General features: G+C 35.7%; 1 protein-coding gene across 1 annotated transcript; it reads right to left on the reverse strand.

Moving 5' to 3' along the window:
* Positions 1–6,646: 6,646 nt before the first annotated feature.
* Tmem244 (transmembrane protein 244) lies at positions 6,647–42,031 on the reverse strand. Its single transcript, XM_015497684.2, has 6 exons — positions 41,832–42,031; positions 23,150–23,235; positions 18,884–18,957; positions 14,864–14,989; positions 13,313–13,357; positions 6,647–8,236 (listed from the first exon to the last, which is right to left on the reverse strand). The coding sequence occupies exons 1-6, from the start codon at positions 41,862–41,864 to the stop codon at positions 8,142–8,144; spliced, it is 459 nt and encodes a 152-aa protein (XP_015353170.2). The 5' UTR covers positions 41,865–42,031; the 3' UTR covers positions 6,647–8,141.
* Between the last annotated feature and the right edge of the window lie 30,058 nt (positions 42,032–72,089).

Consider the following 72,089-nt stretch of genomic DNA (forward strand, 5'->3'; position numbering starts at 1 on the left):
TAGCTGTGCATGACAATAGAATCTATTTTGATATAATTAATTATACAAGCCTTGAATATATGTTATCTAGTTACAGTTCTATTCTTACGACTATACATGAAGGTGAGATTTCACTGTGTTGTTTTTGTATGTGTACATGGGAAATTTATGTCAGATTCATTCCACTGACTTTACTTTGCAGACTGATATTCTTTTATTTTGATTTTTTTATATATTACTTTTAGAAAACAGACTTTTTATTTTTATTACCAAGTTCAGTTTATTTAATAGTTACTGATTTATTTAGGTTTGCTTATTTATCTTCTAATTTGTGTTCTTAAAATTATTCATTTTATCAAGTTCTCAATTTTAATTATATAATTCCTAAAATCCTCTATTCTGTCTGAATTATTTCTGTCTTTTTATTCTTAATACTTCTATTTGTGCTTTCTCTGTTGATCAGCTGTACTTTGTACACAAAGTAGATATTTCTCAAATCTGAAGAGGTCAGTTACTTCCAATATCACTTCCCCTTTTATATTTAGGGCTTGTAGTCTCATTCAAAATAAATTTACACTAACAACCTATATTTTTCATTTAAGAGTATACTAGTAAGTACCAGGATTTATTTATGATCAAATCCTCAAGTGACTATGGAGAAGTTTGGGTACAGAAGGCTGGGAGAAGGCAAAGTCAGTACCAGATCTTCCTGGAGAATCTCCCTTCTCAAGATGGCCAGCATCTGGAAGGACTACTTTACTATATTAAATAAACTATTTCTTATCTTGGGTTATTTCTTTTTTAATTATTTTTTTAGTTATTAATGGACTTTTATTTTCTTTCTTTCTCTCTCTTTCTTTCTTTCTTTCTTTCTTCCTATGTGGTGCCTCCCACATTCTAGGTAAGCATCTTACCACTGAGCCACAAACCCAGCCCTTATCTTTGTGTTATTTCTATGAATTTAATCTTTATTACTATTACTTTTCAATTTCTGTATGCTGTGTCAGGTCTGGGTTATGTCACTTATCTGATCTGTCATTGGGTAAAGCCTTTTCATCTGGAAACACATAGGTCTCTGCAGTTCCACAAACTCTTCAGCCTTTGTATCCACATATTTTCTCTCCCTCATTCTTCTTTGTAGACTCTAATTAAATGGGTGTTAGGGTTTCTCAGTCTATCATCCATGTCTCCACTTATCTTTCATATTTCCCATCTCTTTTCTTGCAGTAAATTTAGAGTGAATTTCTCAGTTCTTTCTTCACATCATTAATCTATCTCTTCAGTTATATTTAGAATACTGATTATCTTATCTACTTAGCTTTTTTATAGTAACAATTATATTTTCACTTCCATGGAATACATATATATATTTTCTAAATACAAATATATATATTCCTGTTGTATGATTACCAACGGTTCTCATTGCAGAGATGATATTTTCCTATTTGAAAGAAAATATGAAGTATTTATATATTTGTCTTTAAATTGCTGTCTTATTTTTGACTGTGAGGCTGAAATTCTTCTTCATCTTAAATGTTCTGTCTTCCATAGAGGAATATTTCCTTTTGGAAATAGATGTGTTGTGTAGGGATGTTTCCATGTGTGCTATGCTCTGTTTGGTGGGATTGTTTAAATATTTTGCATAGTGATTGTTTTCCTTTAACTGTTTTGCATAGCCTTCCAGGTCTCCAGTAGAGCTAGGGAAGGATTCTCTATGTTGAGAGGGTGGGGGTGATGATGAAGCAGAGAGAGTGGTAGATGTCTTTCACAGAGGATCATGTCTGGTATCTCACCACTTCCTGTAGACTCTGTATTTCCCTCCAAGCTGTGGTGTTCCTAGAAAATGAAAAGCCCTTCACTCACTTCATGTTTTCTGGGAGATCTAAAATATCCCCCCAAACTGGGGCCAGGGATGATGGGAATAGAGAAGTTATATTACCCCTTCAGAGGATGGAGCAGGAAGGCAGGTCAAGGCCATCGGGCGGCAGTGCCTACAGCAGCACCTAGGAAGATACCATGTTCTAGGTAAAGTGAGTCTGTTGAGATGGGAGGCAACTGCATTGGTATGAAATCTTATCGTGTCCTTCGTCAACCTGGATGGGTCTGAGGACAGCTTGTTTAATGGTCTGTTCTTAGTGATCACAGTCTCTTTTGTAGTGGAAACTTCCATGGTGGCTGAGATCTTGTTTTGGCAAAAAGCTTCCTGGAATTTGGCAGGAATTAAACTACTTTAAGGAATGATTTTGCCCAAAGACTTGGCACAAAGGGATGGAGGAATTCAGCAGTAGCCAAATAAACATAACAAATTCACAGTGGAAGGAGGTTAACAGTTGTACCTGTCTAGAAACAAATATCTGTGTCTCAGTGCACTTGTAGAATAGCATGTAATTATGCAATGCTTAACACCATATCATAGTTAACAGAACAATCTCGAAGTTTTTCAGAGAACACCAAATTTTTCTGCCTAATACCAGAAAAAAATTTTATTAACATCCTGGTCATCTTATGATAGCAGTTTTCTAGAAGGAAATGCTTATAATTCACAACCCATTAGAGGACTTGCTGACTACCTGAAATTTGACAGAAAACAAACGGCAAGTTCAACTTGATAACTCCTATGTAAATCTTTATTACTGAAATTATATTTAATGTTGAATAAAAGACTGAAACCTGAAATTTTCTGAGAATAAAAAGAACAGCAAACTAAGAAAAGACTATAAAATATTTTAAGAGAAAGCAAAGGGGTAGCTATTAAAATAGGAGTAAATATATTTGACATTATCTTTCAGAAGTAACCAGTTAAAGCCTAATCCAAGGATAGGGGTGTAGCTCAGTGGAGAGTGCCTAGCATGTGTGAGACCCTGGGTTTCATTTCTAGCACAGATAGATAAATAAATAAATAAAATCTAATTCATTCTGAGAGTTACTGAGAATCAGAAGTTATCCTTGGGTTCTCAAACCATTCAAGGCATAGAATGATACTCCACGGTGAAAGCCATCATGACCATTAAAATTGTCATATAGTATAGTAGACACCTCATTAAATTCCTGTGAATTCCTTTTCCTTGACAGGATACTGATGGCTTGTAATACATTATCATTTAGTAGTCCTCCTAGATGGCAAACTTGGTGTGAGTTATCCAGGAGAGGACTAAGAAACCTATAGAGGAAAGGGGGAAAAGAGGTACATTTCTTCAAGATTACAAATTTCCATGATTGTGGGTTTTTCTTTTTTAAAGCAGGACAAGCTCATTTTCATATTTAAGACCCACTGATACCAGCTATTCATGAAAAAAAAAATCAAGTTGCAGTGTCAGCTCCGAGATATAAGTTGTATTTTTCATATAAAAGAAAAGAAAGATGCCAACACATAGTGCATTTCTGGACCATGTCCACATGGTCTTTATGCACTATGACCTGCATGAGAGTCTCTGGATTTTCTATGTACTTGTTCCTTTGCAGAAAGAAGAATGTTAGATGGGAATTGTTTTTTAAGATGCATTGGGCCCTGTCATTAATGAACTACCCCGAAATTTTATTAAGAATAAAAGAAAATTGAAAAGAAATAACTAAATTAAGAAATAGTGAATAAAAAATTTAATGTTGTTGTTCTGTATTAAAAAATGTTCAATATTCTCAAAATTTTACCATCTTCTATGAGGTCTTTTTTCTCCAGTAGAAATTTTATGTAAAAGAATGATATTATCTTTACATGAACCAAACTGTATTTCCTTCCTTTTTTTGATAATATTCAGCATAGCCACATCAATGGATTCTTTTGCTATGTTTTTATTTTTCTCTCAATTCAGTTTTCTAAAGTTTATAGAACAACAACTTTAGAAAGTGGTTTTATATTTCCTTGGACGTTTGCCATAAACAAAACTCTCTATCTCATTGTATATAAGTTCTCACTTTTATAGAATAATTTCTGTAGCTTTAGTGATTCTAAATAGTTTTAGAACTTATTAGTTCAGTTATTAAGGTAAATTGGTTGAATAAAATCCATAACATTTTAGATATAATTCTAATCTTCAGACAGCAAATGTGTAAACAGTGTTCATATATATTTTGGAATCGCTGTCAGCAAAATTCTTTTAAATGTGATTCTTTAAAGCATTATTAAAGGAGAATGTAAATGGATTTAAATCCTAAAATAGCACAAAGGAATAATAGCTTTAAAGTATATTTATGAAAAAATTATGCATAATATAAAAGTATTATCTTTCTTAAAAATATAAAAATGCTAGTCCTGAAAAATATGCATCAAAATCCTGGATAGGATTCTATCAACTTGTGACTCTTTATGGGACACTGAAGGAATAAGTTAAGTGGGCATGATTCTTAGCCTTTGAGAAAGTTATATATAATGTAGGGCAAGTAGATTATTAGTTGATATAGTTAATGTATAATTTTTTTGTGCTAAAATTTCCATCCATTGTATTTTTAATTACTGTGTGTCAAGAGGTGCCATCAAGTAGATAATGGTAATCATTTTAATGAGGGAAAGAAGAAAACCACAGATTATTCTTGTGCTCAGGGAGAAAAAGTAAAGAGTAGGATTAACACAATAGTAATTACCTGAGCAGATGGATTTCTAATCCTAGAAATAAACATGCTAATTAAGCTGCACTACAGAATGACAAGATCCTGAGTCTGAGAGATTGTTTTTCTAATTTACTAGTGAAATTTAATTCTCATTATATTAAAAAGTACTTAATCAACCACATCTTTTTTAATTAACAATTTTATTTAGGCAGTTTTAATGTTTCTGTGAATTTCTTCCATGGGTGTGAGTTTCACAGGGCACATTCCCTCATCAGTGGATCCATGGTTTGTTGGTCTCGGCACTTCTAGAGCAGGACTGAGTTCTGTTGAATCTTTAACAAGATGCTTGCCTGTGTGTTGTCAGTAGGGGTTTAACTGGGAACCATCATTATGGGGCTTTTATAACTACCCTAGGTTGACAGAGCAATAGTAGCAAAAAGAGCATGGTACTGGTACCAAAACAGGCGGGTGGACCAATGGTACAGAATAGAGGACACAGAGACCAAACCACAAAATTACACCTATCTTATTTTTGACAAAGGGGCTAAAAGCATGCAATGGAGAAAGGATAGCATCTTCAACAAATGGTGCTGGGAAAACTGGAAATCCATATGCAGCAAAATGAATCTGAATCCCTTTCTCTCGCCATGCACAAAAGTTAACTCAAAATGGATCAAGGAGCTTGATATCAAAACAGAGACTCTGTGTCTGATAGAAGAAAAAGTTGGCTCCAATCTACATACTGTGGGGTCGGGCTCCAAATTCCTTAATAGGACACCCATAGCACAAGAGTTAAAAACAAGAATCAACAAATGGGACTCACTCAAACTAAAAAGTTTTTTTCTCAGCAAGAGAAACAATAAGAGAGGTAAATAGGGAGCCTACATCCTGGGAACAAATTTTTACTCCTCACACTTCAGATAGAGCCCCAATATCCAGAGTATACAAAGAACTCAAAAAATTAAACAATAAGAAAACAAATAACCCAATCAATAAATGGGCCGAGGACCTGAACAGACACTTCTCAGAAGAGGACACACAAACAATCAACAAGTACATGAAAAAATGCTCACCATCTCTAGCAGTCAGAGAAATGCAAATCAAAACCACCCTAAGATACCATCTCACTCCAGTAAGATTGGCAGCCATTATGAAGTCAAACAACAACAAGTGCTGGCGAGGATGTGGGGAAAAGGGTACACTTGTACATTGCTGGTGGGACTGCAAATTGGTGTAGCCAATTTGGAAAGCAGTATGGAGATTCCTGGGAAAGCTGGGAATGGAATCACCATTTGACCCAGCTATTCCCCTTCTCAGACTATTCCCCAAAGACCTTAAAAGAGCGTACTATATGGATACAGCTACATCGATGTTCATAGCAGCACAATTCACAATAGCTAGACTGTGGAACCAACCTAGATGCCCTTCAAAAGATGAATGGATAAAAAAAAGTGTGGCATTTATTCACAATGGAGTATTACTCAGCACCAAAAAATAACAAAATCATGGCATTTGCAGGGAAATGGATGACACTAGAGCAGATTATGCTAAGTGAAGCTAGCCAATCCCTAAAAACAAATGCCAAATGTCTTCTTTGATATAAGGAGAACAACTAAGAACAGAGCAGGGAGGAAGAGCATAAGAAGATCACCATTAAACAGGGACGAGAGGTGGGAGGGAAAGGGAGAGAGAAGGGAAATTGCATGGAAATGGAAGGAGATCCTCATCCTTATACAAAATTACATATAAGAGGAAGTGAGGGGAAAGGGGAAAAAAAACAAGGGAGAGAAATGAATTACAGTAGATGGGGTAGAGAGAGAAGATGGGAGGGGAGGGGAGGGGGATAATAGAGGATAGGAAAGGCAGCAGAATACAACAGACACTAGTATGGCAGTATGTAAAAACTGGATGTGTAACCGATGTGATTCTGTCATCTGTATATGGGAAAAAATGGGAGTTCATAACCCACTTGAATCAAATGTATGAAATATGATATGTCAAGAGCTATGTAATGTTTTGAACAACTAATAATAATAAAAAATGAAAAAAATGTTTATTCATAATTGAAATTCACAGTCTCTTGATTGATCCAGGTGAGTTACATATTTTGATACCTCTACAACCAAATATTTCGGAATAATTACCAGGAAGAATGGAACTAATGGATGGGACACAAAAGATCATGTGAGTGAATAATGTGAGAAAGAAGCAAAAGAGACAGTATCATTATTTTTATACTTACAGGTTCCCAATAAGTTCAAATTTCTAAATCAGTAACTGATCAATACAACATAGCTTTTGGAAGGTCATCTGAAATATATAAAATTATCCACAGCACTGCTTAGTAGGTGAATGGATGTCTTCATGAAGGAAATGGATTTTTAGAGTAAAATTTTCTCATCAGGGAGAAAATTCTAAAATATGGTCTAGTTTAGTTTTTAATTTGTTTCCTAAAATTTGTGAGTATGAACGTGTGGGACTGTAACTTTCCTGTCCCTTTTTGTATGTTCATACTATTATATTAGCAGATTATTTTAGCTATATTGAAAGTAGTAAATATTTAAGACAATTATATAAAGTAACTCACCTTGTTTTAAATTCAAATAAATAAGTACTTACTGCATGACAATAATAGAAGAACTATCAAACTGGTAATACAGAACTATACAAACTCAAAAAAATATATATAATCCAAACCACTTATATCCTTGCTACTCAAGGTGTGGTCCATAGACCTAACGCACTAGCATTTCCTGAGAACTGTTAGAAGTACATAATCTTGGACTCCATCATCCTCCCTTCTGAACCAAAATCTGCACTGTTACAAGATCCCCAGACAAATCAAATACACATTAGATTTTGAGAAGCCTATGTTAGAAGACTACAGTCTAAAGAAAGAAATAGATACAGATGTTAAAACAAAAACTAGTAATTTCATAAGAAATGCTCTAACCTAGAATAAATAATGTGGGACAATAATAGAATCTAATTCTGGTTGCAGAGATTGGCAGCAGTTTTGAATCTGCCCATTTCTGGGTTACGTTTTTCATACTATTTACCAATATTTTCTAAAATGTGTCCCTAATCAAATACATTGGAGAAGCATAATGTATATTATACTTTAATTTTTCTAAATAAGTAATCAATTGAAACAACATAGTTTGGGGAAGGTTACAAGGAAAACAGAATATTAGCATGACATTTCTTAGTGGGTAAATGAATGTCTTTGTCAAAAAAAAATGGATGACTTGTTCACAATAGTGTGTCAAAGATTCCTGAAAAGTGCTGAAATAAATGAGTTTTGTTGTACTTAAACCCAGGATTCCACAAATGCACTTAAACATAAAACTTTCCCCCATTGTATAGCATTATGAACATTCTCCAGAACCAGTGTTCTGTGGAACACACTTTGGGAAACACTGCATTTTATAAGTTTGCAACACTATGCTCTTAAATTGTTGACTAGAATTGTTCTGCTCTCCATTTATCTCTCTTGTATTGTTATAAAGTATACTAAATAAATTCAACCTTGAACATAAACAAAAAGTAAAATTTAACTCTGATGTAATATATGTTACAGGATAGAAATTCTGAGGCAAATTAATCCATCTGTACTGCTAAAAATTACCCAGATCTGGATATATAAAGTTGTCTTTAAATAAACAGTATGCTAAAGTCTGGCCTCCACATATCATTGAAATTAAGCCGGCTCCTGCAAATACATGAAAGGAAAGTTTTGGTTAGCTACCAGTAATGAATAATTCATAGGTAGGATTATGAATAAGAACAATTGCCATGACTTAAATAATGTTTCTGTAACTGGCATCGTATTTGAAATAGAACAGTTTATAGATTCACCTAAGAGAGGGGAGGTATATATTCTAAAGCTGATAAACTGTTAAAATTTAGAACTTCCTTCAGAGAGTATGTGCAGATCAATAGAAAGGAGCTCTTAAAACTCAGATATTCAAAGACAATAAAGTCGAAGCACATGCCAAGGAATTCACAATTCTCAATACTTTCTGTGCTTAAACGTTCCATTTATTTGTATTGCTACTGTGTGTGTGTGTGTATGAATGTGTACACACACAAACTAAGGTCTTTTCTCCTCTAATTATAAAAGAAAAAATGCTTGCTGACTTTTAAGTATAGAAAAGATTTTAAGGACCAGAATTCTATATACCTGAGTTATTTAGTTTTATGAAAATGCTTTAGTTCTGGTTTCATTGGCCCAGTGATTCTTATTTGTTTTAAAATATTGATTTGACCAATATTGATCCAATTAAAGAGCTTTCATAAATCTGTTGTTCCTTGTGTGGCAGTAACAACATAATGCCCTTGAAAGGTAAAGCTCCCTGAGGTAAGAACACTGACAGGATTGCTAACTTCCTCTCAGAAAGAACCACGTCCAATGGAAGACCACCAAGAGACATCATTTTGAAGATGGCTAACCGTTGGTCTCTTACATCTAATATTTGTGCTCAAAAAAACAAAAACAAAAACAAGGCTATGTCAGATGCCATTCGGTAACTGTACTCTGAGTAATTCAACCCCAGTTACTAAAACTAAAATAGTCACCCCATTAAATCCTCTTGGCCATTCTATCATGCCTATTTTAACTCTCCTTTCTGTCCAGGTGGCCTGTGTCATGTGACTGCTTCGACTAGGGCACAGTAAATTCTGTGGTATTCCCAATGAAATTCAAAGAGACAGGTTCTTATTTTTCAGAGAGAAAAGATCATATCTTCTTACAGTTTTTAGTATTTCTTTTTAAAAAATTTTTGTTTATTTTAATTAACAGCATGCGTTTTGATTAATTGCACACAAAGTTCTCAGTATTTCTTTTAAAATCTTTCCCCAGTATATTAAAAATTTACATCTTTGCAGGACTCACACCAAAAAAAAAACAAACCATCAGTATTTTCTACATGTGTTTTCTGGATGTACTGAACAAAGCTGGAGAAAAGTTCACATCGAAGACTTATGGGAAGTAGAGAATTAAACAGTACGTGAAGGCACATACAGTAATAGAAATTACACTGGACTAAATAAGAAGCTTTCACTTGGTTAATTTTCCTACTAAATATACGATTGATGCATTCGTTTCAATCTGTGAGAAGAAAAAATAACGGAAATATCTTCACTGCTTCTTGTACTACTCTAAAGACAAGAGCGCCAAGCATGAAGAAAAGAGAATGTATCACAAATACATGTCCAGTGTTTTACTCCCTGTAATTTTAGAATGGTAGTCTTTGCATATTCTTCTGGCTTAACTATCTGGCCCACATAAAAGTATTTTTTATAGTACCACTTTCTATGTATATGCTTATATTTACATTATATAAATATTTTATGATATATAAATAACATAATGATATACTATGTAATATTTGCATAAATATAAAATGACCTATGACAGGTAATATTGTTTGGATTTTGCAGAAATTTGTTTTAGTTTTTTTAAATTTTGTTTTCATTTTGAACCCTCTCAGGGTGAAGATTAAGCAGACTCTCTTGGTAGTCCACTGGAGTGTGTTCTCTGTCAGGAGCCCAAATATACTTACTGCATTCCAGGAAAACCTCAGCTACTTCATTTCATTCCATTTAATTCTCCCCATGCTGACACAACAAATGCTTACTGACACTCTACTACATGCTACTCTGTGCCATGCTTGGGGGCTGAATTTTTATTATGAGCATTTTAGGTTTTTCAATTTTGTTTTAAATATTGGAAATGAAACATCAGCCATTCTATAATTTACTTTTCCAGAAGGTAAGCAGCATTGTGCTATTTCCAACTGAGTTTAGACACAAACACTTTGATCTTGTGTGTGTGTGTGTGTGTGTGTGTGTGTGTTCTTTCTATGTTATGTCTTATCTGTTTACTCTGTTTGATGTGAAAATGTCATAGAACTGGAAAGTCTTTTCAGAGCATGTGATTCTACTTGATCAGTCTATATTCTCTTCAGTTTCCTTTGCCTAAATGATAACTATCTCCACAAAATTTTGTGAGCTCTGTTCTTTACCTGGTATATTTTCTAAATGAGAGAATTTACTGCAACAATCACATATTTGCAGTAAGAGCTCCAGGATTTCTACTTAGGAGTAGAAATTGCTCTGGGTAGCAGTCTAAGTCAGAAGAAAAGGCTAGTTACAGGACCCACCTTAGCTACAGGAACTCTGCTGAATCATCCAATTCAATAAACTTTTGTTTCCACATTTATAGAATTAGAATATAATAGGTATCGCACAAAATTGTAATAACGGTTAGTGAGATAAATTCAATGTCCCTGGCTTGTATTAACTGATTGATAAATGTATTATTAATATTGTATGGGCCATTAAAATTTAGTGGCAAAGCCAGGCATGGTGCCGAAAGCTGTAATCTAAACTATTTGGGAGGCTGAAGAAGGAGGATGGCAAGTAAGAGACCAATCTTGGCAACTTAGAGAGAACTCAACTCAAAAAAGAGCCAGGGGTGTAGCTCAGTGAGTGGTTAAAGCAACCTTGAGTACTTGAGTAGTTCAGTCCTCAGCACCAAAACAAAACAAAAAAACCAAACACTTGAGAGGCAATACTAGAACATGCTTGGGTTTGTTTTCAAAACAGATTGAAGATATTAGACAAGATTATTGTTGCCAAATTAAGAAGAAAAAAAATTTAGAGATATTATATAATCTTTGTATTTGGAAGCCAAATGCAACAGATTTATAAATAAATAGTTTCCAAACTTGGCAAGTATTGAAAACTGTTTAGAAGCATCCAGCTTTTCTTTATTAGCAGAAATAAATGGTAATGTTGTAATGCTGATTTCCCTTCCTAAATTTCTAATTATTACATAATATAATTAAGGAAGAATACAAATAACATGATATTGTAACAATCTCATTTCCTTTATGTTTGCTGTTTCTTATCTTGATTTCCTATTTCATAAAAGAGTAGTCTAAGGAAAACAACATATAGATTGGATTATTTAAAACTAAGAATGAGCTGAATGTGGCTGGCTACTCTACTTCTAGGAAAGGATGATATTAGGATACAATAAAGGAGATTAAATGTAGATGCCTTCAAGAACTTCAAAATTTTAAGAAGTGAAAATACTATCAAGTCATAAAATGTATTGACTTTGCTTCAAATTAGGTATTATGTAAGAATTTTAAAAGTTCAGAATATTCTCTGTATTGTCCCTGAACCAGCAATGCTTGCATTACCTGGGCCCTATCCAGACTGATTGCATTTTAGTATGGTCCTCATGATCTGCACAGAGAAATTCTGCTCTAGGTCACAGTTCTAGGCCCTTTGTATTAACAGGGGACAAAAAGGATCAGAGGCTAATTTGCTTTTATATATTCTTATGTTCTTTTCCCCTTTATATATAAGCTATTTTCACACTTAAGTAAGTTTCAATACATTATCATTTTATTGTTCTCACTCTCTTCACTGTAATTTTGGCTTTAGAAAGAAGGCATCTTGGGTCTTGACTACTTCACTTGAATCATCCCATAGAAGGCAGTTCCCTCCCATGATGTATCCATCATGAGCCTCTTTGTCCCACTAAAAGTTCAACCTTTTGAGGATCCAAGAATGTTGTAAGAGGATTTATTTTGATAAGTTGTATCCAACAAGAAGTTAAAGGGAGCTGTGTCTCAGACAGAAGAATAAATGAAGGACATTCCCATGATGGAACATGAAGACCTACCTGCATTAAGTACGAAGCTCTGAGAACAAACAAGATGTCAGAGAAGGAAAAAGGCAGAACTGCATTAGGAAAGGCAGAGCGCTTTGTTCACCTGGGGCCTTTTGTGCACCGTGACTCATGCCACATCTGAGTCTACCCAACTGGCTCAGTAGTACAGTTGAGGCACCTGTGTGTACGTGTGTGTGTGTTGGGGGGGGGGATGACTAAAAGTCTGTGGATTCCAATAAAGGTGCAAAATATGTCCCTAAAACACTTTTTCAGAGGAAGTAGATCGATTCTGGTTTCCCTGCTTATAGTGGCTCAGTACTTACTACCTGCTGCAAAGGGAAAATAATGGGAAAAGAAAGGGAGAGAAAATAGTGTAAGTCAGACTTGGAGGCAAGCTGAGGAAATCTACAGCTTAATGAAAATTTTGCCAGAGGTCTTTTGGGCTTTCATGCCCTTCCACTTTATATATTGCTCAATATATACAGTAAAATCCATGTCATTCCTTTATAAAGTCAAATTTATCTTAAGGAGAAGAAGAAATTTCTGTTTGGGGTACCAGAGATTAAACCCAGAGATGCTTCACCACTGAGACACACTGCCAGTGCTTCTTATTTTTTGAGACAGGGACTTGCTAAGTTGCTTAGGGCCTCACTAAGTTGCTGAGGCTGGCTCTGAACTTGTGATCCTCCTGCCTCAGCCTCCTGAGCTGCTAGGATTACAGGTGTGTACCATCCTGCTGGTCAAGCAAATTTCTTTTATTTCTATGTACTGATCTACTTTTGGTCTAAAATATATGTTAAGATGGCAACACCTCTGTTGTGGATTGTTTTAGGGTTGCCCGGACAGTATATTTGGGCCAAAGAGACAACCAGTAGAGTTCATCTTTAGTAAAACTGAGAGGGTTTTCATTGCCTTAAACATCATCATTGTCATTATTATCTTAGAAAGAGTATGATTATATATAATTAATTATAATGAATTACTTAGAAAGATTATGATTATATAATTAAATCTATGTCTAATTAATAAAATCTATTTCCTAAATTTACTCCAGTTAACATTGTAGATTAAAGAATCTAAACTAGAATAATTCCAACATACCTAAAGCAGCCCACCAATGTGATGTTAAGGGGAATTCCAACATGACTGCAATAGAAAAAAATAAAAATAAAAAGGTGTTACTCATTTTCAAAGTATGCCTTATTTTTTCCACTGGTGAAGAAATATGTATTTCTGTTCAGTCAAATCATACCCATATACCAAAGAAAGATTTTATACATATTTGTGAAATCAGGTCGTCCTGAATTTGTCTTTAAGCCATGGTCTAAAAGTTATTTGTTAGGTCAGATATTAGGAAGGCTTCTAAAAATGGTGCTCTGAATTGTCAGGGTCTCAGGTCAGCTCACAAAGTAGATTGAAGTAGCCTACAGCAGTCTTGTTCTTGTTCCAGGCATTGAATCCTCAATGCCTGGCTCCCTCTGGAATTCTGAACCACTTTACTCTGAACTCAGTTCTAACAAGCAATCAAGCAATTATTTGTTAAGTATTTTCTGCATGCCATGTGTTAGACTGTTAGCTAATAACTTCTGCATCCAAAACCTATGGCTTATTTAAACTTTGAGGAGTGGACTATCTTATGCTAGCCTGTGGCTGCCTTGCAGGAAAACTTGAGCCCTAAAGTAAAACAGAGAATCTGAGGTGTGTGTGTGGGGGATCAGTGATTCTTGAATTACTGAGGGAGGGTTTGTGTCTGAGAAAATTGATGCTAGAGGATCAATATCTGGTATTCTCTAATAGCAGTGAAGCTGGGAAGTGGCAATTCATTTAGAAATTGTGTGCTTCTAAGGATACTAAAAATATGAGTGATTTAAATTGGTAATAACAATAATAAATGCCAAATTATAAATTGAGTTTGATCTCACCCACACTTTGACTAATATGCTTTTTCAAAAATAATAAATAAATAATGGAGGATGAAAAGGGAGAAAAAGTAGACTGGAAGAATAAATTTTGAATGATCAGATAAATAGATGGATAAACCTATCCTTTACTGAGTAACTGCTATACTAGATTCCATTTCAGACAATTTTATAAACTTAATGAAACTGCTCCAGGTCCCTCACTTTTGCAGTGGAAAGAACTGATGTAAGAGATGTGACATGTCAAAGAATACACTCCAAGTAACGGTAAAACGAATGCATTTTTTTTTCCTGACTCTAAAGATCATGGGTACAGAGGAAAAACTCCTTAGAACTGGTAGTCTTATTAAAATAACCGTTGTTGGCAAGTTCCCAGGCTTGCCAACAGTCAGGGTTCCTTTGAGTCCGAAGTCCCAGTCTTTGGTCAATTTTTACCTGAAGAAGGAATTGGGATGAAAAATATTCCTTACAGAGGAAAAACAGACCCTTTAATAGTGGGTGGCACGTTGGATATGGAAAGAGAACAGGAAACATTTCAGTAGGGTTCCCAATCAGAAAATGGAGCTGTCAAACCTCTCCAAGAGAAGTGGTAGAGGAACTTGGTTGGGGAGGAGGAGAAGCAGAGGAGGGAGGAACTTTAATCATCATAGGAATATATGCTCTTAGAACGAGATTTGGAGACAACATGAGATTTAGTACATTTTCTCTGTTTTCATTATTTTATTTTGCTTACCAGTTGAAGTGATAGCAACATGAAGAATAGTTACTGAAATAGCATAATCCCAAACCCACTCTTCCACAACCAGAGCAAAAAGCAATCCACAAACAAAGTAGGTGACCTCAGTTGAGAATAAAAGAACTGCAAATAAAAGGAAAAATATAACTATTTGGGATTAGAGCGATTAAGTGTTCTGAACTACAGCTGACAATGAGACCATGAAAATGCATTCTGCTTTTGGTAGGGACTTTTACAATGTTCCATCTCATAACCAATCCTCAAATATTGGTAGGAACTTCTAACATATTCTATCTGTTAATTAAATTTAGACTTGCAGAAAAATAGCTAATAATATAATTTCTGCTTCATATTCTTAGTACTTAGCATTTTAGAAGATAAAATAAAATAAAGTTACAATATAAGCTATACATGCTGATCTGTTATTGTATTGCAAATCGCATTTTTAAGAGACACTAAAATTAATAAAATCAATGAAATAAATTTGTTCTGAATTATTATAAACTCTCTATATATTATATATATTTAATTATATATACATTTAAATACACACACAAACACACACACACACACACACACTCATACACTCATACACTAACCTTTCTTTGGTACCAAGCTGTGCTTAACTTAGAAATAAGTTCCTTTGTGTTTTTGTACTAATTTGATATGTTCAGATAGTCATCTGGGAAACATAACTGATCACCATGGATGAAAGAAAGCCTCATAAATGACAGGTGTGGGTGGAAGCACTTCTAAATTCACTGGTTGTCACAGAGTCATTTCCCTGAACATGTATAAAGAGATAGTTATTTACAGGTCAGGACCACAAATCTCTAAGAGCTCGGAACATGTGAAGGGTCAACCTTTTGCCTCTTGTCTTTTATATTGCTCTTTAAAACTACAGTCGTTTCAAAGGAGAAATACATCAAACTTTAAAGTGACAAACATATGTGATATACTACCAAAGTCCCTTTGTAAATAATACTACTTTCCATAAAAAAATTACTTTTCTTTCCTTTTAAAACATAGCCAATGATTGGTATGTTCATACAATTCAGGAACTAATAAATCTAGGCAGGCAAACTATATTTTTCAAAGCAGAAAATAAAATTATCACCTTATTTCCTATTGTGCAGAAGTAGTTTATTAACCAGCAAACCAGTGTTTGCCTAATGGGTAAGCAAGACATCAGGCAAGCAAGTCCCAGGTGACATCTTTTTAAAGGATCACCCTTGTCCCTCTTCAATTGTATTTAACTCAATAGGCTTCAAAGATTGAATGGAGAATTCATACTCATTCCTTTACTGTTGCATGGACATTCATTTGACCAATACTGATCAGTTCAGCATGTTATGCTCCATAAAATCAAAGAAGGAGCTCTCCTGCAGTATCACAGTGATATCACCTCACCTGTCACACTCTACTCCTTCCTTGAAACATAATTCATAGAGCCTCCACATCATTATAAGAAAATAAATATACCTTTTCTATCAGCATTTAGGAATTTTTTTAGGTTAACTAGGAGCTGCTTGGAGATAGTGATGTTAGCCTTGCACAAGCTGTATTTGCATATATTGATAGAGAATACGGATGTAGACTTCATTTATTATATAAAAGAAAGCCTGTTTTAAAGGACATTTAAAAATTTGAGATTAGGATACCAGCATCCTACAATTTAAGAGTTCTAAGACCTTGAGCAGGATTTTAACCTCTTGATCAATCCATTTCCTTCCCCATAAACTGGAAGTGTGGTACTCTCTTATCTACTTCAAAATATTGTTGGGAGGTTTTTAATTTAAAATGAAAGGACTTGATGAGCTATTCTCTGCAATGCAAAGGAAAGAATTAGAAATCAAAATAGTGTAACTGGGCAGTGCCAGTGTCCTTGCTCAAAGTGATCTCCTGAGTAACAAAATTATCAAGACAAAGAAACCTGAACCTAAATTCAAGCCCAAGGCTCAGCGATTACTCTTATATTTTATCTCCAAGATTAAACAAGTAGTCTGGATTCTCAAAGCAACAACCCTCAAGAGTCAGGGCACTTATCACCCAGAGCCCAAAATTAAAGATTTAATAGGCTAAGGGTTTACTGATATCTTGGTACAAATGTTCATGTCTCATAACAGAAAAAGCAGCGTAAACTGAGCCAGACATCCTGGGGATCTTCACTAATCTTTGCTATGTATAAACATAGCCTTCTCCAGAAAGCCTGTGACATTGTCCTATCTTCACTGACTGACTCAAAGGCAAAGATTTTAAATTAACAAGAGTTTTAAATTTCTCCCTCTACCCAATACACCCACATGCACCCAAACTTTGCTTTACTGTAACTATTTCCTTATCATTTGTGGAAAGTCTTGATTAAAAAAAAATGTTAATTTAACCTTTAATAGTGAAGAGCTTGAAGAGAGGGTTAAGATCTCCTTGCATCTCCTTACAATAAATATCTCTTGTTCTTACATATTATTTGATATTCAAAATTGAATCAAATTACATCAAACAAGACTACTCATTTGAAGAAGATGTTTGAAACCTTTTTAAATTTTTTTTTTGTCTTAATTCAGGCCAACTTTCCTAGGCAAATCATATTTAAAATCTGGTTTCTTTAGGGTGTAAAAAGGGATAAGTTTCCTGATGATAGGGACTTGTTTATCATTCAATCCCTAATCTTAATTAGCAAAGTTCATAATACATTGATATTCAATAAATATTTGCAGAATTAATTAATTTATAGAAAGAATGGGACAGGGGAAACAAGAAACAGAAGACAAATCAAAAAGAAATTATAACAACAGGAAGAAAATGCTGGGCTTTTAATGATCATCTAAGTGTACTACCATTTCTAAAAAATAAAATAATAAAATAAAAATAAAATCTTAGTTCTTTGGTTTCAGGTAATTTTGAATATTTGCATATTTCCCCCCCCAAAAAAGATTATCCCATGTTTTCTAATGAATTTTAATGGTTAAAGAATTGACAATTCATTTTTTTAAAAAGAGTAGGAAGAAATTTATCAGATTATTAAGAATAATTATACATAGAAAGTAAGTTTGTGATTTAATTTTTCTCCTTTCTACTTATAGATATTTTCTAAGCTTTCATTAATGTGTATTATTTTATAATGGAAAATTATATTAAAATTTTCCTTTTTAAAAAGTGGGACAAATTTACCATGAGCAACCTCAAAACAAGTCTGCTTGGCATATATTCAATACAAATGGCTGTTTTTATTAACATACATATGGCTTATCAACAGATGAGGTTTTAGCTAACTATAAATTCAGCACAAATACTAAATTTAAAAGATAAGTTTAATCTTACTTGGCATATTCTTTCTTATTGTTTTTCCTGTGCAATGAATTATTTGTATACTTCTATTTTTTAATTGACACATAGTAACTGCACATACTTATGGGGCACAGTGTAACAGTCAGTTCAAGGTAACCGGCATATCTATCACCTGAGACATTATGATTTCTTTGTGTTGGAAATATTCCAAATTCTCTCTACTAGATATTTTTCAATATCTAATTAATTGTTGTCAACCTGAGCTATCTTACTGTGCTCTCAAACATTTCCTCTGCAACAAATCCTATACTATTTTGGGAAGAAAAAAAATACAAAACAGAAATGTGTAAGTAGAAAAATGAAAGTCCTCTGTCATCCCAGATGGGAAGTAACAGTCTGTTGTATAATTTTCCAGACTGGTACCATGTATTTTACTCTACTCTTCACAAATAAAATTTCACTTTCTATTTCATATTTCGGGAACATTTTGCTACATCAATAAATTGTCATTCTTCTTTTTCTTTGAAATATTTATTGCACACAACTTCACCCATAATACCAGGAAATAAAAATTCATATAAGAATTCTAATTCCTGTTCTCCACTTACATCACCTTATGTCTTAGAAGCAGCCATTTAAACATCTTCTGATGGTACTTTTCCTAATTAATTTTTGATGTCAGATATAAGATACAGATGATTGATAAGGATTAAAATTTAAAATAAATACCTTTATAATTTGTGTTGAGCCATGAAGGATTTGTTTTGAAATCAAATGGTGCCAGGACATCCAATTCATACACCCTGAGATGTTACAAAGGAAAATGTTTACTCTGGAGACAGTTCATAATGCACATCACAGCTTTGCACACCACTATTCACATACAAAAAATATGCCATTAAGAAGCCTTCAGAATCATATGGTCATCTCATAGATGCAGAAAAAGCATTTGACATTATATTTACCCAGGTCAAGCACACTTAAAAACTTGTCAACTTGGATGGCCACCAACAAAATAAGATTTTGTTCATGTTGTCTTCCTTGTCCAATTAAATTCACTTTGTCTACCAAGTGGACTTAATTGCATTTGAAGACTCAGCTGTGATCTTGGTAGTTCCTTCCACTGCATGTTGAGGGGAGAGAACTTGTACATGGAAAGAGCAGAGGGTTAGAAGCCATGAGACCTAGGTTCTAATTCTGGTGGTGTTTGAACTATGAGCGTGGACAAATCACTTAACCTCTCAGGGTTTCAGTTTCTTAACTGTAAATTGAAGAGATTAATCTCTAAGATCCCTTCCTGTCTAAAATATGAATCTATAAAATATATACTTGGACATTCTACTGTGCCCAAGTTTGTAATTATGTGCAGCTGGTCAACCAGTTAGCTGCCACCTGGAGCTTTAAGGTCCAGTTACTTCAAATTTCTCACCAATGATTCACATCAACTACAAACTGTTGAAATCTCATTCTCAGAGAGCCCTGAAGAGTCTTTCCTCTTCCCTGCTTGAGGGATAGTTTCATCATTTCCAGTGTCAGGCAGCAGCTGAGACTGTGTGTAAGCACTAGAAGCTTCCTGATTGGGTTTGCCTGCAAGCATGTTGAATAACATTCTTTCTGTTGAAAAATCTGGAATAATTATTTGGTGATATAAATTTACATTTTAAAATAGAGAGTCTTTGCTTGCCCAGTGAAATTAATGTATAAACACTCAATTTTTAGAAAATGATTTATAAATATCCACAATCTATTTCAAGGCAATGAATGCGTTGGCAATCTAAATTTGTAGAAAAAATTTTCAGCCATCACGACACAAAAAATCACCTGAAAAATAAACCTGATTCTTACATAGAAATGATGCCATTAAAAACAAGTGTATCATTTCATTTTGTACTGATGATAATCCCTTTGGGCATTATTATTTCCATTTAACAAAAGAAGACACTGAAATAAGACAAACTCTATGGCTCAGTCAAAATGAGTCAGGAAATTAGTAAGAACCCATGCCAAAATGCAAATCTCCTGACTTACAGTCCAAAGCTACTTCCAGTATATGTCAGAAAATATTTATATTGGATGTAGGTTATCTTGAAGCTCATTCTACTCCAAAACTCTTCTGATTCCAAACCAGCTCAGGGAATAATAATTTAATTTTCTTTCCATGACTGTCCTAAAAGAGATAAGAACAGTCCTGCCTGTTTCTACCTACTATATTTCAAGACAGTGATAATTCTCAAGATGAAACATTTATTTTTTACTTTAAAAACAAAAGTAAAAAAATATACCATTAAACAGCCTTCAGAATCATATTGTCATCTCAATAGATGCAGAAAAAGCATTTGACAAAATATAGCACCTCTTCATGCTCAAAACACTAGAAAAACGAGGGATAGTAGGAACATACCTCAACATTATAAAAGTTATAAATGCTAAACTCAAGGCCAAAATCATTCTAAATGGAGAAAAATTGAAAGCATTCCATTAAGAACTGGAACAAGACAAGGGTGCCCCATTTCACCACTTTTTTTCAACATCATTCTTGAAACTCTAGCAGAGCAATTAGAAAGAATAAAGAAATTTAAGGGAATGAATAGGAAAACAAGAACTGAAACTAGTTGCCAATGACATGATTCTATATTTAGAAGATCCAAAAAATTCTACCAGAAAAATTCTAGAACTAATTAATGAATTCAGCAAAGTAACAGGATATAAAATCAATTCCCATAAATCAAATGCATTTCTATACATCAATAATGAATCCTCTGCAAGAGAAATTAGGAAAACTACCCCATTCACAATAGCCTAAAAAAAATACTTGGGAATCAATCTAACAAAAGAGGTGAAAGGCCTCTACAATGAAAATGACAGAACACTAAAGAAAGAAATTGAAGAAGACCTTAGAAGATGGAAAGATCTTCCATGCCCTTGGATAGTCAGAATTAATATTGTGAACATAGCCATACTACAAAAATTGTTATATAGATTTAATGCAATTCCTATTAAAATTCCAGTAACATTCTTCATAGAACTAGAAAAAGCAATATGAAATTCATTTGGAAAAATCAAAGACCCAGAATAGCCAAAGCAATCCTTAGCAAGAAAAGTGAAGCAGGAGGCATCACAATACCAGACCTTAAACTGTACTTTAGAGCCACAGTAACAAAAACAGAATGGTATTGGCACCAAAATAGACATTCAAACAAATGATACAGAATAGAGGCCACAGAGACAAACCCACATAAATACAGTTACTTCATACTAGACAAAGGGACTAAAAACATTCATTGGGGAAAAGATAGCCTCTTCAACAAATGGTGCTAGGAAAATTGGAAATCCATATGTAGCAAAATAAAATTAAAACTTATCTCTCACCCTTCACAAAAAAATCAACTCAAAGTGGATCAAAGACTCAGGCATTAGAAGAGAGACCCTGTTCCTAATAGAAAACAATGTAGGCCCAAATCTTCACCACGTCAGCTTTGGAACTGACTTCCTTAACAAGACTCCTAAAGCACAAAAAGTAAAATCAAGAATCAACAAATAAGAAGAAACTAAAAAGTTTCTTCTCAGCAAAGGAAACAATCAATAATGTGAAGAGAGAGCCTACAGAATGGGAGAAAATCTTTACCACATGCACCTCAAATAGAGCAATAATCTCCAGGATATATAAAGAACTCACAAAACTTAACACCAAAAAAACAAATAACCTGGGCGAGGGCTGTAGCCCAGTAGCAGAGTACTTGCCTAGCTCATGTGAGGCCCTGGGGCCAATCCTTAGCACCACATAAAAATAAGTAAGTAGAATAATGGTGTTGTGAAAAAAAATTAAATAACCCAATCAATAAATGGGCTAAGGATCTGAACAGATACTTCACAGATGAAGAAAAACAATCGTTCAACAAATATATAAAAAAATGTTTAACATCTCCAGCACAATTAGAGAAATACAAATCAAAACTACACTAAGATTTCATCTCACTCTAGTCAGAATGGCAATCATCAAGAATACAAGCAATAATAAATGTTGGCAAGGATGTGGGGAAAAATGTATACTTATACATTACTGGTAGGATTGCAAATTGATATAACCACTATGGAAAGCAGTATGGAAATTCCTCAGAAAACTTGGAATGGAACCACCATTTGACCCAGTTTTACTTCTCCATTGTGTATACCAAAAGGACTTAAAATCAGCATAGTATAGTGAGGAGGTCACAACAATGTTTTTAGCAGTTTAATTCACAATAGCCAAACTGTGGAACCAAAGTAGGTGTCCTTCTACAGATAAATGGATAAAGAAAATGTGGTATTTATACACAATGGAATATTACCCAGCCTTAAAGAAGAATGAAATTATGGCATTTGCAGATAGATGGATGGAGCTGGAGAATATCATGCCAAGTGAAAAAAGCCAGTTCCAAAGAACTAAAGGCAGAATGTTTTCTCTGATAAGCAGATGCTAATTCACAATGAGGGGTGGATAGGAAAGAATAGAGGTACTTTGGGATGGACAGTGGGGAGTGAAGGGAAGGGACGGTGTATGGGTAGGAAGTACAGTGGAATCAACTGGATATTATTACCCTATGTGCATGTATGACTGCACAACTGGAGTAATTATACATCACATATAACAAGAAGAATGAGAAGTTATACTGCATTTATGTATAATGTGTCAAAATGCATGTATAACTAATTAGAAACAAATTTTAAAAGATCCAAACTATATGAGGGCTTATTTCCTCAGCTAAACAGGGATACTGTTGCTCTGCATGCATGTTTTCTTTTCTTTTCTTTTTATTTTTAACATACTCTAAAATTTTGTAAACAAGTTTCCAACATTTAAAACCCATGTTATGATCACAACACTTTTGATAAATTGTTAAGCTAAAAAAAAAAGAAACCTTCATTCCCTTGTCCACAGAGACATTTCAAATATTAAATACCAACTCCTTTTATATTTGATGATAACTTTTTAATTGAAGAGAACATGCTACTTACTGTAGTGTCAGGCAGCACATGCTCAGAGACACATAGTACACAGAGTAGAACAGGATGAGGCATGTAATAAGGTTCTGTAGAACAACCTGTGGAGAAGACAAGCATGTGGTCCCAGAGCTGTTTCCTATGGTTGTCATTAGTGACTCTGACAAACAAAATATCATGAATGGATTCTACATAGTGCTGGCCAGCCTTGGGTTGGATGGGGACTCATGAGGTGGGAATGACTTCAAAGTGCAAAATGAAAGCATTTCTGATCAAAGAGGCTGGCAGAGTATGTACATTTGTACCAAGGATTAATTCAGTACACAAATCCAGATCATTACCCTCCGTCCACCAGGACAAATTTCCTAAATACCAACACCTATATCTTAATTTGATTAATTTATTCCAAATGTCAGCTAAAATAGTAATAAAAATAGGAAAGCCGGTAAGAAGTTTGGAAGTGAAAAAAAAATCCACAGAATAATACGGTGATTAAGTCTGTCTGTAAGAATTTCCAGAGCAATTGGCTGAATCACAATAGATGATCCTGAAATGGACTCTTCCTCATCTGAGCCTTAATAAGCAAGCACATTAATGGAGACCAGCTGGATTACTCAACAAAGGTGGTGTGAAAATTGTCTGACCTCTAAATAGAAAAAATCCCATTAGATTCTGGTCTTATGTCAGATACCACAATCAATTTCAAATGGATTAAAGACTTACTGCCAAAAAAGAGGTTGGGAGAAAATATTTGCAACATATATATCATAGGCAAAGGATTGATGTCTATAATATATAAACTCATACAAATAAAAAAGCAAACAAACCAACAGGAAAAAAAATGAGCAAAGAATATAAATATATCAGTATCTCATGTGAAGAAATACTTTAAAAGCCAGTAGAGAATCAAAAGCATACTGAACTTCACTATTAATCTTGCAAAATATATTCTTATGAATAAAACAAAATGTCAGTATTTTGCACAGGAATTATTAGATTTATTTTGTTCACTTTTGAATCTTTTTTAAAGTCTTTTTTGTTTAGCCAACACTCTTTAACACTTTAGGATTATTCATTTTCTCTGAATGACCAGTTCATCAAATTCACAAGTTCTTGAATAGTTTGGGGTGCAGATGATGCTCTCCACCAGAGACAAGAGAAGGTCATTAGCACCCAGCACACCACATCCAGGTGCCCGAATAAACCACATTTTTACAGATTTACCAAGAATTTACTTCTTTTGACTACTTAAAAATGGGTGAACTGGTGGTGCTGAAGGTGTGGTTCAGTGGTAGATGCTTGCCTAGCACACCACGCAAGGTATTTTCCCTCCCTACAAAATAAATAAATAAACAAACAAACAAACAAATAAATAAATAAAGGGGTGAACTGTCAGAGCCAAGAGGACTGTGGGAATCCAGGACTGTTAGACACTGGGATCTTCAGCATCTTCCCACACCCCACCCACGAGCATCCTCACTCCTCTTAGTCTCTGTTGTATAATCTCTTTCTCCCCACCCCTCATTTTAATCTCCCCCCTTTTCCTTTAGAATCTCCATATTTTACCTTTTAATCTCCCCTCCCTCAGGTTCCTCAGCTTCCCTTCCCTCATTTCTTTATTTTCTCTGTCCTCTTTATCTCCCTAAGACCTGAATAGCCTTGTGGTTCCATCATGGCTGACACTAAACATTTTAAAAGAAGATGTAAAAGAATGTGGGCTGGGGCTGTAGCTCAGTGGCAGAGTGCTTGCCTGGCATGTATGAGGCACTGGGTTAGATTCTTAGCACCACGTAAAAATAAATAAAATAAAGACATTCTATACATCTACAAGTACAAAAAAAAAAATCTTTTAAATGGGTGTAAGAGTCTCTTTTCTTTTATTAGAAAATAAAAATTCCTTCCTAGAAGTCCCCATCAGGCTTCCCATTTTACTACATTGACCATCACCATGCCAGGTGCCCATGGACTAAACAATCACAGGCAAAGAGTCGGAGGGGGCTGCCAGGATGGGTTTGTAGTATTGTGACTTTGCTCCTAGGGATGGACAGCTACTGCCTCCATAAAATGAAAATTGAAGTTCTATTAGCAAGGCAAAAGTAATAGGCATGGGTAACTAGTAGTGTCTTCCAAATGGAGGAATAAAAATGTAAAGGGCTAAAAGCCCTCATTTTGTAGCGATTATTCAGAGCTCAGGAGAAAATGTGAAATCTTTATCTGAGATGAAGGTTCAAACGTGCTCACGAATAAACCTAATTTCTTTCCAAGTGTTGGGAAGAGAATCTGCTGATGTGAGATGGGTATGTAACACGGAGAGGCTTCTTCAGCCTTATAATTTTCTTAAGAGTCCTGGGTCTTTGGGTTTCCTTTGCTCTTTATGCTACGTATTAATATTAGTTTTTCTTTTAATTTGAGCACTAATATCTTATAAGTTGAAATTTTTCCAGGTAATTGGCTTATTTTAATTCAAAATAAGATGAGTAACATATAGTCTCTGCACCAAGACATACTTTCAAACAAAACTATTTTTATTTCTATATTAATATTGAACTTTAAATGTTATTTTAATTCTTAAACACACAATTGTTGTAAAATTTTACTTTTATAATCCAGAGAATTGTGCTACATACATAGAAAACTCACAAATACTAAATCTGTTCAAGATTTTAGAACTGCTTTTGAAAATTTAGTCATAATTTGTGAGAGAATATATTTATTAATGATTTCATATATACATGCCTACTTTTTGCAACAAATTCATAAAACACTACATAAAATATGATGTTAAAATAATACATTTAAGATAAGTTTACAAGGAATGTTTTTAAAAGGAAAACATATTTTTTGTAAATAATTACTTTTTTCTACCTGAACGGTAAATCCAGATTTTCAAGTGATAATTTTTCAATACCCAAATTCACTTCCCTGGAGTTACTTCTCCCTCCAATCTAATTCAACCCAACCTATAGAACTAACCTTCTAAAAGACACACAATGGCATTCCCCTGCTTGATGTCCTTTTGTGGCCCCACACTATTGTCAGTATTCATTCAATCATTTTTTTTTTCCTATTTTACAAATGGTCACTGAGCTGGGCACCAATGCAAGATGAATTAAATTATAGTCCCAGCCATGGAGCTCTGCTCTAATAGTCATTCTCAAAAGCACAAGTTTCAGGCTCACATTGAGGATCTGTTAAGATGCAGATTGTCTCAGAGTTTCCGATTTAGTAGGTTGGGATGGGCCCCAGGAATCTGCCTTGCTACTAGGGATGTTTGGTCTGCTGTTCCTGTGACCACACTTTGAGAGCTACACGGATCCAGAGGCAAGAATGATGAGTAAACAGATGGCTAAAATACAGAAAGAGGAGCTATGGTTGAGGGATGTTCAGAATGCTGTGAAAGCCCAAGGGAGAAACCAGGGGAGGATACATAGTGTGTGGGTACTGTGAGGGCACACATATTTTTCCAGGAAATGTTCAACAGTAACATTTATCATAGGTTTACAATATATCAGGAACCATTTGTACAATGCAGTACTTCATTTGTTCCTTACAACAAATGAGTGGCAGATTCTATCAGTATTCCTTTCTCAGGGAGAATAAAAATGAAGCTCAGAGATATTTAGTGACTTTTTCAGTTTGACAATAAATGGTAGAGCTAGGACTCAAATCTTGCTATTTGTGATGAACTGGGGCGAGGGTGAGGGGTTGCTACAGGCAGGAGAAGCACTTGTGAAGACTTGACTGAAGCTAAGCTGAAGGGGAGGTAAGAGTATTTAAAGAGTTGAGGTCAGTTGTGAAGGGAATTTTATGCCTTGATGAAGAATTCTGAATGTCTCTAAAGGCCACAGGGAGACTGCACGATTGAAGGATCCGAGGGGACATTAGGTAAGGAAGCATTTAAACGGGATTTTAATAACCTAGGCAAGCAGGGGAGCTGGAAAAGAGGGCAGATGCATGAGCTACTAAGGAAACAGAACAGACAAGTGGCCCATGTTAAGGGACACAGGGTCATTGATTATATCTCCCAACTTGCTTAACTAGATGAACAGTAAGAAAAAGAACAAGATCCATTTCGAATGGTAGGAATGGCAATTGTTGATCTAACCCAGGGCTCTCTGAAGGAAATGTAATGCAAGCCGCACATATAATTTTAAAATTTTTCTATCAGTCACATTCCTAAATGTTTCAAAAGTGTGAAATTGATACTTATTTAACCCAATCTATCCAATATAATTTCAGCATGTTCTAAAAACTAACAATTATTGAGATATTTTTTGTCATCTGTCAAACTGTGTCTTAGAGCTCCAGAGTGCATTTTACCAGAACACAGCGCAGCTTCAATGAGCCATATTTCAAGAGCTCAGTTGCCCCATGTGGCTAGTGAAGACCATATTGAACAACATAGGTCTAAGCTCTGCTGACCCCTCATCTCCTGCTCTGAACAGTCCACTGTCTAATCATATTAACTGCTTATTGAGGGGTTACTATGTAGCAATCCCTGGACTCACATTTTCTCATTTTATTTGGCCCTCTCTATACCCTACTACTATGCACATATATTTTTCCTTTTTATTTATTTATTTTTATTGTTTAATTTGTTCTAATTAGTTATAATTGACAGTGGAACACTATACACATACATAAAAAGAAACTGTCTAGGTTTGGTTGACTATTGCCTTCATTTCATAGATTCAGAAACCAAGGTAAAGAGAAGTTAAGAAACTTATTCCAGTTCATGTGGCCTGTATGTGGTGGCAGGGCTCTAGCCCAAACCTTCTGGATGTCAACCCTCTTCTTAACCTTGTGCTAGCCTGCCTCCCACTTGGAAAGTTTAAAACTTTAATACTGTGTTGAACAATCAATTCTATTGTAACACATTCTTTTTAATAGGATTTCAGAAATGAGAACTTAAGTTGAGCTAATGGTTCAATGGCATACTTTTGTTTAGTGGCAGAATTGAGATCAGGAAAAAAAAAATTGTATCAATTACCAAAGGAAAGGCACTTAGCAATGCTGTCTAAATGACAGAACACATGACTTCATTATGATATAAATATCATTATGGCACTCTAGGAAAATCCAATAAATGTGAATCAGACTTCATAGCAATCTAGATATTTATGTACTGCCAAAATTTTTATTGTTTTTTTCAAAAAGATATTTGGATCCTGGACCAAACAAACTATAAAAAAATATTATGACATTTATAAGACATTTGGCTTTTTAAACTTGACTGAGTATTTAATGATGCTAAAGAATTATGGATACGTTTTTAAGCTGTGATAATGGTATGTGTGTGGAGGGGTGTTTTAAAAGTCCTTCAAGTCTGGATTAGCTTCAAAATAAAAAACTGGAAATAAATGTGGAATGATGAAACAATATTGAACATGAATTGATAATTGTGAGGGTGGGTGACAGGTAAGAGGAATTCATTATATTGTTGTATTTTAATTATACACATTTTACTTTTTTAATACTCTTAATTTCTTTAACCACTGAGTATATTTTTGAACAACTTCAACAACAACTTCTTCTTCTTCTTCGTCTTATTCTGTTCTGGGGTTTGAACATAGGGGCACTTTGCCACTGAGCTACATTCCCATGCCCAGCCCTTTTTATTTTTTATTTTGAGACAGGATCAAGGATTACAGAATTAGAGGCATGTGCTATTGCACCTGGCTTTTTATGAACTTTTAACTGTGGTTTTATTAATGAGGAATAGAATAAGGGGTAACTTGTTTAATGGCTATGCACTCAAGGTGTCAAGCTCTCCACTGTAAGCCCTGTTCCCTTATATCCTCACAACAATGCTGCTGGATAAGAATTGTGACCCATATTTATAATAAGAAAACATGTCCAGAACACATGATTTCAGGGGCTTTACCAGTGTTCTGGGCCACTGAGATGAGGTGAAAGGCAAGGGAAGCGGATCACTGGGAAATTCCATGATCTTGGCAAAGTGTCAGGGACCAGAGGGCATGATGTTGGATTTGACCATACAAGGGCAATGAGGAGGCCCTTGGCTATGGCTACCAGCTAAGAGGAACACACCTTCCACAGCCACACAGCACAATGGTGGGGATCTGTGAAGGATCTATCTCCATCCTGGAACTCATCTTCCTTTTGGCTCTATGACACCAGTGACAAAGAGTTCTAGGTTATCTTACCCTGTGGACTCTGCTCTTCTCCATGCACCCCACCACTGCTACCACTGCATCATCTTCCTCTTCTCTCCTTCCAGAACTTCTGCCCCTCAGCTATATCCCTGTGGAGGGGAGTCAAGCTCTCTCTGGTCTCCGCTTGTCAGTCTATTGTTGGAACACATTTTGGAAGCCAAAAAAGCAAACACCCCCAACACCAAATGTTCCTCTTCATTGCATTCTTTCTGCAGCAAACCTAATTCTCCAAGACAATGTCACCTCTAATAGAGGAACTGGTGGACAAGAAAAACACAAAAACATTTCATAGTAGTATCTGTACATAGATGAAGGTCATCCCTGGGTTCTGCTACTCCCTTTGTGTTTGCCCTTCTTTTGGCATGCCAGTCATGCTTAAGTACTTTCTATTCCTGGGAAAGGTCATTGCCACTCCCCTTGTCTAGAACTAATGCTCCCTTCTTTGGAAGGCTAACTCCCACTCATCTTTACAGGTCTCGGCTGACACCTCACTAACTTCAGAAGTTTTCCTGACTTATTATTCTCTGTTGGGAACTCTTTAATTCTCTCTTTTCTCCTTAATACAGTCCTCATTAGTCTGACTATGGGGAGTAATTAATGGTAACCAAAGATTTATTATGTTCTCATAAAGATCATTATGAATGCAATTTCTTTATTAAAAAGCTTCCACTCATTCTTGTTTGTGCACAATCGCAAAACTGTTTTAAAAATGGAATAAACATGCAAAAGTCTTCAGTTTATGGATACTTATGATTTGATAAATGCTTTCCAAGTTGCTTTCCAAAAACTGTCAGCTACAACTGCTTTTCACATTGTCATCTCTTTGGATCAAAAATATTTTGATGCCGGTCTTCCTTCCACTGCCCTAAACAATAAAGCATTTTTAATGAGTTGAAATTAAGGAAAGACTGCATCTACACAAAATAGAGGAAAGTTGATTAATTTGCAAATTCAGAACCTCCCCAAACCAAAAACAGTATCTTTGTAAGGGCTAGTTTGGGACCCAGAATGAATAGGAATATGTGTTGGTGGCATCCCTGAGGATTCAGAGCTTCAGAGGACCTGGAATACTCCAGTTGGCATGACTCACTCAACTGTCTTTCCACACACTTAATACCACCCCATATTATTCCCAGTCAAGTCAGTGTATAATTCAAAAAGGAATGGTTTATATTTGTTCCATTCTCCTGGAGATCTCTTCATATATCACTTGAATTTCTCTTGTGGCATTCAATGTAAATTGGGATGTCTTGCACATATTGTTTTATAGTTCTCCAAACAATGACTACAAATATGGGATCTAATTGTATCTTGGAAGGGATTGAGAGGGAAGAGATATGTCCCTCTGGCTCACTGATACACGCATAGTGTCTGGTGTCATTCCTGCAGATACTCAGTGAAAATAAGTTGGATGACTCAGCATAATTTAAGAATTGAAAGAATCTTGGCCTTCCAGGACATTCTAGCTATTTAAGGAGCAGATATTATGATCAGTCAGAGCACCAGCCACACTTAATACCACCCCATATGAAAGTAATCTTGGCTATACAGGAGATAGTAATAATCAACACAAAATTTAGCAAATATTGACATTCTTCCCAAAGCTGTTTGAGACTCTTTTAGGATACAAAGAAAGAAGTAAGATAAATAATAATAATAATAATCACATGGTAAACAATTAGAAAAAGCAAGTATATCTGCCGCAGTCTGGCTGGGCACAAATCACGAGCCACTGAAGCAGGAACAAACTTTATTTTTAAACTGCAGGAAAACACTTCACACAGCTCCCGGGGAATCCTCCCGAAAGCCACGAGGCTTCTCCAGGAACCCCCAGCCGGAAAATATCTCTCCCGGAAATCCCTCCTCCTGCACTTCCCCAACCAATGGGAACTCTCGGGGAATCCCCGGAAATCCCCACGAGAACTCCAAAATAGTGCGAGAACTCAAAAGTTGCGGCAGAGGCGGATAGTAATGCCTCGCCTGTCAATCAATACTGTTGGCAAAATGCCAGGGGCCATACAGACTCGGCCGTGGCTCTCAGCATGTATCCTGTGTTTATATGAACCTTTTAAAGTATACTTGTGTAGATTAGCTCACACTTCAAAACAAATTCACAGGCTAGGATTATAATGCCCTCATTGTTAATGGAGAAATGGAGGCTTAGAGAAATTAAGTCATTTTCACAAAGCCAATCATTAAGTTGCAATTTTATATCAGATTTATTGATTCTCAATCAGAAAGTAAACTTTGTGATTCTGATTATAAGGGCAAAATTACCTCATCAAAAAGATATAACCTGACTTCATAAGGATTTAGGCTCTTGCAAAACTCAAAATCATCCATACACTTCATATTTAGGATCAGTTTAAATGTCATTTGAGTGGTTCTCAAACTTTATTACTCTTAACCCTGGTTTTCCCATTTTAACAAACTTCTCATTGACTACAATACAAAGACCTACTGAGGCCATAGAAACTAGTTCAGGTAATAAACAGGAACAGGCTTCTCCGAGAGTTTCTCTCAGGCAGAATTTCTTTATGGGAATTGGATGGACAGCTGGGATATCGAAGTTCCTCAACCAAAAAGGAAAGCCACAAATTTTCTATTGAAATGAACAAATAGAATATTTTTTTTACTACAAATAAAGAAATGCATGTTAACACAAAAATGGAATGCCATTCCTGTCCTACAAAATTAGTCAAGATATTTTTCCTTTTAAAAATTGAATAACTTGTTCTAAAAAAATGAAATGAAACATGGTGGTAGGATGCTGGTATTAGTAGAATTTAATACAAGTCTGTGAGAAAACAGTATGTTAGCAATATAGTAATCTGTATTTTTTTCAAATGTGGCTCTGAATCTAAAATATATATATTTCTAGTAGGAAATAGAAAAATCTTAATGATTTTTACAGGGTAGAATCATGTTTAACAAGTTTGTAATGAAAGAGAGAAATCAGTCTTTAGCAGTTAAAGCTTGCATGACTTTGGACAAGTTTTTTTAAGTAATGTTTTGATCTGGTGTTTTTAACCCTTATTTGCTCATTTTCTTTTTGTATATCTGATGTAAAATGTGGAATGTGCAGAAAAATGCATATACTCACAAATACACACAAAATTGTGTACAGTTGTAGTGTTTTCAGAGAAACTCTAAGGCCCATCCATGTATCCCCGATTAAGAATCTCAAATATTAAGAATAATTCCAACTCTAATTATATGGGTTCCATGTAGAACACATTTAAAATCCTGTAAGGAAAGATTATCCCCATCCTCATGGAGAATTAAAGAAAGCATTAACCGCATCATCATATCTGCAACTATGGCATGTGCTGAAAGCTGTATAAATATTGTTTGTGGGATTAGTATTTTAAATTGTCTTTCAAATTTCAATATGTTCATTAGGCTCCTTCAAGTTGTAGGGAATACAAAATTCACTCTACCTCAATGGGGATAATAGGAAGATTTTTAGAATCCATTAAGACAACTATCTTAACATCTACTAATTCAGCTTCTCTCTGCCACCATTCAAGATCCACAATAACTCATTGGTTAAGTACATAGTGGCTCTAGTGACCTATGGGCCATTGCCATAATCTTCCATGCTAGGGCTGAATTATTCTAGTCTCAGATTTGTTTTTTCTTCCAACTCTACTAAAAACTGACCAACTCTTTCTCTTATGCAAACGCACAAGAGGAGAGAATCTCACCGAATAAACTAATCACTACTTGGTATTTGACACCATGTTAGATGGAGCTCTATTAACAGGTGCTGGTGGGCAGGGGACAGGACTGTGCATGAATGACTTTGAGACAAATGTATTTCTCTAAAGCAAACGTGGGTGTCCATATCATAGAGTTCATCTGATACAAGTCATGTTGACCTAAGCAAAAGACACCCCACTAAAAGTGCTAAGGTAAGGGACAGCACCCAAAAAAGTCTCAGAAGGAACCACAATAATAGACCCATTCTATGGCATATTTGCTGCTGTTAAACTATTAATAAAACAAACATTAGAAAAACAAGTTCAGATATTGGGTCCATTAAAACTAATAATGATTGTATTGGTCATGAAGGTTGTAGTAGTTCTGGGAAGTGAAAGGGAAGGTGAAGTAAATTTTCCTGTTTTCAACTTTTGGCTAGTCATTTCCAGTCAATTCAGGACTTTGAAATTTCTTCCCTAATTTGTAAAGTTCAAAAATGTCTAAAATGCTTTAGAGAACCAGTTGCCTCTTTGATTTTCTAAAGTCTCAAAATAATATAAGCTCATTAATTCAATTCTCAAAGGATTAAAAAAAAGTTCAAAAATTTAAAAAATATAAAAACATGAAATAAAATGATAAAAATAATTCATAATGTCACTACTCACTAGTCTCATTATTCAAATAAACCCAAATTAAACTGCTATTAAACAACTCTCAGATTCTTCTGGTCAACATATCTAGCTTTCAAACATGAGAATCAATTGGGAGCTTTACATTCTTCTCCTTAGTTCAGTATCTAAAAAGACATGTCTTAACAATGTTTGTTTTTAAAGGCTGAAATTATGGCTATGCCTTTCCCTCTTTTATATATTTTGTAAGTTTTAATGAAAGGAAGAGAAAGACCAGGTATTTATTGTATAATAATAGCAAGTCCTACTTAAAATTGTACCAAATGTAAATTATTAGCAAACAGACAAAAATATTTTTACAACCTGTTCTTAAAAACTTAGTGAAGTCCTGAGGTTGTGGCTCAGTGGTAGAGCGCTCACCTAGCATGTGTAAGGCACTGGGTTCCATCCTCGGCAACATATAAAAATGAAATGAAGATATTGTGTCCACCTACAACTAAAAAATAAATATTAAAAAAATAACTTAGTGAAGTCCCCCTCTCTGATCTATAACACTTTGACAACTACTTTGAGTTTGCCAAGTTTACTCTGAGACATCACAATGACACCCTGAAGTCAACATCAAATATCCTGGCAAGATGATTGACACATTTTTCCATGAAGTTGAGGCACAGTCTAAGAGCATGGAGTTCAAGATCTTGGAATCTTCTCTAATGGTATTTGAGTTACTAGGCTTTCCAAATTCTTATATTTTGTTCATATAAGGATAGGGAGGCCTGATCAATTTTGCGTGTTTGGAACAAAATTAATTTCATCAGTGAAAAATATAACTTGTTTCTGATGTTCATTAACAAAATCTCTAGTGTACTTTTCAATAATATTTTCTGAACTGCCTGAGAACTTATTCAAGTATGAATTCCTAATAAGGGTACTTTAGATGTTAATCAACAGCTCCTGGGGTATAGATTAACATTAATTTATGTACACATATTTCATACTATATTATGCTAAAGTATTTTGTACTTCACACAAAATATATTTTCAAAATATATCATATTTTTATATTAATATTCACTTATTTCCCCTTTAAAGGATGTATAATTTAATAAAAAGCCTTTGCAAGAATATGACTAGGTATAATGTGTAAAGTTAATGTGAAATTGTACCACATTTATTTTTCAGTGGCAAAAAGTGAAGACAAAATTTTAAAAACATTTTCCCCAGAGTCTCACAAAAGCAAGTCCAATTTCCTAGACAACCACCAAATTATTATCACGCATGGGAAATTTTATATGGACATGAAATATTACTTCTGTGGAATTCATATTCAAATTTCTTCAGTTATCCTCAAAATCTGAGAATCCTGGAATCAAATCAAATTTCACATGTTGCATTTTGTTATCATATCTGTTAGTGTCTTACTCTAAATTTTTCTGATGGTTTCCTCATTATTAGATTCTTCGGGGAAGAATTCTATAATGGGTGTGTATCTCCCATTGCATCTCATAAGGAGAACATAATATGACTTTGTTTCATTATCAGTGATGGTCACTTTGATACTTTGATAAAGGTGATGTATTTGTGTTTTTTATTTGTACTATTATCCTCTGTAACTAATAAGTTATGACTTGAGAGTAGGTGAATATCTTGTTCCTTCAAAACATTTTGCCCAAAGCTTTTAGCACCCATTAACAGATCTTGTCTGAATCAATTATTTACATCGATGATGTAGACTGATGACTTCATCATTTCATTTTTTCTCCATTTTAGTAGACATTCTTCCATAAAGAGATTTCCTCTTTTACCCTTGATCTTAGGTGTTAATTTATATATTTATTATTTATTCATTTATTTTTGATAACTTATCTTTTTGTTTTCTCTGTGTCATAATCTACTAGCATCATGATCCTTGGGGCTGGGTGTGTAGCTCATTGGTAGAACACTTGCCTAAACATGCTTGAGGCCCTGGGTTCAATCCCCAACACTGAAAAACACAGAATAAACAAAATAATTATGATTTCTGTTGATGCCAAATGGTTCCAAATTTGGCCTACAAGACACCGTTTGTGTTCTTTTGACATGTCCCCATCAATGCCTTGCTTTCTGTGGTAACCAGACATTCCCAAGGAGCTGCTACATTTTTTCCATTTTTTCAGCTGTGTGCATTTTTGTTGTTTATATTCTCTGTTTTTTTTCCCCATTGAGCTCTCTTTCTATGACTCATGAATCTATACCACACTGAATTAGTTGTAGAAACTTTATAGTATGTTTTCTGTTTGTTTGTTTGTTTGTTTGTTTTTGGTATCAGGGATTGAATACAGGAACACTCAACCACTGAGCCATAAGCCATATCCCCCAACCCTATTTGTGTGTGTGTGTGTGTGTGTGTGTGTGTGTTTTATTTAGAGACAGGGTCTTGTTGAGTCACTTAGGGCCTTGCTAAGTCGCTAAGGCTGGCTTTGAACACATGATCCTCCTGACTCATCTTCCCGAGCTGCTGGGATTACAGGCTTGTGCCACGGCACCTGGTTTATAGTATGTTTTAATATCTGACAAGGCATACATTAACAGGTTTAAGCTCATGTTAGGTATTCTTACCACATATGCACAAACTGGCACAGAGGCACAAGGACACTTTGGGGAGTGATGAATATGTCTAACACTTTGATGATGATGATTTCACAGGAGTTTGCATGTGTCCAAATTCATCAAATTGCACACATTAAACATGTTTAGTTTTAAAAATTTATTCCTCAACAAAATTATTTTTAAAATATTTGATAATGCCAGTCCCCTCTTATCTCTTTGTTTTAGGGTTCTCATATGTATATATAAACTTCCAAATCTGACAGAATAACTTCATAAAACAATTCTGGGATTTTTTTTTTGTGATTATGCTAACTTCACTACTAAGATAGGAATAAGTGATAGGAATAAACTTTATAAGGTTTACTGATGCTATCTAAAACCAAGAAAATCTCCAACTTTATTTAAGTCTACTTTTGTATCATTCAGGCATACTTTAATCTTTTCTCACATAGCTTTCACATACTATCTGTCAAGTTTATTATTAAATAAATTCTTGCTACTAAGTTTCATCTTTCATAACATCATCTAACTAGCTACTATTTGTGTATATAAAGACAACTGATTTTGTATTTTACATTAATATCTTATTAACATATTGAAATGTGTTATTGTTTGTGTTAGTATTTTCATTTTTCTCCCTAGTTATCTTTATTTAAGATTTATTTTATATTATACCAAATTTATCTGCTGTCAAATCACAAGACTTCATTTTTTGAAACTCAATATATATTTTACAAAAATTTTAAATGCATTTTCACAGTAGTAATTCTTTGAGCATACACCCCCCCCAAAATATTTACTAATTAACTTATAAATCATGCATGCAAATAGATATGCATATATCACCATACTCAGATCGGATCACATTATAAATTACACACAAAACCAAAATTTTAAAAGAATAAGATACACACCTCATGATTCAGGGTGTGGGTCTGGGTATTGAACCCAGGCGTGCTTTACCACTGAGCCGTACTCCTAGCTCTTCTTATTTTTTATATTTTATTTTGAGACAAGGTCTCCCTAAGTTACTAAAGATCTTGCTAAGTTGCTAAGGCTAGCCTCAAACTTGTGATACTTCTGCCTCAGCCTCCCAAGTCACTGGGATTACAGGTGTGTGCCACAGCACCCAGCCAATAATCAGAATTTTTTATTTGTTCTTTTTAGTTATCTATGACAGTAGAGTACATTTTGACATATTTATACAAATATGGAGTACATCTTATTCTAATTAGGATCCCAATCTTGTGTACATGATGTGAAAATTCACTGTGGTGTATTTAAAATATACATAGGAAAGTTAAGACAGACTCATTCCACTTCTTATTCCTATTCCCCCTCCCTTCTATTCATTCCCCTTTGTCTAATCTACTAAACTTCTGTTCTTCCCTCACCCCCATTTGTTATGTGTTAACACCCAGATAGCATCAGAAAGAACATTTGACTTTTGATTTTAGGGGATTGGCTTATTTTGCTTGATCTTATATATAAATACAATAGTATATATAAATAGACTTAGTTTCACTTCTGTTCTAATTCTTACGGCTCTTTCTTTTATTGTGGTCTAATTGGATTGACTAGAACTTCCAGTATATTTTTAAATAATAGTGAATTTAATGTATATCCTTGTCTGGTTCTTTGCCTTTTTAAAGATGTCCCTGTTTTTTTCCACTGAGTAACACACCCTCTTTAGGACTGTGATGTGATGTGATGTGAGGTGAGTGCATGTGTGCATGTGTAGTTATTGATATTCTTTAATACTAAAGAAGAATGTTTATAGCAGATCAATTCACAATAGCTAAACTGTGGAAGCAACCTAGATGCCCTTCAGTAGATGAATGGGTAGAGAAACTGTGGTATATATGCACAATGGAATATTATTCAGCATTAAAAGAGAATAAAATCATGGCATTTGCAGGTAAATGGATGGAGTTGGAGACTATCATACTAAGTGACGTAAGCTAATCCCAAAAAACCGAAGGCTGAATGTTTTCTAATATGTGGATGCTGATAGATAATGGAGGTTGTGGGGCAACATGGGAGGAATGGAGAAAGTTTATATAGGACAAAGGGGGGCGGGAGAGAGGAGGCATGTGGATAGGAAAGATGGTGGAATGAGATGGACATCATTACTCTAAGTACATATAAGAAGACACTAATGGTGTGACTCTACTTTGTGTACAACCAGAGACACGAAAAATTGTGTTCTATATGTGTGCTATGAATTTAAATGCATTCTGCTGTTATGTATAACAAATTAGAATAAATAAATAAATTTAAAATAAGGAAAAAGAAGAAATCATCAGTTTCTATTTTATTTAGTGTTTTAATTAGGAATGGCTGTCAATTTTACTCAAAGACCATTTTAGCATCTATGAAGATTACCATATGATTTTCTACTTAAATTTATAAATATGATTAATTATGCTAGTAGATTACCTAATACTGAACCATCCTTACATTTTTAGAATAAATATAATTTGGCCATGATACTTTATTTGTATGATGTCATCTTAGATTCTGTTTGCTTTGCTTATATGTTATTTGGATTTTTACCTTTATATTCATAAATTAGATCAATCTTTTGGGGGATGGGGGCACTGGGGATGGAACTCAGGGGCACTCAACTCAATCAATGAGCCACATCCCCATCCCTATTTTGTATTTTATTTAGAGACAGGTTCTCACTGAGTTGCTTAGGAATACTCCTGCCTTAGCCTCCAGAGCCGCTGGGACTATAGGAGTGCACCAACACACCTGGCCCATCTTTTTCTGTGTTATCTTTAATTTCTGTTTCGTTAAAACAGCTTCATGTTTTTTCTTCTTTTTCTATACTCAGAAATAATTTAAGAAGCATTGGAAGTATATGAACTTTGAAAGTTTAGGGGAATTCTCTTGTGAAATCTGAGCCTGTTCCTTTTATAATAAATAGCTTTCTCCATTTATCTTATGGAAACTGGAGGCTCTTATGTGATTTTGCGAAGCAAGAATGCTCCCATCGCCTACAAAGCTTACTCTTAGAGCAAATAGCTGTATGTTCTCAAGGTCTAGCTCATATGCCATCTTCCCACTGCACCCTGACTCCAGGACAGAGTCATTCTGTCCCTTTTTTCCTTTATATCTTTCTCTTTCTGCCTCCCTCCTTCTTTCCTCCCCCTCCCTTTCTCTGTCCATCCTCCCTTTATTCCTTCCCTCCTTCCTTCTTTCCTCTTCTCATTCCTCCCATCCTTCCCTCCATTGTATTATGTGTATGTCTTACAGATCTGACCACATTTGTGTAGTAACACACTTATTTATGGAGGTGCTTATATCTTCAGCCTCTCTGAGACGTGAAGCTAGTCATGTTTAATTCCTCATCTCCCAAACTGTTTAACCGTTGGTAGATATTCAATAACTACATTTTGAGTAATAATGAAGGAAGGAAGGAAAACATAATGAAAGCCTAGTCCAATGGGAACCATAGTCTATCAATGAAAAAATGTAGACTCTATAGTCAGATATGCTGGAGTTACTCTCCTAGTTCCTCCCCAGCAAGTATGTGACATCAGCCAGTTACTTCCTGAGTGTTTCTTCTATTTATCTGTAAAACATAAGTAAGTTTTCATCGTTTTTTTTGTTGTTATTGTTGGTTTTTTTTCAGTTATAGATGGATACAATACATTTATTTTTATTTATTTATTTTTATGTGTTGCTGAAGATAAAACCCCGTGCCTCACACATGCTAGGCAAGCACTCTACCACTGAGCTACAGCCCCAGCCCCTCATAGAAGTTTTGTGTTCAGAACGTATGTAAAATTCCCCGTATTCAGTACTATATCAACAGAGAATTCTTTCCTTTCCACTTCTTTCCATCGAAAGCCTTCCTTTGAGTTCTTACCACAATTCCTAGAGAAACCATGAGATGTGGCCCTCTCTCCTGTTGGACTATAGCTCAGGATGCAGCCTCCATGGAGCCGCTCCCTTGGAAAGGGCCTCTTCCAAGGACAAAATTCTCCAGTCCAAGGAAATTCCAAACTGGGTTGTGTCTCTGAGATCTTTACATACATTCGTTTCACAGAGGAAAGTTTACATTAGTTTAATGTAGGTAGGAAAAGTGCATTTTGAACATCAAAACACTGTATTGTGAACAACAAATTACCAGTCCTCATACCTGGGCTTGCTTCCCAGTTTTTTTGTGCAATTTTCCCAGACAGCAAATTAATTAAATGGCCTTTGGCCACAATTCTTTCCCTTGTGTCAGCTTTTCTCTCATTTAAAGCATAGAGATGGGGGATTTAATTAGCCCAATGCCTGGCACATTGTGTGCATTCAATATGTTTGTGGAACCTTGGAATTATCTTCAGATGAAGGTCACTTTTGCTATTAATATTAATTTAGGAGCGTATAAGTAATTCCTGTGCTGATAATACTGACAATAAGCAAAGATTGAAGAAAAGTTAACTCATAACCCACAGGATGTGCCATGAGAATTCAGACTGTCACCCAACTCACCTCTACTGCACATGCTCTGGGATTTTAAAACTGTCAAGATCTGCACTAACCATGCACATATTTCTCCTGCAAGGAATATGTATGTATTTGTGTGTGTGTGTGTGTGTGTGTGTGTGTAAACCGAGACTAAATATAGAGTCCCTGTTCTTTGTGTAAGCTACTTAAGACAAAGGATGTTATCTTTTAATTTTTTATCTCTTCAGCAAATTATTATTGCTAGTTGCATACCAAAATTATTTATAAATTATGAACAATTTTAAAATCCTTTTTAAAAACAAGTTTCTTAGAAAATGTTTTCCTTGAAATAGTGTTTTCACTGACCTAGAAAATTTTTCTTAGCTGTTGCCATATTCAACATTTCTCACTGATGATGTATGTGGTGATGATGGCATTGAGCAGAAAAAGCTCAAGGAAATACACATGGTGTTGATATTTTACTAAAATGAATGTAGCACTCACTTGTAATCATAAATTAATTTTTAAGTAAAAATCTGATTTTCCAGTGTCATTCCCTTAAGCCTGCTCCTTTATAGGCCTGAAGTCTATGTGAATTTACACAGCTGCTTTGAAGCTATGCATATTTCCTTGTTTCAGGTTCTTTGATTTTTTTAAAGGGGTATTTTTATACTGAAATAAAAACTATTAACACTAGCTTCAGGGGGAAAATAAACTAACAACCCTACAGCTTAAAATGTTTTAATGCTTTGCCTTTAAAATCTTGCACATCCTTTAGAAGCTACAAAAATAAAAGCTACCCCCTGCAAAAAAAAAAATAGAAAAGAAAAAAAAAGATTGAGGACAAACTGTCAAGATTTTGGAACATGGTAGTGGAAGTACAGGTGTTAACACTAGAGAGATTGCTTCTGTGTAAAATGATGCTTTTAAACAGCTACTGTTTAAATGTTTTAGAATCCTTTCTTGGGCACAGGCGCCTCTGTATTGCCACCATTACCACAAGATGCAAGCAGTACAGCAGAATGTTTTCTGCATGGTACCCAGCCAAAAGCGAAACAAGTTGCCTACTGACAGAGAGGCCATTTATAGAACATACTCATTTACACAAGGGCTAGGCAGCAGGAAAAGCAATGCAAAGAAGTAACGTCTCTTTACCTTGCTTGGAGCAACCCTGACGTGGAGAGCCATGCGCACAACCTACATCAAGGAGGTGATGAGATCCGTGCTCCTTATACTGATGACATCTGGAAGAAGAGACAATTGTCACCGTGAGCTTTTCAATTACTCCTGGAGACTAAGTGTGAGACGCAGTAGTGCAGGATGATTGGATTACACAAAATGAGACAGAAGCCATCTGTGAGCCATGCGTAAGCCGCTGAGTGCCAAAATGAACATCCTTATTAGACGACTGAGTTCTCATACCATTTGTAGTTTGGTCAAATTTGAAGGATGAGTGGATTGTTTTTAAACAGTGCCGCAAATAGGCAGTGACGTGGAATTGTCCCTGGCTGCATGAGTAATTACTGCCTCGTATTTAAACTGGAAACATGGGTTTTTCAGTTAGGAGCTCTTGAGATTGTCCCCAAAGGCTGCTGCTGCCATTCATGTGAAAGCATGATACTTCCACTTGCAAGGGACACATACTTCTGGAGAAAGGAATCACTGTTTCCTTTCACATTGTGGCAAAAAAAAAAAAAAGCCAAAACAACAACAACAAAACCTCTGCCCTTCGGTTAGGAAACAGAAGGATTTCCATGTTCTAAAGTAATGTTCATTGTATAGTTAGATAAATGATTGCCAAAACTGTCAGGATGCAGGATTGGAGCTCTATGTACCCCAAGGCTCCAGAACCAATCCTTCCCTTACCATTGTTCATTCCTTGTCTTTTGACTACCATTGACCTTGAACAGGAATTTGCGTGTGTTCTGTCATTCTTTTTCCATCCCAACACCATTCTAACTTCCCTAAAGAACACAGCTTGAATACTTACCCTTATACATAAAAGCATGAATCTGGTAAAAGCAAACAGAGTATCTTTTACAAGCCCAGGGCATATTTTTCATCTGGATATGTTATTAAATTTGACATTCATAATGCATATTAATAACAATATCAATGCTCTTTTGTTAATATACTTTAGACAATTCCTTCAAAATGTGGTTGTGCTGTTCTCTGCTTATATTGCATGTTCTTACAAAGAAAAACTTCTGCCCCCCAATAACTTTGTAACAGCTCCCATTGTCTGCTTCAGATTTTGACAGTTAGGCCCTCAATAAATGATGATTGACAGTCAAAATCCTATGTCTTGTCCTATTTGTAACAGCAATAAACCACCCTTTTTCCCTGAAGAGGGCAGGTAGAACTCCCCATGAGTTAGAGCCCAGAGAACTGTAAAGGACATTTGCCTTTCTTGTTCTGCTTCTAACACATACAGAGCAATTTATATAAGCTCAGATTCCATTTGAATTGTTCTATTAAATAGTAATAACCACAAACCTATCCTCTTAAGAAGCTGATACCTCCTAAGTGCCTTGGGAACCAACACTAATTTTATTCTAACTGTTCACTGGATAAAATATTGAAAAGTACTAATTGTGTGTGTGTGTGTACATACACACATGCATTTACATCTACAACAATAAACGTCCTTTTTTAGGATACTATTATGATCTGTTGTGAGAGTAGACATGATACACACACATTGAACAACACTAACTCTGTTTTCCAAAGTTGCTGTTAAATTTATGAAGTATATACCTATGTGTACCTTACAGGTACATATGTGTGTATAGACATTTTTTCTATATATATTCATGCACAATACCCATATGGTAGTTAAGGAATAAAATGTACAAAATCCTCTGTAAAGAGAATTGTGACTTTTGTCACAATTTGTCATCATGTTTTACAAAAAAGTATTTGCAGTCCTTTTGTGTGATTTGTATCCAGAGTTCTTCTTTGCTAAAACCTAATTTCATTGTTTCCTTCATAGTAGAGACATTCATAAATTAACACCTTTGATTCAAGGTATCAAAGAAACATTTGCAAGAGAGTACATAATTTAGAATTTCTTCCTGATAAAAACAGAGGGGAAAATGAGTTCAGATTCACAATTACTAATACTAAATCTTTAGGGCCAGATATTATTATAATTTCAGAAAAAAATGAATTTTATATAGATAACAGTTTTCATATATTATATTACATGCCCCAAAGGTCTGGAGCTTTACTCTGTATTCAGAAACATTCTGTGAACACCAAAACATACAAATATCCACAGGGGGGATAAATAAAAACTGTAAAAAAATTTGATATCAATTTAGTTTTGTCATTAAATTAATTTAGATCAGGTAATATTCTGCCACTGAAGGGTTATAAAAGCATTTTTCACACCTTTTTAGATTTTGGATTCTTAGTTGAGGAACTGTGAGCAACTATAGATTTAATGAGAATCTGAAGATTTGATGATAGAACACTTGTTAAATTTAATTAAATTTGGCCTACAGCTGCTTCTCTATCAAACTGCACTCTAACTTAGTATAGATACAACTGCAACCTGACAGAGAATATCTTGTTGTAACAGGTAGCAGAGGCTCAGCCAATCACAGCACCTCAGTTTCAGCCAATCACAGGTTGAGAACTGATGAGACTATGTCCATTTAAGGCAAAGGCCACCTCATGCCATTTCCAAATAAGGCAATGCCAACTGTAGCCAATCAAGCTGTTTCTGAATTTCATTTCCTTTTTTCTGTCTCTAAATATTGCCTGCCCACATAGCTGGGTGGAGCTCTAGAAAACCTCTCCTAGTTCTGAGAGCTGCCCAATTCATAAATCTTTCTTTGCTAAATTTAAGTTGTCGAAAGTTTTTCTTTTTACATTCCAAATACAATTTTAAATAATTGATGAAATAAAAATGCTGCTTTAAGAAAGTCAAATTAACCATAAGAAACAAAAAAGTGAAATTCCTTTGTCCCCAGTGTCAGTGTCTCTGAATGAAACAGATTCCCGTTGATGCTTCCAGATCCCTCTGTTAGAGTTGACTTTGCTTGGGAAGTCTGACAGTATATATTTTATTTTATTTTTTTTTTTAATTTTTTATTGTGGGTTGTTCAANTAATCTTCTTCTCCTGCTCTTAGTCCCTACTCTGATCTTAGTTACTCTCCTTATATCAAAGAAGACATTTGGCATTTGTTTTTTAGGGATTGGCTAGCTTCACTTAGCATAATCTGCTCTAATGCCATCCATTTCCCTGCAAATTCTATGATTTTGTCATTTTTTAATGCAGAGTAATACTCCATTGTGTAGTATATTTTTTAGTTTTACTGGTTCTCTCTAACCCATTTCTCCTTTTCAGGGCCTTCTACCACATCTGCTATTCACTGCCTTTTTGAAATTAAAATAAAGTACTCTACAGGATATCACTAAATCATAAAAAGATATTAAGAACAAATATTTATTTCAGGGAGCCATGGAAATAACAAAGTTGGGATAATTTTTTTCGGTTTATAGCTTTAATGGAATTTCCTTTAGATTTGGTGTACACCCACACAGGCACACACTTATTTCACTGTTTCAAATTTCTTCAGCAAAAAATTGTGTTCTGAAAGACAAAAATCACAAAACAGGACAGGGCCATAAATGGAAAGTACAAGGAGTCAAAAAAACATTTGGCATGGTGCCTGTTTTTGAATATCCAAATTCTATTAGACAGTAGTTTTCATATCTCCCTACTATAAAACTAAGCCAGAGTTAACAATAACTGCAAATTTGTTTAGTTGAATCTCAGTGTCTCATTTTCTCTACTTCTAAGTGAGTTGACAACATTCTGGGACTTAGCTTATGCATTATATAGCAGAGGAACATTAATAGGATAAAGTAAAGAGCTGATAAGTATATACATTGTGTCCACTTGAAATATTGTTGGGAAAGAAAACATAAATTAGAGTAATTTCAATTCCATAATCCCAGAGCAAAAATAAATATTGATTCAAAAAATGTGAGCTGGATTTTTCACTAGGAGGAGAAGACAGAATGGTAGGAAGGAGAAGGAAGGCATTTCAGATGAGATCGACTTCAAAGTGCTAGGAACAAGCCAATGAGCTTGAGAATGAGGAAGGAGACTCAGGAGGAGGTGCTGGGATGTTGACTTTTTAGAGGTCTCAAAGAACAAACAGGAACATTGTGTTTTGGTTCAAAATAAAATAGAACTCTTCTTGAAGAGCTCTGTGAAAGACTAAATCAGCATATGATGAATATTATTTTAACAGCAATAAAGTATAAAAGACTATCAATGGTAACTACTGGCTTGTTGGAGAAAATTTGGGATTAGGTTTTCAATAGCACTTTTTTTTTTTTTTTTTCCTACATTGGGATTGAACCCAGGGGTGGTTTAGCATTGAGTTATATCCCTAGCCCTTTTATTTTATTTTGAGACAGGGTCTCACTAAGTTGCCTAGGCTGGCCTCAAACTTGAGATCCTCCTGCCTCAGCCTCTGGAATGGCTGGGATGACAAGCATGTGCTACCAAGCCAGGCTTGACATCGCTTTTATTTCAAAATAGGCACTCTTGATGAGCAGCTGCCTTGCATGCACAAGGCCCTAGGTTCTATCCCTTAACACCACCAAACAAACACAAAACAAAATCATATTTTGAAAACAGAGACTAGTATATGAAAGATCATAGCATAACTTTTGAAGGAGGCAACAGAAAGAGATTCAGGAGGGAATTGCAATTAGGCATTATGTGAACGTAGGAAAAGGGACCCCTAGGTGTTTGACAATCTATTCTAGAAATTTTTCTCTCACTCTCCGTGAAGAAGCAAAAAGGTGGAAAGTTAAAAGGAAAAGTTAATAAGTCTACTTTGTATTTTAATTATTGTCAAGTACCCAGGTGCTTAAGTGAAGAGTCTCATGTACATTTAAATTACTTCTGTGCCCTAGCATATTTGTAGAAATCTAAATGAGATGTTGTTCCATTTAAAATTTAAATAATTCCCTTGAGAAAATGCCAACCAGATTGCTTGAACTAGAAGCCAATGCATAAACATGTATTTGTTATTTACGTGTTAATGTGTTCAGTATCTCGATGTTTTTTTTTTTTTGCACAAAACCTAAAATCCTTTAGAATATGATTTGATTGACCCCAAAATGATGTTTAAATAAGTAAACAAACAATATTGAATTTTGCAGCAGCTGCAGAGAACACAATTTATAGAAAGGACTTTTTCAAGCCGTTTCAGAAGTAATGGTTACAAAATGTGATACTCCATTGTTCCAAGGGTTCAGACAAGCCTCAGCTAGCAGTTTTACAAAATGGCAGGTTCCCATCCACGAAGGCAAATTTTTTAAATGGTGACTCAGTGGAGGGAAACTTGCCTGACACTCCAGAATGCTGAGGACAATTAAGGGGCCAACTTGGCTTTGTTCTGCAGGCTCACACTGATTGAGTCAGCCTTGGCTTTGGCAAGGCAGCTGCTGGCAGAAATGTGCAGTCATTTCCCAGAGTCTATATTCTGAGAGGAACTTAACTCTTGCAAGCATAATTTGAAGTTAAAATGGCAGTGAGGGGGTTCAGGTAATTTTTAATACTTGAAAATTCACAACTTCCATGCTCCAGCTGAGGGAAAATTTGGCTAAAACCAGATTTTACACACACACACACAAACACACAAGAGCGCACATGTGTGTATATATCTATATTTACATTTACATTTATATTTACATTTATATTTATATTTATAAATGACCCTAGAGTATTTTGGACATAAAACTGTTTTTTTTTTTAAAAAAAAAAAAACAACAACAATATAATGAGTTAAGAGTGAATGAATCAGAAACATACGGATTAAATTTTCCCCAAAATTTGCATGGATTTGGAAGTCATGCAGAAAAGGGCACTTGGCAAGATGTTTTGGTATTTTATTGAACCAAAAATGTTTAAAAAATCATCTGAGGTGCTTTGGTAGACACAAAACTGTACCACGTTCTTTCATTTTTATAAACAGCACTCAATAAAAAAGGGGGGCAGAGATTTAAAAGTCATCTAATTGAAATTTAATGAAGACATAGACTCTTGCTTATACAGCAACTAGCAAACTTCACAGATAAGCACCAGTTTTCCAAGGGATTGGGCTAAGGGCATTGAAGAGGAAATTGGAATCAGAGACAGACTACAGTCTGTGAATGTGCAGTGCCCCCAGATAGAGCAAGGGTACAACCTGGTACTGTCAGAAGGGTGTTTTATTTCAGGGCCATTTTTCTCCATTAACCTAAATGGAATTAAAATAAACAATAACAACAACTAAAACATTGCTTCAAGGAAAACACATAGTGCTTATCTGTATGCTGTCTTAGGTTTTGTTTTGTGTCAACACACAGCATGTCACTAAGATGATCATTGGGCTAAGAGTGCTATAGCAAGGGCTTCTGATACTTCTAGTAGCTGGCTAGCCAGGTTTATACTAGTTCTGGTGCTTTAACAGGTAAAATAAGCTTCAAGTTGCTTTATAAGCATTTACTAGGTCATTAATGAAATGATAAATGAGGAAAATTTATATATATTTTTTAAACCTGCTGTTTCTTTCATTGTGATAATTTTTATTCAGCCTCAGCAAAGACCTTAGTGTAACATTACTCTCCCATTCCTTTTTCTGGTGGATTGACAATCAGCCTCTTATTCATATAAGATTCATACAGGATCTTATTCAGTCACTATATGGACATAGGAGCTTAGAAAAATCACATTTTCTAAAAGGTCACAGGTTGGTGTTGGGTTGAAAAGAGGGGTAAAGAAATGGGAGGGGAGAGGAGAGGAAGGGTGGAAAGGAAGGACAGCAGAATAAAATAGACATTATTATTGCTGTATGTATATACGTGACTGTATGACCAACGTGATTCTGCAACCTGTACACTCAGAAAAATGAGAAATTATACCCCATCTGATTCAAATGTATGATATGTCAAGATCATTGGACTGTCATGTGTAACTAATTAAAACAAATTAAAAAATTTTTAAAAAAGAAATAGAAAAGTGAGACCTTTTATAGGGATGGAAAACACAAAGTACAACAATCTCTGTAGTATTTAACCCATGAACTTAAAACTTAGATTAATGCCATGAGCATAAGCAAGAATATCATAAAACTCAACTTACCCTACCTTTGTTAATGACTCTGGTAAATGAATTCACTCTTTCTTTTCTTGGTAAATTAGTTCTAGCTCTTTAAAAACAAGGGCCATGTGGGGTGCATACACTAGTAATAAGGGTAGTTTTTAAGTAAAATTCAGGGGAGACATTTGTAAAGCAGATCCAGCCACATGTGTACATTATTTCTTGGGCAAACTAAATCAACTGTATACCTAACATTTGAAATATTTGAATATCAGTCACTCTGACTTCTTAACTCTGATAATATTAGACATGTGCATAAAGAGGGTATTTGGAAAGAATGAACAGCAAGGCAACAGGGGATAGGTTTACTCAGAAGGTGGTAAAAATACCCAACATAGAAATTCCAAATTTTGATTTTTTTCTTTAAAAGAAAATATTGTACCCATCCAAGGGGCATAGGCCATCATGTTAGCAGCTAAGTCTGAGACCTTTGTGAATGTCCATAATTGTATATTCAACCATAATTCCCCTATCTTCCTACAAAACAAAAGCAAAACCACAACTGAGTATACATGCACCTTTTTAAATACATACTATTTCTCCTTCCCCATTAATAAGCATGTGCAACTGACTCTGGAACATGCTAAATCAGTTGTACAATCTGATTTTTCTTGTTTTTTTATAGAATACACAGTGGCAAATTGCCTTATAGAGCAGGGCTATTGTAAGAACCAATATACCATTTTTCAGTATCAGAGATTTCTATTTTTCTAGCCAAAAGCTTTAAATTCTTATACCAGTTTACTTCCATGTTGGTCTTAACAATTGTTTTTTGTATACTCATTTACTTTCTCTTCACTTCCATATGTAGACATACAATTGTGTGTTGTTTTTTTTTTTTTTTTTGGTTTTTTTTTTAGGCCTGTTTATAAAAACAAACACAATTTTTTACCAAATTTATTGTATGTGCTATATTGGAGAGAGAAAAGATGCTGCAAGGAGGTGTGGCCACTGAATGAATTAATGTCTGGGTTCCCACCTTAGCAAGGGATCAGTTCATATAGAACTGCATGAGCTCCGTGAATACACAACTCAAATTTGGGCCTCAGCCTGGGTGTTACACACTCTGGGAGTGCTTTCTGATTCTCTCTCCCATACAAGTCAACACCTTCTTTCTACCTATATATTCCTGAGGCATCCTGAACATTGCCCATCACATTTGTTCTTACTTTCTGTTGTAATTGCCTGTTTAATTTTATTTACAACCACTGTGCTAAAAGCCCTAAGAAATCAAATTCAGTATTTCACCTACCTTGTTCATTTTTATAACCCAAGCACATAGAGAGTTCCCAGGACTTAGTAATAACCCAATAAACATTTTAAAATACATGAATAAATGTTTCTTGGGTTACATGTGAATATACTTGGTCCTTTAGTAGAATATGGTTATCTACTAAGGGACCAAATACACTTGAAAATATAAAAACTAATACTATCAAAAATGTGTAAACATTGGAAAGTAGATTAAAGTGTAATAAAATTTCTAGATCAAAGTGTTTAGCAATTTTTAAACATACCTTGTATTTTATTTATTTGTTTATTTTTGGTACTAGACATTCAATCCAGGGATACTTTACCACCGAGCTACTTACCCAGCCTTTTTATTTTTTATTTCGCTACAGTCTTAAGTTGCTGAGGAAACTGGTCTTGAACTGTGGATCCTCCTACCTTGTCCCAGAAATCTGGGATTCTGTGAGTTGCGTGCTGCACCTGATTTTTACCTGGACACATGATCTTTAATTTTTTTCCTATTCTTCAACAATGAATACACTGTGTTTATTTGTTTAACTTTTGTGTGTGTGTGTGTGTGTGTGTGGTGCTGAGGAGTGAACCCAGGGCCATGTGCATGCTAGGCAAGTGCTCTAACCCCAAGTCACATTGCCAGCCCGATGCTGTTAACTGATTTGGGTTTAACTGAGAAACCAATTGAGGCTAAAATCTGTTGCTTTCAGCATGCCTAATGATATAATTCTTATGTCAAGAAATCATATTTATGAGACTCATGATTTTTATCATTAATACCAACATTTTCATTTTTCCAATTTCTATTGTTTTACAAAATAATAAGAGAAAGGGAAATGAAGATTTAAATGATTTAATAAACAGTGCTGTGCAGGCCAGCAAGGTGACAGTGCCAAAAGAGCTGAGGTTTGGCAGGAAGCTCCCCCACATGCAATCCATCAAGATCCTCAGGGTCCTCCTCCTAATATTCCTTGCACGTACCAGCTTCTCACCTTCTTATCACCCCTCCCTATAATACTGTACAAGTTTCCTAACAACGCCCTGCTTTTATTTTTGCCCCCATATCATACCCCACATACTCCAGTGCAGCCAGAAGATTATTTTTAAAATATAAGTAAAATCACTGGTTACAAATCCTCATTGGTTTCTCATTGTTCTTAGAGAACAGATTACAATTTCCTGTTTCATTGTACAAAGGCCTCCCTGGTTAGCTGGTCTACCTGCCTGACCTCATCTTGCTCCACCATCTGCACTCTTTTTCCAGCCTTTGTTTTACCCCAGTTATGCCACACTCCTCCCCACCTTGTGACCTTGACACTGTGCTGCTTCTCTGCCTCTGACACTCTTTCATCTTTCTCCTGTTTTGCAGGTCTCAGCTGTCTGCTAAAGCAACCGTCCCACAACTCTGTCACATCACTCTATTTTACATCTATCTCTGCATAGACCTTATTGCTTTGCAGTTAATTTTCCTCTTTTTTTTTTATTGCCCTTTCCCTCAGAAGAATGAAGGTCTTTGAGAGCCTGGACTTTATGTCTCTGGGGGAAGTTGAAGCTCCCAGTTAATGGGTGGTTCTTGGATTTCCTTTACACAAACCAAAAGCTGATTATATTTATAACAAGACCATCGTTTCAGAAAGATGGTAAATGGTAATAAACCCTCTATTGGATTCCTTCCCTCCCCCCTCCCCAAATACACAGCCTAATTAGGAAGCTCAAATGCATGTGAAGTAGTATAAAAAAAAATATGTGCATACAAAAGGGATAACAGAAGTGGAAACAGAGCTTAACATGTGAAAACACTTAACATAGTACCTAACACATGTTAGGTGCCAAAGTTTATTTATTGGTTCATATGTTTGTCATTCCTTGTTCACCGATTCCTTGGCTCATACATTCACTAGATGCAGTTCACCAAACCCAGGAGTATCAGTAGATATTGATTATAAAAGGGGCGTGTCTTCAGAGAGGAAGCATCAAATCCATCAGAAATCCATCAAAGCAGTTAAAGGCCAGAAAAGCTGGGCCTGGAATGGCCGGCTTTGCAGCCTTCGAATGCTAAATGGCAGCAAAGCCAACAAGGAACTTAAGTGGCCCCAGAATTGAACACATGTTACATAGGAAATTTTCTAAGAAAACTTGGAGAGAAGCTTGTTGGAGGATTAAGCGTATGCTTGATTTTAGAATTACTATTGACTATTGAACACTGAAAAGTGAGAATTAAATCTGTGAAGTTGCTAAAGACAAATATATTTAAATATTAATCTAATTTGTATGTGTTATAATTAGGATATGAAGTCTCCTCTAAAGAGTCATTTATCCAAGGCTTTGTCCCCTATATAGCAATGTTCAGAGGTGGGAATTTGGGGAAGTGACTGGATCATGAGGGCTCTCACCCCATCAATGGATTAATAATTGGAAGGCATTATTGGGAGCTATAGGAGGTGGGAGCTGGTTGAGGTAACATGTCATAGAGGCAGGCCCTTGTATCTGGCCCTGCCCATCCCCCTGCTTCCCAGCTGCTCTGAGATGTGCAGCTTTCTTCTGCTACACCCTTCAACCTGATTTTCAGCCTCACTTCAGGCCTAAAGCAATAGAGCCATCTGACCATGGACAAAAACCTCTGAAACTATGAGCCCAAATAAATCTTTCCTCTTTCAGGTGTTCATATTATGACTGTGGTCACACCAATGAAAAGCTGACTAACACACTGTGGCTATGTAAAAAATCATCCCAAAACATGATCCCATAAAATAATGACATTGTGCACCCAAGTTATAAGTCAGGAAGCTAAGAATTATGCTGGTTATTCTCACCTAGGCCTCTCTTATAGTTGCAGTCAGGTTTTGACAGGGGTGACCACTATCTGAAGGCTTGGCTGGGACTTGATTATCTATTTCCAAGGTGGCTCCCTGACAGAAAGTAATGAGGTGCCTTAGTTCCTCTCCATATGGGTCTCTTTCAAGGGGCTGGCTGGTCTAGTGCCCTTCTGGTGGTAGTTTCCCCCAGAATAACCAATCCAAGAGATCAGGATGAGAATGCAATACCTTTTACAATCTTGAGACTCATATAGGGTTACTGTACTCTCGGTCACTTCAGCCAGTCCTGATTCAGTGTGGGAGGAGACTACATAGGGAAGTGAATACCAAGGGGTATGGATCATGGGGGCCATTGTGGAGGCTAAATAATAAAAATGTTATTAAACATTAACATTTGGTTATATAACGTGATTAGAGGATGACTAAGGATCAAAAAGAGGTTTTCCATGACTGAATTTTAAAAAATGAATTGATTGTACCAGTTAGTAATATAACAGTATATTTGTAAATAAAATGCAAACTTGCACCATGTTCATAAGAGATTACAATAATATTTTATTCTTAGAAAATTTCAGAAATCTTTGCAGGCAGAAACATTTCATTAAACTTTATTAAATAACTACTGTACACATACCTCATTAAAGAACCTGTGATTTTTTTTTCATCCTCTTTGCAAATATAACTTAGGCCAACTTAGGTGCTTTGACCAAGACATTACAGAAAGAAACAACCCTCTGCATAGATTGCTGCCTTAAAAAAAAAGAATTCCAAAATAAGTTTCGGAACACTTGGACCATTTCCTGATAGTTTTCCACTGTTCCTTCCAGTGCAAACCCACAGTCAGCACTGGGCCACGCTGTGGGAGTCTTAAAACTTGACTTGAATAATCATGAAGTTTAATGCATAGTTTGTTTTTTATTTAAAACATGTACAACGAGTACACACATGTGCACACACATCCCACATACGCCCAATCTTGTAAAGTACTGGTTGGCAATAAGTCCAGCAGCTGAATTTTGATCTTCAGAATCAAGTCCAGATGATTCTAAAACAAGTTGATAGTAAGAAGAAGAAAACAGGTTTTACCAAATTTATACCCACTCACAGACTCATGGAACTTTAAGCTTAGAATAAACTAAATTTTCCAAACCTTTCCTCATATTGCTCTGCCTAGCACAAGGAAGTACATCATTCCGGTAATTTGAAAAAAGGAGGAAGAGAAGAAAGAACAGCCGCAATTTGTGAAATAACTTCTACAACCGCTAGAAAATAGAGGGTAAGTAAAACAACATCAGAACGGCAGGATTGTTAACTCTGCCCATATCCATAGGGTTCAGTTACCCTTTAGGGCATAAGCAGTTTCAAGTGGTTGTAGGTAGGGGAATGTTTGGTCTTTTTTTTGTTGTTGTTGTTATTATTATTATTTAGTTGCAGCTGGGCACAATACCTTTATTTTATTTATTCATTTATTTTTATGTGGTGCTGAGGATCAAACCTAGTGCTTCACATGTGCTGGGCAAGTGTTCTACCACTGAGCCACAACACCAGTCCATATTTGGTTCTTTTTAGCTTTACCAAACCTGAAGTATTTGAAACCTATCTGGAAGTAAACTGCTACCAGACTTAGATTGGATACTGTTATGGAATTGAACATATTCAAAATTTATGAAAAGCTTCTTTTAATACCATTTCAGACAGCCATGATGAAGACAGGTGCTCCATGGATACGCCCATAAGCTCAATATTTGCATTCGCAGCCTGGTGGTCTTGTGAAATTCAGTCATAATGGCTCTCAAGTCCAGCAACTCAGCTGAGCATAGATGAATATGTACAAATTTACATGGAAAGTTTTGTGCCAATACAGGTATTTGTGTTTGCACACAGCAATGGCATTCTAGGGCAATTTGAGGTTTTGCATTTAAACTCCATGTGAGGTAAAGTTGGGTATATTAATTAAATTAGGCTGGTTTGAATAAATGGCTATAATATAAATTGACAGAGTTTCTTCATTCTGGGTAAAAAAAAAAAATAATGATCTATTACAGGAAGTGAAACCTAATTGCATGAAACTGAACCCACGCAAAGCTGAAGCTGCTCAGATAAACAAAATTTCCTCCAAGAAGGCTGCATCCTGCCTTTTCCTAATGTAGTATTTAGGACTGGAGGTGAGATTTAAGCTTACCCATCAGATACTCTAGAAGAAAACTCATAAGAAACTTTGTGTTCCTCCTCTTTTCAATTACAAGGTCACACATTTTTTTCCTTTGAGCTTCTTAGATTTGGAAATACATTTATTTTGAAAGAAAAAGACTTAAAAAAGTCTTGCTTTTATACACAGCCTTCTCTGTATCAGGGTTTACATAAATGTCCACGCACAAGCCACGGTCATCTTCAGGCCACTGCCTACCCTGACATAGTGCTAGCAAAATTAATTTGAGAAAGATTCCCCTCATTGTCAATTATTTCAGAATTGGGCTTTGAATAAATTAATCACTTACAGTGATGAGTAAGATGTTCAAGGATTACTGAGAGGAAACATTTCTATCTCTCCCCTTGACCTCACCAACAGAACACTGGTGAAACAAAGGCAAACACAAACCAAACAGAACAGAAGCAGCCAACTAATGTAAGGAAGGAGCTGAATGGCTCACATACAACTGAAAAAAACACCTGGACATGGACATCCACCCAAGAAAGAGAGAAGACCAGGAATTGTGTTCTTTTCTTTCAGGAAAATTAGGGGAATGTAGAAATCACAAAGAAGAAAACAAAATCTACATATAATTTCATCCATCAGGTAATCCTTGTTAAGTTTCAGAATATGCATATACACATGTTGTTATTTTTTTTTTTTTAAATAATAGAGATCATCCTGGATGTAGGCAACATACCTCTTATCCTGTAGTGACTTGGGAGGCTTAGACCAGAGGATCATAAATTCAAGGCCAGCCTCAGCAATTTAGCAAGGCCCTACAGGATTGACACAATTTAGAGAGACCCTGTCTCAAAAAAGGAGTTGGTTGGGGATGTAGCTCACTGGTAAAGTGAAAAGTGCCCCTGGGTTAGACCCCTAGTACTGAGAGAGAGAGAGAGAGGGGGGGGGGGCCCATTTTATAATTTTTTTTATTCACATTTCTATGTGCCCATCACTATTCTATAGTTTGAAGGGCTGCAGAACACTGCCCAGTATGAACAGTATTTTTTTTAACAAATTCCTTACTGCCAGATTTTCCCCATATACAGGTTAGCTTGTAATTGTTGCTGTTTTATTTTAATAATGCTGTGAAGTGAATTATTTTATGATTCTGAATAAATCTTGGAGTAAGAGAAAAGACTAGAAGTGGAACTGCAAGGGAATTTGCAAGATGTTTGTTGGGCATTGAAACATGTTCTTCCAGAAAGGTTCCACCTCTCTGGGATTGACAACCAGCAGTGTGGCAAATGAGGTTCGTCCCAAGGCTGCAGGCCCAGCCCTTCTGAATATGCCTCCTTAAGTCTTAAAGACACAGTGCCCTCTCCCCCAGGCCTAAAATTTGGGAGAGAACCCCGCTAATATGTTTGCAACTGTGCTTCTTCAGTGTTACCTGCTAATTCCATATATCTTATAACATTACACAAAGGAGATTTGTTGGGAAGTGCTAAGTGGTAGAAAGCAGGATGAAATCAAGCTTCCTAATTTTTATCTCCAGACTGGGAGAGATTTATTGACTTTTTGAAGGTTATATAAGCAACTGAAGCCATGCCCTAAGAATAAAACACAGGCTAGTGACTATCCAGATAATTGCCAAACCAATTTCTCTTCCTAATAAAAGTAACTCAGTTTAATTTCTAGGTTAATTTAAAATTAATAAAAGATGTCAGATGAATAGTTCAGAAGGCTCCTACCTTCTTAATCTATGATCCAAACAATGGTGCGCTTTGAATAACATCATTCACAAATCAGTTGAAACTGTGTCATCTCCATGGCTATAACTCAGAACTATGGCAGAATTATATGTGTCTAAGAAATTTAGTCCGATCAATTGCTTGAAGCGTCTGATAATGCCCTGAGAAAAGAAAACTTCGGGGGCTGGAGGGACGTGCCCAAGCGGATGATATAAATTAGAATGATTAAAACACTTTGGTCATATTTAATTATTCTGGGGCCATTTTTACCACAGCTTATACTTCTAAATTTACTTTCTGGATTTCTTAACATATTAGCTTTCCTAAAGCACTAACTAGGAGGCAGTGTAGTTTTGAGGAGCACATCAGGATGGGGGAACCAGAATTCTTTGCTACTGTAAGCACAGGGCAAGGTGGGGAGCAAATCTTGCATCCTCAAGCTTCTGTTATTCAGCGTCAGGGTGAATCCAACAAACACGTGATGTGGCTCGTTTTCAGGGAAAAAAATGGCTGGTGGCCACGAGGTTCTGGGCTTTATATACAGCCTCAGCAGAGCCAGACGATGGGCGGAGCTAGCTACTTTTGGTGGGTCTTTTTGGTGGGCAGGGGACAGGGCCAGGTCATGGGAGGAGTGTTGGCAGCAGGATCATTTAGGGCAGTGCAGGAAGACAGGTAGGTAATCATATCCCTCAGCTACTACTTCTCCTAGCTTGCCAAATGACTTGGGTTAACTCCCTTAACCTTTCTGCTCTGTAGTTATTTGTCTTGCAATAACTTATATTTTGTAACAGGCAGATATCTAATAGATGGGAAACACACCAGGCCCTATGGCAGTTAAGATAGTTGACAACAGAGCCTGATTGCAGGTTGAAACCCCACTGTACACTCATCACATATCTTTGGGAAGTGTCAGTCTCCTCATCTGTATAACATGAATAGAAATAGCATCTACCACTGAGAATTGATGTGAGAATAACATATTTCTTGCTTGGCATATGGTAAATAGCCACTAAATGTTAGCTGTCAATAGTCCAGGCTCATCAGAGAATAGGGGATTTTTAATTGTGTCTTTAATTCATGTTTTTTTAAGGAATATGTGGACTAACATTTTATTACATCGATTGAAACACTATTTACTATAGTTCTGCGTCTTCACTAGCAGGAATGAGTTGTTTTTATGTCTCATGGTTGAATCAGCCTCATTTTCTAAATAACATTTTCTATTTAGAAAGTCTTCATTTCATCTTTATTTTCTTATTTCAGACCTACTTTCAGAAACACACTGAGTTGTTTACATTAGTGGTAGGATTATATTCAATTTGCTCTTAAAATATCTTTTAAATTTCACAAAAGCCTAAAATTTATACCTTATCTTTTTTAAAGATTATTTTGGATTACATTAGTCAGTTCATTAAATAAAAATCTGAGCTGCACACTCTACTATGGTGTTGAAATTTGGCATTGTGTGGCTCTAACTTGGTCCACCTCCAAGAGCGGTTAGTTATCAGAGAGGCAGAAAACCCTCAGTACAATAGGCCTCACCCTGCGGAGGCCCTGCAGCTGTTCCCAGAGGGCAGTTGGGCTAACAAGCAAGGATTTAGTATGAAAAGAATTTTTATTAGTATGAAAAGAATTTTTATTAGTATCCAAAATTTAATACCACATCTTAAATTACTTCAGTTCCCATGTGATAAAAGTAAAATTAAATAAGCTATCAACATAAATGCAGATGTGGCACTACAAAGGTTATAATAATTTGAGAGCAGAAAAAAATCTTCAAGAAGAAATAGGTTAAAACAATACAAGGCATAAAAAGACTCAATCATCTCAGTCAATGAAAGAGTGTCAAGTAATAAAATAAATGCAAAAGAAATCTGAATAATTATATAAGAGATAAAAGAATAAATCAGTCAATAATCCAAATTGTGATCTATTAAGAAGGTGTAGTTTTTTCCTGGATTTTTATCAATGAGATAAAGAAACAAAATCACTCTTGAAAAAAACCTTCCAGGTCTCCTTGTTGGGGAAGAACAGATTTTTCTTTAAAATATTACAATGCTCATTTTTGAGATGGATTACTAAAGTGGTTGTAATCTATGATTATTATTACAACCCTAATATAAAAAGGGGGTGATCATTTATTTTTAGCTTTGTTATTAATCACATCTAAATAAACAGGATTTATTTCACATTTCATGTTTCAAACAGACAATGTAGGGAAATCAGCGTGATAACTAAATTTTGACATCAAACATTCTGATGAGGATAGCACCTCATCACTTTCAAGTGTTTACTAAATATGCAAAGTGATTGGAAGACATAAGTTAAAGGAGTATTTTGACCCCAATTTTTGACAGTAAAGCATTTCTGAATTTCATGCAATAACAGGATCTTAACTTTAATATTTTCTCATAATGTCTTATATAATTCAAATCATCAAACTAATTTAGTCTAAACCAAATTTAAAAATAAATTGCATTTGAAATTCATATATTGACAACTAAAGATGAAAAGGAATATGTATGTGGCACTGGATCAAACCACTTAGTGAGACATAAATTGGCAAATGCATGATGTAGGGGTATAGCAAAACAAAAATAGAAAATATGTTATTTGTTCTCAAGATAATCCATACATACATAAAAGTTATGATTTTAGCCAACATTTTCTAAGAGTAAATAGATTCAAGCATTATTATGAGGAAGTTTCAAAATGGGAATTGAATGGGTTTATTTCAAGGACAGGCATTGCCTACATCCATTTTATATTCAGATTATAATCATGTCTAATCATCCAACAACCATGTACTTGGGCCATGTTGTTTCATTGGCTCACAAAATTGTTAACTAGGTTTTATTATTACTTTGCTTTTATTGACAGAAATTCCAAGAAATGCCCACATGAACAGCCACTTCTGAAAAAAACTACTTATTATATCTCCAATTGCTTCTTCAATTGGTGAAAGTTCTTTTCCCCAAGGAAGTTTGGGGTATTTTGTTTTTCCTCTAAAGAAAATTAGATTTTTTTTTCTTTTTTTGCTTTGTCTTCCCAGAATCTCAGAATCGAAGTTGTTCTCAGAATGTAATAGCTAATTGGCTCTTAGAATACATGTACACCTATGTACATTACATGTTATCTTTTCTTTTTCCCCCTGAACCTGTTTTCACTTTAGCATTTATAATTCCCAATTTTTTCTCTATATTTTCTGTATGCTACTTGAAATTCTTAGTAGCAAAAGGTCATGGATGGATAGCTAGCTAGGTATGATTGACAGACCTGAGGAACATAGGAGGAATCAGAGTTGGTTTGCAGTTAATAAACAAAGCCTATTGAGAGGGAATAGGTTATTAAAATTATTGTTTCATGTGGGTAATAAAATATACATTCATTGATGAAAGTGCAGGTAAATAAAAAAAATCATTAACTATGTATAGGCCCTGATAGAGTTCATATACATTGTCACATCATCCTCTGGTAGACCCTAAGGGGTAAGGTGCTATCCACCCCCTATCCCAGATCTGGTAATACTAAAACTGTGTTTTGAGTTCAGGCAGATTAATTGGAGCATGTTCCTCACCACTCCTCTGTGCTGCTTTACTAACATTCATTAGAAATCTGCTAAATCAGTGTACTGAACTTCTAAATACTGATTAGTTGGAAACTCAGTCTTTTCCTGAGATGGTCTTCATGACATGGTCCCTCTAGGAACTTCTGGGAATGTTGAACAAAATTCAAAGGTGTATGTATTCAGAACCTGCCTTCAGCTTTGTACTTCTGACCTTAAGGGATGCCCTGATTTTTTCCTCATACATTACCATCCATCTTGTAGCCCAGTTGCTGAAAGTTTCACTGTTTCTACAATGTTCACTAGGTTGACATTGACTTCCTCCAACCTAGAAAAATACATGTGTACTATATAGAACAGACAAAGGATAATGTCCTTTTAAAAAACAAAAACAAAAACAAATTGGTAATCAATAAAAAAAATCTTATTGGAGAAACTGTCAAAGAATACAAGTCAAAAAAGACTGCTCTTAGGAGAAAAATATAATTGCTCTATAAACAGTTAAAAGCATTCCCTACACCCTTAATTTTAAAAATGCCAATAGAAATAGTGAAAGACCAATCGTAGCTTCTTTCTTCCTCTGCTGATAAAGTAAACAAACAGCATTTGGATGTGAGAGAAATAAGCGCTGTCACAGACTGTTAATAAGAGAGAAGTCAGTACAAACTTTTGTGAAATAATTTGACATTATTTATAAAATGTTTAAATAATTTATCTTTTGATTTTGCATCTTCACTGCTAAGCATTTATCCCGAGATTCTACAGAGCATTTACAGAGATAAATGATAAATGCAATTTTTGTAATTATTTTTATAATAATTAAAAATCCCAAACAACCTGAGCACTAATAAATAAGACATTAGATGAATAGATTGTGATAATTTATACAAGGGAATAAGAAAAATGACAGCTATCTGTCTTCTGAGATTTATACACATTAGGTATGCCAGTTAGCTGCTCAGTTAAGAGATTACTAATAGATTCTACAGGCTCGGTGCAGATTCTGGAACCATAAAGGAATTTGCCCACCACTTATAACTGGGGCTGTCTATGTCAAGTATCATAATCTCTGCATTCTCTCACTTTGCTTGTCAGTAAAATGAACATAAGAATGGTACACACTCATAAGTTGTTGTGAAGCTTAAATGATCTAATATTTGTGAGGCGTTTAGATGAGGGCTTGACATATAGCACATTTTGTGAAATATAATAAATACTGATATGAAAAGTTGTTTAAAGCACATGAAATACAAAGTAGAATGATACAAAACAGTATAATGATAGGTAGGGGAAGGATAGGTATTTGCATAAAAATAAAACCTTTCTGGAAGCCACTACAGAGTTTACCTCTAGGATATGGAAAGAAAATAGATGATCACAAATCGTCATATTTTCACCCTTCTGTATAGTCTGAAGTTCTTTTAATTGTATTCCATCAGGAAATAGAAGGAGACACCACAGTAGCAACCACAGCTCCTGGAAGATTTTTATAAACCTGAGAGGCCGGTTTGCCCTGAGCTTACTGGGGACCCCTCCAGGGTGGGAGGTTTAATACCACAGGCCAGGCTCCCATCTTGGCTCTGACTTCACGAAAATAGCTCATTCTACCCCCCCAACACACACACAGATAAACATATACACTCACATGCACACGTGCATTATAAAATTAGGATCATATGATATAAATGATTATTGATCCTATTCTGTTTAGTTAATGATATATGGAGTCTTTTCCCATCTTATTAAATGTTCTTCAAAATTATGATTTTAGTAACTGCTTATGTTCTACCAGTACACGTACCAACCACATCCTTTCCTGAATAGGACTGTAAACCAAGTGGTACGGGGAATCAAATCACAGAATCCTGTGAGGTCAATCTACACGAGGTACCCACAGCCTTCCTTTTTCATTTTTCACTGTTCTATGTCACTCCCTCCTTCTCATTATAAAAATAGGGAAAAGGATCTGGCAAGCTTATTCACTTTAATGAACAAATTACTAATAGGAAATATCGATACTAGTACTGATACAAGGGGGGAAAAAAACAGCAACTCTATTTTACCAAAGAACAAATCATTCATCCTAAAATTTAAATTAGGATTTCCTAATCAGCAAGAAGAGTAAGGGAAGATTTCCCTAATCAGCAAGAAGAGTAAGGGAAGCCTTACATGGGATGGAAGAGACATTTAGACTTAATATTTCCAGTCTGGGCTGAGTAAATGTTGGTTGAATTGAAATGTTAGGAGGGCTGGTACAATATATCTTCTCTGTATTGTTGCAAATCTCTGTGGCATACAAACCATAGGAAGTCAAATGAGTCACACATACACACGCAGAAAAAAAAAACCCACAGGAAGCCACAGAAACTTCTAGAATATAAAACACCAGTTTTCCAATGTTGCTTACTCTTGGTATCTGACTTTGTTCCTGTCTTGGGCAAGTTTACCTTACTTCTCCATGTCTCACTCTATATGTGTATTTCGGGGGTGGGGGATTGCTAGGGATTGAACCCAGGGGTACTCTACCACTGCCCTATACCTTCTGCCCTTTCTGTATTTTATTTTGAGATAAGGTCTTTCTAAATTGACCAGACTGTCCTCCAACTTACAATTATCCTGCCTCAGCCTCCTAAGTCACTCGGATTACAGATGTGTGTAATCATGCCTAGTCATGCTTCACTTTATCACACAAATGATCTACTCCAGAAAGATATGGGGAGAAGTCATTTGCTCAAAATACACAATTCTGTATTTCACGTTCTCATCCTTCCCTTGCCTCTCCTCACAGAGAAGTTTGAATGTCAGAGAAGATGGCATATAATTCCCAGGAAAGACATAAACATATACCATCTAAGGTGGGTTGCTAAGTCTTCCTTAAACATATACCATCTAAGGTGGGTCACTAAGTTTCACCTTGATGATTGCTATTAAAAATAGCAATGTAAAATAGAGAAATTCACATTTTAACTTTACCCAATGCTGATGCCTATTGTGCTTATTTGTCTGACACTACTGTTGTCATTTAGAGGCAAAGGAAAAGGATCAAAATGTGTGCAACATTTTTTAGAATATAATGAATTTGGTTCTTTGGTTGATTACCTCCTTTAATCTTCAAAATAGCCGCTTAATGAAGAGATGATACATAAATTAAAGTTTAGCTCTCACCCAAATGCACACAAATCAGAAGTAGTATAGTTGAAATTTAGATTCCAAAGCCCCTCTTCACGGCTTCACACTGCGTATGTGATCTTCAGAGCTCTGTAGAGGCCCAGACACATTAAGCATTACTATTATCATATTACTAAAAGGGTTATGAAACCAAAGTGGCATGAGTCACCAAAATGGAGGTGACTCACCAACATCTCTCTTGTGAGGACTTTTTGTTCTGCAAATCTTCCCTCGATATAAAAGGAACTAATTTATGATGAAGAGTTTCATAAAATAAACCATGATATGTCAATATCTAAAAGTGTCTATAGCAATAGCTGATGTTTAGGCACATATGATGGAACTTCTTAGAGGCGTGTGAAGTATATTATATATAATTTACATAAAAATTACATATGTAAGATGTACATATATACACATGTATACCCAGGCATGTATGCATGTCATAAATACATATATGTATATTGTGTATGACTGGGCTCCTTTTTTTTTTCCCCCTCTTGGTACTGCGGGGACTGAACCTGGAGCACTTACCCACTGTGCCACGTCCCCAGCCCTTTTTTTTAATTTTGAGACAGGGTCTCACTAAGTTGCCTATGTCCTCCCTAAGTTTTTGAGGCTGGCCTTGAACTTCTGATCCTCCTGCCTCAGACTCCCCCAATTGCTGGGATTTCAGGCACGCACTACAAGGACCCGGCTGGTTGGACTCTTGATACCTGGACTATTGATAGCAAAAATTGAATAAAACATTTGAAATACAGACTATTTCAATTTCTTTTTTTTCACTTTGGCAGACGAGGCCACACACCTTCCAGCTCCTTTCCTGGTGAATTATATCAGCATTATGTCCATTCACAATATTTTGCCTTTCCCATTATGTTATTCCCTAGGAAATTAAAGAAGTGAATCTTAGACACCTGTTCTCTCTTTGCTCTTGAATTAGACCAAATTTCTTGCCATTTATTCAACAAATATTTCTGAGCTCCTCTTCTCCTGCTGCTGGTGTGCCAGGAAAGTCACCGTAGGCACTGCACGCGTGGACAACAGGACATGTCTGCACCTCAGGAACCTGCAGCTGAGTGTGCTGAGCCTGAGCTGGTGGGGTGTGGTGAAGTGGAGAGAACTGTGGCTGGCAGGAGGCTGAAGAAGGGAAAGTCCTCTTCCCAGGGTGGAGCTGGGGGCAGGGCCAATGATGGTTTTTTGAGAGTGTGAGAAAGCTGGTCAGGAGAAGGGAGATTCCAGGATGTAAAACCACACAACTTTGACATTCTTCAGCTGGCCTTAGGAGAAAAGAGATACAAAACAACCTCACATTCAGGAAAACAACAAACAACAGGGCATGGAAGCATTTTCCCCACCTTGTCTTTGACACCTCCCCCACCTCCTATCCTCCTGAAAGCCAGCTAGTGTAGTCTGGGGCCTGCCCTGAGTCCTGTGGTCAGGCCAGGCCTGAAGTCAATCAGAATCACCACAGCGTCTCTCACCTAGATGTGCACCTGGTCCTGGGCTCTGCAGTGAGAAGTAGGCCTCGCTGTTTGTTTTAGTCAGCTTTTTCACTGCTGTGAATAAAAGACCCGACCAGAACAACTGTAGAGGATTTGAGGGTTCACAGTTTCAGAGGTCTCCATCCACAGATAGCAGGCTCCATTCTTCCCATCTCCAGGTGAGGCACAACAACGTGGTGAAAGAATGTGGGAGAAGGAAGCCCCTCACATGATGATCAGGAAGGGGAGAGAGAGAGGTCTCCACTTGCCAGATACAAATATATAACCCAAAGCCACACCCCAGTCCCCACCTCCTCCAGCCACACCCTACCACTTCAGCTGCCACTCAGTTAATCCCTACTAGGGGATTAGTCCACTGATTGGATTAAGATGTTTATAACCCAATCATTTCTCCTCTGAACCTTCTTGCATTGTGTCTCACACTTAAGCTTTTGGGGGACACCTCACATCCAAACCACAACACTACTCCAAGCAGACAGACATCCTGCCCTTTGCCAGCCTCCCAACCTCACTAGTTTACTTGAGTGACCAAGTCCTTGGTTTGCTCAAGCATGATGGAGACAATAATGCCTGTCTCACAGGACTTTTTTTGTGTGATGATTAAAGAAAGAATATAAGGTGGACATAAAGTACGTTAGCCTAGAGTTAGGCATATGGTAAATGTTCAAAAATTGTACCTAATATTGTTTTACCTCCACACACATGTCATTGCCCCCCAGCCTGTTCCTAATCTCCATGGCTTCTTTTTGTCTCTTTTTTCCCACTTTACTGCCATTGCTTGGGTTCATAACTGATTCCTTCCTCCTTCATGTTGCCCAAGGCCTGAAGCCATCTTCTCCTGGTGCCCAACCTTAAAGCCTTGTCTGTGTCGGCAATTTGCCCTGCTCCCAAGGCCTTGTGTCCAACCCCATTCAGCAATATTGTGTGGCTGGTAAAAAAGCACAAGGTACATAATGTGAATACACTGACAAGGAGGGAAGTCTGAGATATGTTAATGAGAAAGGAGAGATGCCGTTAAAGATCTGTGGTATGGTTTCATTTTTTGAAACAAAACCTTTTATCTCAAAATCTCTATTTAGGTTTAAAGTTTTTCTAGAAGCATATATACTCCTTGGGGTGGTTATTCTTATATGTCTGCTTTGTGGGACTAAAGCATACCAGATAGCTAGTCAAACCTTACTTCTGGGTAGGCTTGTTTTCTGGAAGAGATAATTATTTGAATGGGTTGGCTGAGTAAAGAAGGATCCCTCACCAACATGAGTGAGCATCGCCCAAACCATGCAAGGCCCTGATAGAACAGAAAGGCAGAGGAAGGGTGGATTTGTATTCCCTTGTGGAACTCTTGACATCCATCTTCTCCTGCCCTTGGACAATGGTGCTCCGGGTTCTCAGGCTCCAGCCAGGACTTATAATATCACCTCATGTATCCCGCTTCTGGATTCAGAGTGGGATTTATGCCATGGCTCCCCTGGTTTGGACTGGAGCCACACCACCAGCTGTCTTGAGCCTGCAGTTTGCAGATGGAAGACCTTGGGATGTCTCAGCTACCATGATCACATGACAAATCTCTCATAGCAAATCATTCTGTATATCTAATATACATATGTCTTATCAGGCTTGTTTCTCAGAGAACTCTGACATACTACTTTTACCTTTGTGTTTATATTTGTAAAGAAATTGTTATAACTTTCAGACATCATAAAGACTATGGTAAAAGGAAAAACACAGGTTTAAATAGAGCGATGGTGGAGAAGAGTCTGACTGCATGAGGATTTCCCAAAGTGGGCATGGAAAGCTGTTTTTGCAGGGGGTGAATGTCTTTCTTTATAGGAACAAAGATCATTTAGTCAAGTGTGTCTGAGAAACACCAAGTGGAGACTATCACTGTGGCTAAAATGGGCAACAGTGTCCTTGCAACACCATCTTTTTCTGGGAGCACTGCCTAGCAAGAAAGGGGGAGCTCCCCAAATTTGAGAAATGCTGACCAAGTAGGCCAACTATTTCTCTCCATAAATATCTCAGTCTTTATCTCTGTTCTTTTTTATTCTTTCTCCACCAAGTATTTTTTTAATCAGACTACTACCCTAAGTTCAATATACAATTTAATTACTGTATATTTAAGAACTGAATATTCAAACTCTCAATGCCCAGTGAACCTGAAATATAAATAACTTCACACTGTCTATAATTAGCCCAAAACAAAAATCATCTGGTTAAAATAATTATCTCCTGGGTTTGGCAGAAATATCTCCTCTGCTCAGGGGAGAAAATTGTGATTTTAAAAAATATTTTTGAATTTGATTCTTAAATTTGAGATAAGCATCAGCATTACTTGACTCTCTTGTTAGGAGATTCAGTTGATTTTCTTCATCACTGATCTCTGTTTAAGGCACATTATCATCATTGATCTGACTGTAAGGCACATTGTCATCTAAGCCCTTTCCTGTTAGCTTAGTCATTGATTCATTTCTTCACTTGCTCCTTTTAAAATTCATTTCCAAATTCCATCTCTCTCTCTCTCTCTCCCAACCATTCTAATATATTTAAATACACTGAATACAGAATTTGAGATTTTTATGTTTTTTTTTTAAAAAACTGGGAATGCTGCTTTATATTATATTTGTAAGAATTATTCCAACTGTGCTGCCCAGGATCTTAGGAGATTTTTGACTGTAAAATGACTTTTAATAAATATTAAAAACTAAAATATGACTACCAGGAAAAACTGATTAACTCTTTAGTCACATACACCAAAATGTGCTATGATAAATCAATGAATTCAGCAACTGTGTATCTATATTTTGCCAAGCCACATTGAATGCAAAACAAAACCAACACATCCAGAGAACATCCTAGTATTATTTGCTAAAAATTGAAATGTTCATTTTATCATTCTCTACATTCTTCTGCAACAGGAAATGACTTCTGAATGCACTGCCTCATTTGTCATTGTCAAGGATTAAATATGAACCAAATTTGCAAGGTATTTTTTTTAAGTTTGCTAGAGCAGAATAATGTCATTGTCAACACTTTTTAACATTTTATGACTTTGGAATCTTTCCTTAAAAAAGAAGCACACTGCCAAACTAATTAAAATTGGTCATGAATATTAATGTTTGAGTTGAAAACAACTGCCACTAGGTGGCAAACAATCTACACACAGACTTATACAAAAGAGAAAATTATAAATACACTATATTATATGCATATTAAGCCAGACATTTCAAAATATATGGTTAACATTGCATCTTCCATATAATGTTAAAAACACCCACTTGGAAACCTCAGTATAATACTATAAGCAGTGAAAAATGCACTTTTTGAAAAGGTAGGTTTTCTTTTTTCTTTCTGTTTTAAAAAAATATTTTAAGTTGTAGATGGTGTGGTGCTGAGGATTGAGCCAGTGCCTCACACATGCCAGACAAGCACTCTACCTCTGAGCTACAAACCCAGCCCACTGTTTTTTTCTTAAGTGAAATCTTTTTTCTTTCTTTCTTTCTTTTTAAAGAGAAGGAAGGAGCTGGGATGTAACTCAGTGGTAGAGTACTTGCCTAGCATGCATGACGCTCTGGATGTGATCCCAGCACCGCTCCCTCCCCTGCCAAAAATAAAATGAAGGTGAATACATAGCCTTAAATCCTAACATTTGTCATTATGTAGAACTGGAACATGGACATGTATTACTTATCTCACCTGTGCTGTCCTAAGGCATCCTGTTGTGATTGAAGATATACCCATGATGAAACACTATAGCTTGGAGAGACCCTGAACTTGCCCTGGGGTTTCTTATCTGGCTTCATGGATTCTATGAGGTCATCAATCTTCATCCCATGTTGGATGCAGAAGGAGAGAAGAAGCACTGTTGGTATTTTTCTTCCTCCATTTGATTCAACACTCTTGGGAATAGGAAATGTGATGCTATGGTGAAGAGGGCAACCCTGGCACTCAACTGCCAGGTTTGAATATTAGCACAACCACTTCCAGGTTGAGTAACTATGGCTAACTGTACTATAGTGCCCCCAAATAACTTCCCATTCTTATAAGAGGATAAAATTGACCTTGAGTTTGGCCACATATGTGCTCTGGCCAGTGGAATGCGAGTAAACATGGTGTACACCCTGTCCAGCAAGCAGCTTCAAGAGCTGTTGTGAGTTTCCACTATCTCCTTGGTCTTTCCTTCTACAAAGAAAATGATATTTTCTCCATTAGTTTATGGCCTGGAATAAAAAGACTCATAGAAAAGAGCTAAGGAAAGTGATGTACAAGTCACCAAATTATAATACAACCAACAAATGAATATTTGTTGGAATAAGCTACTTGAATTTGGGGTTGTTTGTTATTTATTATAGCATCACCTGGTAAAAACTATTACAAAGGGCTTCAGTTTCTTCATCTATCAAATGAAACTAAAAATATTACTAATTTCAGAAGACACGGAGGATTGAATGAATTAATACATGTGAAGAAGGTGGAACAGTACATGGTGTCAAAGAAGTTAGATATCATTATTAGAATAGTCCAAATGAAGCTAGGCATGGTGGCATGTACCTATAAGTCCTAGCTACTTGGGCAGCTGAGGCAGGAGGATCCATTGAGCGCAGGGGTTCAAGACTGGCCCAGTGCCTCACACATGCCATAAAAAAAAAAAAGTAAAGTATAAATGCAGCAAGAGTAAGAGATTGCATGTATTGAGTGACTAAACTTTTAGAGTCTAAGGATGTTTCACTAATGATTTTAATTATACAATTTTAAAAGTACTGTTTTCTTTTTCTTTTTTTTTTTTTTTTATTTTGAGCCAGGGTCTCACTAAGTTGCTTGGGGCCTCACTTAGTTGCGGAGTCTGGCCTCAAAATTGAGATTCTCTCGTGTTGGGAGTCTCTGGGATTACAGGAGTGTGCCATCATGACAGGCTAAAGTATTGACATTCTTGTTTTATAGAATGTGCCAAAAAGTCTCCTAATTTAGTGATTCTCAAATCATTTGTGGCTAAAGATTGATTCTTTTTACTTTTTGCCCTTAATCTGTCATGAATTCATATATTTGGAAAATACAAATAAAAGTGAGTTATTAGAAATCCAATTAAATGAACAAATTTAAAAGGCATATAAAATACAATTCTAATATGCATTATAGACTCAATAGACATAAAATTCTATCTTAATTCATATCATTGATATAAATATAACACTAAAAATTTTAGAATTGTCCTCATTGTTTTGTGAAAATATACATGTAGACAACTTATATAGAAAATAACTATTTCACTTAATCTTTCTGTCACTTCATAATTATAACTGAACAAAAGTATGAGTGAAAAGCCATATCTCAAGTGTTAAAATACTTGAAACTCCACACAGTTTGTAATGTGACAAGTTTGCTTCTTACTTGTTAACTTATCTAATCTTTTTAATTTTGATAACAACTTCTGGTAAAGAAACAAATCTCACAGGGCTCTGTTGATGGGAATGGCAGAAAGGACTTTAAAGCAATTATAGCTATCTTGAATGTTTATTTTAACAGTATTCAAAATGAAGTAAATGGTGCAATATATTCAGAGTTTATATTTTATCAGAGGTCAAATCCAATAATTTACTCTGTAGAATTATAAATTTAAATTGTTTTTAATGGAAAAAAAATCTAAATTTAACACTTTGGGATTATAGTTGACAAACTAACCTTAACATATGATTTTGTAACAAGGTCTTGCTGTGCAAATTGATAGGTACCTTTGAGTCCACATAGTAAGTTTAGGAAGGGACTCATCCTGTAATTTTGTTTTTGTTTTTTGTGTTTTATTTTGTTTTGAGACGGGTTCTCACTAAATTGTTGAGGCTAGCCTCAAACTTGGGACTTTCCTCCCAAATCCCTGGGATTACAGGCCTGCTCAACCACATCCAGCTCATCATGTGATTTTAAAAACACCTAAGCTGTTCTGTGCTTTATTAATTGAGGTGAGTCAACCCATTCTATATGAATGTTTAAGCAGCTTTCTAAACTCTGAAGCTCAATTCTGGATTTGTAATGTGACAAAAATTTTGCTTCTTACTTGTTAATTTATCTGATCTTTTCAATTTTGATTGGTAGACCAGCAATAAGGAATGTGCCATTGACACTGTTCTATGAAACATTCCTTGAATGCTAGCTAGGCCAGCTTGTAGGTGGCAGGAACAGATTTCAACTCCAGGTCTGACTGACTGGTCTCCTTTATTGTGTATGGTCCTGTCTCTTATCTGTAAGCAGATCATCCAAGCTGTGGATTATATTTGTCCTACTGACTATACTGTCTAGCGGCACTACCAGCTGGCTAACAGTAGCCTGGAACCAGGCATAGAGATGATAATTCATTATGTCTAGATAGATGATTGATAGATAAACAGCCAATATACATGTACATTACATGTATACATGTGTATACATAACATATATAACACATTACATGTAACATACAAGGATATACTTATATGTGTGTGTACATGTATACATGCAACTCTTTTTTTTTTTTTTTTTAGTTGTTGATAGACCTTTATTTTATTTATTTATTTGTGGTGCTGAGAATCAAACCCAGTGCCTCACACATGCCAGGCAAGTGCGTGACCACTCAGCTACAGCCCCAACCCTACATACATCTTTCATACATCTTTTTAATGATAGAAATAAAATTTCAGGTGTCTTCTGGAAATTTACATATATCCATAATAGATTTGCCAGTTTGAAGGCCAACCAAGACAACTTTATTATCTTCAAATATTTATTGGCAACCTGTTTTAAATAGGCCAAGTTATAACTTAATTTCCAGTATGGGAAGAAAAATGAAGTTTCTTAATGGAAATTTTGACACATATGTGATTCTAGAAATAACCTTCCAATATAGGTAGAAGAATTTAAATAGTGCCAAAACATTTAAAACTTTGTTCATTACCCATGACTAGGAATAAAACAATTGTTTTTAGAATGTCAGTTCAATTTACTCTGAATCCTGTTGGATTTCAACTTCAAGCTTTTTTTCATTGCAAATATAAAATCATTGAATTTAAATAAAAATTTCATTGCTCATTTAACAT

Source organism: Marmota marmota, unplaced genomic scaffold (assembly GCF_001458135.2).
Source record: "Marmota marmota marmota unplaced genomic scaffold, marMar, whole genome shotgun sequence".
Taxonomy (NCBI): Eukaryota; Metazoa; Chordata; class Mammalia; order Rodentia; family Sciuridae; genus Marmota; species Marmota marmota.

What these genes read in the sequence shown, in the direction of transcription:
- Tmem244 (XM_015497684.2), bottom strand. Translation starts at nt 41,864, where the DNA reads ATGGCTCTCCACGTCAGGGTTGCTCCAAGCAAG. An exon ending in ATGTGCTGCCTGACACTACA is followed by an intron (nt 18,958 to 23,149) that starts GTAAGTAGCATG and finishes GTAACATCTCAG; the next exon opens with GGTGTATGAATTGGATGTCC. An exon ending in TGTTGCTATCACTTCAACTG is followed by an intron (nt 13,358 to 14,863) that starts GTAAGCAAAATA and finishes TTTCTATTGCAG; the next exon opens with TCATGTTGGAATTCCCCTTA.